This window comes from Heteronotia binoei, chromosome 1, assembly GCF_032191835.1.
Source record: "Heteronotia binoei isolate CCM8104 ecotype False Entrance Well chromosome 1, APGP_CSIRO_Hbin_v1, whole genome shotgun sequence".
NCBI classification, from domain to species: Eukaryota; Metazoa; Chordata; class Lepidosauria; order Squamata; family Gekkonidae; genus Heteronotia; species Heteronotia binoei.
In genome coordinates, this window is record NC_083223.1 from 281,978,632 (window position 1) to 282,049,021 (window position 70,390).

A 70,390-nucleotide genomic window follows, 5' to 3' on the forward strand; every position below is an offset into this window, starting at 1 on the left:
CTCCCTGCTTCCCAGAACAAAGAAGAAATTTCATAGGCTGCCTGAAGAAAGCACCAGGGGGCCTTAGGTTGGGGGCCTGGAGTATGTGTGGAGGGAATATGTCTGTTTATTTACAAGTAATATACAAATTAAAGTTTAGGTGTAGGGGAGAGGCAAGTGCTTACGCACAGAGCTGCGACAGCATCCCTCCCTTCTGTCTCTTGCCCTCCAGATACAGGTTTCAGTTTCCATTGATTACCACCCAAATGACCCTGAGCTCTCTCTCTGCAGCTCTGTCTTCCAACCAGGTCAACAGCTTGGAGCCACCAGCCACTTCAGCAAGCAGTTTTGTTAGGGTTGCCAAGTCCAATTCAAGAAATATCTGGGGACTTTGGGGGTGGAGCCAGGAGACTTTGGGGGTGGAGCCAGGAGCAAGGTTGTGGCAAGCACAATTGAACTCCAAACGGAGTTCTGGCCATCACATTTCAAGGACTGAACACCCTTTAAACCCCTTCCTTCCACAGGAAATAATGAAGGATAGGGGCACCTTCTTTTGGGGCACATAGAATCGGACCCCCTGGTCCAATCTTTTTGAAACTTGGAGGGTATTTTGGGGAGAAGCACCAGATGCTACACTGCAAATTTGGGGCCTCTACCTCAAAGAAAAGCCCCCCCCCAGAGCCCCAGATACCCGCGGAGCCATTCTCCATTATTTCCTATGGGAATACATCTCCGTAGGGAACAATAAAGTTCCCAGCAGATATTTCCCTCCTCTCCCCCCGCTTTCTGACGACCCTGAAGCGGGGGGAGGGCTTCCAAGCCGGGGGATCCCCTGCCCCCACCTGGGGATTGGCAACCCTACGTTTCGGCCCGTCGCAGCCCTTGTGAGGCAATTTGTTTTACCCAGAGGCTGTTGCGTCTTTGCGGTGTGCAACAAAAACGACAATCCTGAACAGCCCACAAGTTTGCAAGCCTTGATCAGCAGTGTGGAAAACATTCCGGCCGCCCAGGGAGCAAGTGAAGAGTAAGCTTGCCAACTCCAGTTTGGGAACTACCTGGAGATTTGGGGGGTGGAGTCTGGGGAGGGAGGAGTTTGGGGGGGGAGGGGCCTCAGCAGGGCACAGTGCCACGAAGTCCCCCCTCCAAAGCAGCCATTTCCTCCAGGGGAACTGATCTCGGTCATCCGGAAGTCAACTGGAGCAGCAAGAGGTCTCCAGGCCCCACCTGGAGGTTGGCAAGCTTAGCTGAAGAGGGAGAGAATGATCGAAAGCCTCTCCCATTTACATCGTTCACTTTTGTTTACTGGTTTCCTGCTTTTCTTCCCAGCTGGGGCTCAAAACAGCTTGTAGAACTTCCTCCTCCAGTCCCTCCAGTTTCCCAGCATAACAGCCCTGTGAGGTAGGCCAGGTTGAAAGTTTGTTAACAGGACCCAAGGTCACCCAGCGAGCTTCCATGGGAGAAGTGGGGGTCCGCCACACTGGCTCTCGATCCCCCCCCCTCCGTGGCCCGCTTCCCCACAAGCAGCTGTTCCCAAGGAGAGGGCGTTTGGCAAAAGGCAGAGGAAAGCTGTAAGGTTGCCAACTGGTCTGGAGAAAAACAGCCCCGTCCCTTTAAAAGAAGTTGAATGGGATGTTATCAGCCTTCCTACCACGCTGCAGACGGACTAGGGGTGCCAAGTCCAATTTAAGAAATATCTGGGGACTTTGGGGGTGGAGCCAAGATCAAGGCTGTGACAAGCATCATTGAACTCCAAAGGGAGTTCTGGCCATCACATTTAAAGGGACGGCACACCTTTTCAGTTCCTTCCTTCCATAGGAAATAATGGATTGGGGCACCTTCTTTTGGGGCTCATAGAATTGGACCCCCTGGTCCAATCTTTTTGAAACTTGGGGGGTATTTTGGGGAGAGACACTGGATGCTAGACTGAAAATTTGGTGCCTCTACCTCAAAAAACAGCCTCCCCAGAGCGCCAGATACCTACGGGCCGCCATGACATCGGCAGGGCGTTTTTCTCCAGACCAACCTTCAATGAAGCCCAGGATTCATCTCACGGACGACATTTCCCTGCTCCTTTCCCAAGGTGTTCAGGGCTGTTTACAATCTTCCCCCAAAGAGAGCCAGTTTGGTGTAGTGGTTAAGTGCACAGACTCTTATCTGAGAGAACCAGGTTTGATTCCCCACTCCTCCACTTGCAGCTTCTGGAATGGCCTTGGGTCAGCCATAGGTCTCTTATCTGGGAGAACCGGGGTTGATTCCCCACTCCTCCACTTGCAGCTGCTGGAATGGCCTTGGGTCAGCCAGAGCTCTCTTATCTGGGAGAACCGGGGTTGATTCCCCACTCCTCCACTTGCAGCTGCTGGAAGGGCCTTGGGTCAGCCAGAGCTCTCTTATCTGGGAGAACCGGGTTTGATTCCCCACTCCTCTACTTGCAGCTGCTGGAATGGCCTTGGCTCAGCCATAGCTCTCTTATCTGGGAGAACCGGGGTTGATTCCCCACTCCTCCACTTGCAGCTGCTGGAATGGCCTTGGGTCAGCCAGAGCTCTCTTATCTGGGAGAACCGGGTTTGATTCCCCACTCCTCTACTTGCAGCTGCTGGAATGGCCTTGGCTCAGCCATAGCTCTCTTATCTGGGAGAACTGGGTTTGATTCCCCACTCCTCCACTTGCAGCTGCTGGAATGGCCTTGGTTCAGCCATAGCTCTCTTATCTGGGAGAACTGGGTTTGATTCCCCACTCCTCCACTTGCAGCTGCTGGAATGGCCTTGGGTCAGCCATAGCTCTCTTATCTGGGAGAACCGGGTTTGATTTCCCACTCCTCCACTTGCACCTGCTGGAATGGCCTTGGGTCAGCCAGAGCTCTCTTATCTGGGAGAACCAGGTTTGATTCCCCACTCCTCTACTTGCAGCTGCTGGAATGGCCTTGGGTCAGCCAGAGCTCTCGCAGGAGTTGTCCCTGAAAGGGCAGTTTCTGTCAGTGCCCTCTCAGCCCCACCCATCTCACCTAAACCTCCCCCCCCCCCCCCCCAGTATTTTAAAGCATTTTAAGAAAGTTAGAGTCTAGTGGCACTTTGAAGATCAACAGAGCTTCATTCAAGGCATGGGCTTCTGTGTGCACGCATGCTTCTTAAGCTCATACCTTAAATAAAACCTTGTTGCTCTTAAATGTGCCTGACTGGACTCTAACGTTATTGCTTCAGACCAGGGGTGGCCAGTTTGGTGTAGTGGTTAAGTGTGCAGACTCTTATCTGGGAGAACCGGGTTTGATTCCCCACTCCTCCACTTGCAGCTGCTGGAATGGGCTTGGGTCAGCCAGAGCTCTGGCAGAGGTTGTCCTTGAAAGGGCAGCTGCTGTGAGAGCCCTCTCAGCCCCACCCACCTCACAGGGAGTCTGTTGTGGAGGAAGAAGATATAGGAGATTGTAAGCCACTCCGAGTCTCTGATTCAGAGAGAAGGGAAGGGTATAAATCTGCAATTCTTCTTCTTCAAATGACCCTCACAACAACCTTTTGAGGTAGGTTATCATGAGCGTGACAGTCCAGGGTCAGGTGGCCAAACTTGCTTAATGTAGGAGCCACATAGACTAAACGTTAGATGTATGAGAACTGGATGGAAGGAAGGAAGGAAGGAAGGAAGGAAGGAGATGATGAAAATATTGGATTTATATCCCACCCTCTACTCCAAATCTCAGAGTCTCAGAGCAGCTCACAATCTCCCGTATCTCCCTCCCCCACAATAGGCCTCCTGTGAGGTGGATGGGGCTGAGAGGGCTCTCACAGCAGCTGCCCTTTCAAGGACAACTTCTGCCAGAGCTATGGCTGACTCAAGGCCATTCCAGCAGCTGCAAGTGGAGGTGTGGGGAATCAAACCCCATTCTTCCAGATAAGAGTCTGCGCACTTCACCATTACAGCAAACTGGCTCTCAGAAGGAAGGAAGGATGGATGATGGGGAGGGAGGGAGGACAGAGGGAGAGGTGGAAGGAAAGCTAAGTTTAAATGCATTTTCAAAGCTGCCGGCTTTCTTGGTTTGGAGATTTAAAGAGACAAACGCCTTCTCCAAGAAGAAGGCTCTGACCTCCATCGCTAACTGCTTCCCCGCACCTGGAGCAAATTCCCTCCAAAACCTGTAACGCCTCCAAAGACACGTGCCTCTGAGCTCATATGGAGGCCTCTCTTTTTTTTTCAGTCTCCGGGTTACCTCCTTCCCTCCCCCACACCTCTGCTTTTCAAAACGGGACCCTCAGTTTTTCAACTTTTTTTACAAAAGTAATTTAAAAAAAAAAAAGAAAGCAGGCAGGTCTTCGCTTTTCCAAAAGGACAGGCCGGTCAAGTGAATGGGCCTTTTAAAATCCATTACAAAGGAATAAATGACTGACATAACATAAAATGTTCATCGGTTTACAAGAAGGCACAGCCGGGGTCATCTATTGGTGGTTCCGGAAGCGTTCCTGGATCGATCCAATCTGCCGGGGAGAACATAAGAACATAAGAGAAGCCCTGTTGGATCAGGCCAATGGCCCAGTCCAACACTCTGTGTCACACTGTGGCCAAAAAAACCAAGTGCCATCAGGAGTTCCATCAGTGGAGCTAGAGGCCCTTCCACTGTACCCCACCCCCCACCCCCGCAAGCACAAGAATACAGAGCATCACTGCCCCAGACAGAGAGTTCCTGTGGCTAATAGCCACTGATGGTCCTCTGCTCCAGGTGTTTCTCCAGTCCCCTCTTGAAGCTTTCTATGCTTGTAGCTGCCACCACCTCCTGTGGCAGTGAATTCCCGTGTTAATCACCCTTTGGGTGAAGAAGGACTTCCTTTTATCCGCTTTAACCTGTCTGCTCAGCAATTTCATCGGATGCCCACGAGTTCTCATATTGGGAGAAAAGGACTTCTTTCTCTACTTTCTCCATCCCATGCATAATCTTGTAAACCTCTCTCATGTCACCCCGCAGTCGACGTTTCTCCAAGCTAAAGAGCCCCAAGCGTTTCAACCTTTCTTCCTAGGGGAAGGGTTCCAACCCTCTAATCGTTCTAGTCAACTCTTGCGAGTCCCCTCATCCTCTGCTGCCAACTGCAACAGCTCCCTGCCCTCCTCTAAGCGACACATCCCTGCAAACACCCTGCCTTCTCGAGAAGACGCAGAGGGGGCAGAAGTCGGCGGAACTCACTGGCGGACGCATTCGGGGATGTGCGCTTGTTCCAATGGAATGATCCGGGCCAGCTCTTCCAGGCTCTTGACAAATTGCAGCTTCCGGCTGAATTTGGAACTAGGAAAGAGGAGGAGGAGAAGAAGATTAACATTGATGATGATGATGAAGAAGATATTGGATTTATATCCCGCCCTCCACTCCGAAGAGTCTCAGAGGGGCTCACAATCTCCTTTCCCTTCCTCCCCCACAACAGACACCCTGTGAGGTAGATGAAGATATTGGATTTATATCCCTCCCTCCACTCCGAAGAGTCTCAGAGGGGCTCACAATCTCCTTTCCCTTCCTCCCCCACAACAGACACCCTGTGATGTGGGTGGGGCTGAGAGGGCTCTCCTAGCAGCTGCCCTTTCAAGGACACCTCTGCCAGAGCTATGGCCTACCCAAGGCCATTCCAGCAGCTGCAAGTGGAGGAGTGGGGAATCAAACCCGGTTCTCCCAGCTAAGAGAGCTATGGCTGACCCAAGGCCATTCCAGCAGCTGCAGGTGGAGGATTGGGGAATCAACCCCGGTTCTCCCAGCTAAGAGAGCTCTGGCTGACCCAAGGCCATTCCAGCAGCTGCAGGTGGAGGAGTGGGGAATCAACCCCGGTTCTCCCAGCTAAGAGAGCTCTGGCTGACCCAAGGCCATTCCAGCAGATGCAAGTGGAGGAGTGGGGAATCAAACCCGGTTCTCCCAGATAAGAGTCCGCCCACTTCACCATTACACCAGACTGGCTCTGGTCACTCGATGCCTGGTGGAGAACAGCGTGGGTACTCGATGCATCATGAAGAGTGGCATCAGATGTCACCTCATTGTACCCCTTTCCTCCTGCCCCCTCCCTGAAGGTACTTGCTTAGGAGGGCCATGAAGCAAATGAAGGACATACCTGATGAATGGTTTGAGGACGGTCATCAGTGCTTTGACGTACCAGGTGGAGTGCACCAGAATCAAGGACTTCAGGTTCTTTCGGAGTCTGCAAGAGAAGCCGAAGGGGTACGAGGCGCTGTTTATCCTTGAAACTTCCTGCTGCAGGGTTTTTGCGATCGACAGAACTAGCATTCAGAGGGCCGACTCAGGCTGTTGGCAAACGAATCGTTTTCTGTGGCCCCAGAAGGTAGGACCAGAACCAGTTGAAATTAAGAGTTTCCAGCTCAACATTCGAAAGGACTTCCTGACCGTAAGAGTGGTTCTGTCAAGCGATGTTTTATCTTTCTATGACTGTCTATGTTTATCTGATTATAACTGCCATGCTTTAAAATATCACTAACCCTGAACTAAGCGGAGGCACATCAAAGTAGAGAATTAGCCGGCGCCTCTTTTGCTTTTACTAACAAATGAAGGAATTTGTTCTTTGAAGATAAAGCCTCCAGCGACACTTTCCCAGGCCAGGCCTGGGCCCAGGAAGAATAACCACAGGGGAGATAAAGAAGTTGCTGTGTGGATTTTCACACGTGAATACAGGATTGTTTAGTAATTGTAGCAATGTTTAGAGAACCTTTGATGTGCCACCTTTAAGTATGCATTCTACTGCTACTCTGTAGCAGTTCCAATACTTGGCTCAATAGAAGCACATGGATTATCAATAAACCATACTTTGTTTCAACTCAAGGACTGGTTACTTTGAAATCTGCTTGCTTGACAGGTTCCTCAATGGAACAGGCTTCCTCCTCGGGAGGTGGTGGGCTCTCCATGTTGGATCAGGCCAATGGCCCCTCCAGTCCAACCCTCTGTGTCACATAAGAACATAAGAGGAGCTATGTTGGATCAGGCCAGTGGCCCATCCAGTCCAACACTCTGTGTCACATAAGAACATAAGAGAAGCTATGTTGGATCAGGCCAGTGGCCCCTCCAGTCCAACTCTTTGTGTCACACAGTGGCCAATATATGTGTGTGCTCCATATTTTTATCTAACCCCCTCTTGAAGCTGGCTATGCTTATAGCCGCCACCACCTCCTGTGGCAGTGAATTCCACATGTTAGTCACCCTTTGGGTGAAGAGGGACTTCATTCTATCCATTTTAACCTGACTGCTCAGCAATTTCATCGAATGCCCACGAGTTCTTGTATTGTGAGAAAGGGAGAAAAGGACTTCTTTCTCTACTTCTCCATCCCATGCATAATCTTGTAAACCTCTATCATGTCACCCCGCAGTCGACGTTTCTCCAAGCTAAAGAGCCCCAAGCGTTTTAACCTTTCCTCATAGGGAAAGTGTACCAACCCTTTAATCATTCTAGTTGCCCTTTTCTGCACTTTTTCCAATGCGATAACATCCTTTTTGAGGTGCGGCGACCAGAATTGCACACAATATTCCAAATGAGACCGCACCATCGATTTCTACAGGGGCATTATGATACTGGCTGATTTGTTTTCAATTCCCTTCCTAATAATTCCCAGCATGGCTTGCTAAACACTCTATCCTTCTGACTGTCCAGAAGAGAAGCCCACAACCAGGGTATAGGCCTCCATGTCTTTTTGACTCCCCACCCCCCGCCCCTCTTACCGCCTGTCAATGGTCTGGTAACAGTGTCTGATCCAGGCGAATGGAGGCACCCGGCTGCGGGGGGTGGCGCCGTTCAAGCACACCAGCGTGTAGTTCTCCGCCACCATCAGCTCCAGCATACTGCTGATGTAGCTGCCAGCATGAGGAACAAAAGAAACATGGCAAGTGAATCCAGGGTTTTAAACAGCCGATGCTCTTTGCAGGACAGATTCGGGGCCCGCCGTTGTGCTCTCTGTACAGTGAAGCTGAACTGGAGATCCAAAGTGATTGATCGTGGAGATGGTACCATCATTCCAATAACTGGTTCGTTTTGATCAAAACCGCTCTCAGAAACGTGTTATGTTTTGTTTTTTCCACTCCTCCCAGGGATCGCAGCACGCTGGGAGCAGCTGTTTTCGCCCTCCTCCTCTCCTCACAACTGTCCTGTGAGGTAGGCTGTATTTGGAGACGGGGACTGATCCAAGGCCAGCCGATAAGCCTCTCGACCAAGTGGGGATTCAAACGTGAATCTCCCCTAAACTGTGACATGAATTAGCCGTTGGAAACTGATGGAGGAGGAAGAAGACGATGATGATATTGGATTTATATCCCACCCCATTCAATGAATCTCAGAGTCACAGAGCGGCTCACAATCCTTCTCTGAGAGAGCTTTTCAAGAGGTGCTCTTGAGAGAACACCTCCGCAAGAACAGCGACTGGCCGAGGTCACCCAGATTGCGGAGGAGGAGGGGGGAATCCAACCAGGGCATGCCGCTCACCTGAAGAGGTTCTCCATGACATAGGGGTAATCGGGGATGGTGTTCTCCGGTAAGTAGCAGGAGGCAAACATAATAATGGCGTTGAGGCCTTCTCCATAATAACCTAGAAAAGAAAGATTGGGGGAATGCAGATGAAGCTGCCTGCTACTGAATCAGACTTTTGGTCCGTTGAGATCAGGCTTTTCTATGCAAACAGGCAGCAGCTCTCCACGGTCTTTCCCATCTGGGGCTCTGGGGGAGCTGTTTTTTGAGGTAGAGGCACCGAATCTGCCGCATAGCATCCGATGCCTTTCCTCAAAACACCTTCCAAGTTTCAAAAAGATTGAACCGCGGGGTCCAATTCTGGGAGCCCCCAAAGAAGGCACCACTGTCCTTCATTATTTCCAAGGGAGGGAAGAAGAAGATATTGGGTTTATATTCCACCCTCCACTCCGAATCTCAGAATCTTAGAGCGGCTCATAATCTCCTTTCCCTTCCTCCCCCACAACAGACACCCTGTGAGGTGGGTGGAGCTGAGAGGGCTCTCACAGCAGCTGCCCTTTCAAGGACAACCTCTGCCAGAGCTATGGCTGACCCAAGGCCATCCCAGCAGGTGCAAGTGGAGGAGTGGGGAATCAAACCCAGTTCTCCCAGATACGAGAGCTCTGGCTGACCCAAGGCCATTCCAGCAGCTGCGAGTGGAGGAGTGGGGAATCAAATCTGATTCTCCCCGATAAGAGAGCTATGGCTGACCCAAGTCCATTCCAGCGGGTGCAAGTGGAGGAGTGGGGAATCAAACCCGGTTCTCCCAGAAAAAAAAACTGTGACTGACCCAAGGCCATTCCAGCAGCTGCAAGTGGAGGAGTGGGGAATCAAACCTGGTTCTCCCAGATAAGAGAGTTATGGCTGGCCCAAGGCCATTCCAGCAGCTGCAAGTGGAGGAGTGGAGAACCCAACCCGGTTCTCCCTGATAAGAGAGCTCTGGCTGACCCAAGGCCATTCCAGCAGCTGCGAGTGGAAGAGTGGGGAATCAAATCTGGTTCTCCCCAATAAGAGAGCTATGGCTGACCCAAGACCATTCCAGCAGATGCAAGTGGAGGAGCGGGGAATCAAACCCGGTTCTCCCAGATAAGAGTCCGCACACTTAACCACTACACCAAACTGGCTCTTAAAGGCATTTAAAAAGGCGTGCAGTCCCTTTAAATGTGATGGCCAGAACTCCCTTTGGAGTTCCACGATGCTTGTCGCAACCTTGCTCCTGGCTCCACCCCTAGTGTCTTCTAGCTCCACCCCCAAAGCCCCCAGATATTTCTGGAATTGGAGTTGGCAACCCTAATCACAAGCCATGAGTCAAGGCTTTCTGCCAGTACCTCCGTGGGAGATGACCCGCTTGTAGGGCCCGATGGCGCCCAAGTCCACTTTCTGTTCCCTCTCGTCCAACCGGAAGACCCGCCACGTATGCCCGTCTTGGTTGATGAAGTCCACCACACGGTCGGAGCAAAATCTCTTGGACAGGCTGTCGTCCAGCCGCTGAGCCCTGGGGAGGTCGTCTGAGGATAAGAATCATAGAATTGGAAGGGACCTCTAGGGTCATCTAGTCCAACCCCCTGCACAATGCAGGAAACTCACAAACACCTCCCCCCTCAATTCATAGGATCTTCATTGCTGTCTGAGGGCCATCTAGCCTCTGTTGAAAAACCTCCAAGGAAGGAGAGCCCACCACTTCCCGAGGAGGAAGCCTGTTCCACTGAGGAACCACTCTTAACAGTCATAGAATTATAGAGTTGGAAGGGACCTCCAGGGTCATCTAGTCCATCCCCCTGCACAATGCAGGAAACACACAAGTACCTCCCCCTAAATTCAGAGGATCTTCATTGCTGTCAGATGGCCATCTAGCCTCTGTTTAGAAACCTCCATGGAAGGAGAGCCCACCACCTCCCAAGGAGGAAGCCTGTTCCACTGAGGAACCGCTCTAACAGTCAGGAAGTTCTTCCTAATGTGGAGCCGAAAACTCTTTTGATTTAATTTCAACCCATTGGTTCTTGTCCTTCCATCCGGGGCCACAGAAAACAATTCCACACCATCCTCTATATGACAGCCCTTCAAAGACTTGAAGATGGTGATCCTATCACCTCTCAGTCGCCTCCTCTCCAGGCTAAACATCCCCAGCTCCTTTAACCTTTCCTCATAGGACTTGGTCTCCAGACCCCTCACCATCTTCGTCGCCCTCCTCTGGAGCCGTTCCAGCTTGTCTAGATCCTTCTCAAAATGTGGTTGCCAAAACTGAACACAAGACTCCAGGTGAGGTCTTACCAGAGCAGAGTAAAGCGATACCATCACATCACGTGATCTGGACACGAGACTTCTGTTGATACAGCCCAAAATTGCATTTGCCTTTTTAGCCACCGCATCACACTATTGACTCATGTTCAGCGTATGATCCACTAAGACCCCTAGATCCTTTTCGCACATACTTCTGCTAAGACACGTCTCCCCCATCCTATAACCATGCATTGGATTTTTCCTACCTAAATACAGAACTTTACATTTTTCCCTGTTAAAATTCATTTTATTGGTTTTAGCCCAGTTTTCCAGCCTGTCAAGGTCATCCTGGATCCTGTTTCTGTCTTCTTCTGTGTTTGCAACCCCTCCCAATTTAGTATCATCTGCCACATTCCACTTGGATCCCCAGGGATCCAGTTTGCATTCACGGATGTCCTGGTTTTCTCCCCACATGGGACTCAAGATAGCTTAGAATATCCATCTCCCCCTCCTCCGTTCTCCCATCACAACAACCCTGTGAGGTAGGATGGGAGGAGAGATTGTGATGGGCCTAAGATCATCTTAGGGACTGGTTCTTTTCCACTGACTCTCCACCATATTCATAGAGATGGAAGGCACCCGAAGGGTCATAAGAACAGAAGAGAAGCCATGTTGGCTCAGGCCAATGGCTCATCAAGTCTAGCACTCTGTGTCACATAAGAACATAAGAGAAGCCATGTTGGATCAGGCCAGTGGCCCCTCCAGTCCAACACTCTGTGTCACATAAGAACAGAAGAGAAGCCCTGTTGGATCAGGCCAATGGCCCATCCAGTCCAACACTCTGCGTCACAGAAGAACATAAGAGAAGCCATGTTGGATCAGGCCCATGGCCCATCCAGTCCAACACTCTGTGTCACATAAGAACATAAGAGAAGCCATGTTGGATCAGGCCAATGGCCCATCCAGTCCAACGCTCTGTGTCACACAGTGGCCAAAACACAGGTGCCATCAGGAGATTCACCAGTGGGGCCAGCACACCTGAAGCCCTCGCACTGTTGCCCCCCAAGCAACAAGAATACAGCGCATCACTTTCCCCAGACAGAGTTTCATCAATACCTTGTGGCTAATAGCCACTGATGGATCTCTGCTCCATATATTGATCCAATCCCATCTTGAAGTTGTCTATGCCTGTAGCTGCCACCACCTCCTGTGGCAGTGAATTCCACATGTTAATCACCCTTTGGATGAAGAAGGACTTCCTTCTATCCCTTCTAACTGAACCGCTCAGCCATTTCATTGAGTGCTCACGAGTTCTTGTATTGTGAGAAAGGGAGAAAAGTACTTCTTTCTCTACTTTCTCCATCCCATGCATAATCTTGTCAACCTCTATCAGGTCACCCCGCAGTCAACGTTTCTCCAAGCTAAAGAGTCCCAAGCGTTTCAACCTTTCTTCATAGGGAAAGTGTTCCAGCCCTTTAATCATTCTAGTTGCCCTTTTCTGCACTTTTTCCAATGCTATAATATCCTTTTTGAGGTGCGGTGACCAGAATTGCACACAGTATTCCAAATGAGGCCACACCATAGATTTATACAGGGGCATTATGATACTTGCTGATTTGTTTTCAGTTCTCTTCCTAATAATCCCCAGCATGGCGTTGGCCTTTTTTATTGCAATCGCACACTGTCTCGACATTTTCAATGAGTTATCTACCACGACCTCAAAATCTCTCTCTTGGTCAGTCTCTGCCAGTTCAGACCACATAAGTGTATTTATAGTTAGGATGTTTTGGCCCCAATGAGCATTACTTTGCACTTGGCCACGTTGAACCTCATCTGCCACGTTGACGGCCACTCAGCCAGCCTCGACAGATCCCTTTGGAGTGCTTCACAATCCTCTCTGGTTCTTACCACCATGAACAATTTAGTGTCATCTGCAAACTTAGCCACTTCACTTCTTACTCCCAACTCCAGATCATTAATGAACAAGTTAAAGAGCACGGGACCCAGGACTGAGCCCTGCGGCACCCCACTGCTTACCATCCTCCACTGCGAAGACTGCCCATTTATACTCACTCTCTGTTTCCTATTAATTAGCCAGTTTCTGATCCATGAGAGGACTTGTCCTTTTACCCCATGAATAACGAGCTTACTAAGGAGTCTTTGATGAGGAACTTTATCAAAAGCTTTCAGGAAGTCAAGGTAAACAACATCTATTGGGTCCTCCTTATCCACTTGTTTGTTCACCCCCTCAAAGAAATGTAACAGGTTAGTGAGGCAAGATCTTCCCTTACAGAACTGAGTATTCCTCAATAACTTGTGTTCATCAATGTGCCTACTCATTCTGTCCTTGATAACAGTTTCCACCAACTTTCCCAGTATTGACGTCAGACTGACTGGCCTGTAATTTCCCAGATCTCCTGTGGAACCCTTTTTAAAGATGGGGGTGACATTTGCTACCTTCCAGTCCTCAGAAATGGAAGCAGATTTGAACGAGAGATGACATATTTTTGTCAGTAGATCCACAAGTTCACCGTTGAGTTCCTTCAGAACTCTTGGATGTATGCCATCTGGGCCTGGTGACTTATCACTTTTTAAATTGTCTATCAGTCATAGGACCTCCTCTCTCGTCAACTCAATCTGACTCAGGTCATCTAGTCCAAGCCCTGCCACAATGCAGAGCATTCACAAAAACCTCCCCCTTCCACACACACACACATCCCCAGTGACCCCTGCTCCAAGCCCAGAAGATGGCCAAAAAATCCCCCAAAATCCTCCAGGATCCCTGGCCTCTTATGTTCTTATGCCCCATACATAAGAACATAAGAGGAGCCATATTGGATCAGGCCAGTGGACCATCCATCCAACACTCTGTGTCACATAAGAACATAAGAGAAGCCATGTTGGATCAGGCCAATGACCCCTCCAGTCCAACACTCTGTGTCACACAATGGCCAAAACAACCAGGTGCCATCAGGAGGTCCACCAGTGGGGCCAAAACACTAGAAGCCCTCCCACTGTGCCCCCCCAAGCACCAAGAAGACAGAGCATCACTGCCCCAGACATAAGAACATAAGAGAAGCCGTGTTGGATCAGGCCAGTGGCCCCTCCAGTCCAACACTCCGTGTCACACAGGGGCCAAAAACCAAGTGCCATCAGGAGGTCAATCAGTGGGGCCAGGACACTAGAAGCCCTCACTCTGTTGCCCCCCCCCCCCCCAAGCACCAAGAAGACAGAGCATCGCTGCCCCAGACAGAGAGCTCCATCTTGTCTCTGTGGCTAATAGTCACTGATGGACCTCTGCTCCAAATGTTGATCCTATCCCTTCCTGCCCTCCCAGGAATTCACCGCACCCCACTGGCTCTCAGAGAACCCAATCCCCCGTGCTGAGTGGGTGAGCAAAGAATGGGGTCTTTTGTATAATGTCCCAAACTTCTGACGGAATCATAGAGTTGAAAGGGACTTCCGGGGTCATCTAGTCCAACCCCCAAAACCTCAAATTAAGGTACAGAAGGATCTAGGGATCTTTCTTGCAATGGTAGGATAACGCTAGTCTAAGAGTCTCCAGTGCGGTGTCAGGACCTTTCCTGGTACACACCAAGTGTTTTGGGATAGTGGGCGGACCCAGGCAGGACTTCTGCCCAGCTAAGTTTCTGATTGTCTGTATGCCTTTTAAAAAAACGTTGCTTTAGCAGCGGCCACCACAACACAAGGATCTCGCCTCTGGGGCTTGCGGTAAGCGGTGGCAGCCATTTTGTGGGGGCCGTGTCGTGGCTGCGTCCACAGCACTACGTCGGAAATCCAAAGGCGCAAAAAGATTGGGGCCCCCTGTTCTGCCCTTCACGATGACATCACATGGGTGATGTCATCGCACCAGGCACATCATGCCGGGGACACTCTAGGATTCGCTGTAGAACTCTATAGTACCATAAGGGCTTTTAAAACCGTGAATCCTAGAGCGTTGCACTGGGGACTCTCTAGTATTTGCAACAAAACTCTATGGTACCATAAGGGCTTTTAAAACCGTGAATCCTAGAGCGTCGCACTGGGGACGCTCTAGGATTTGCAGTAAAACTCTATGGTACCATAAGGGCTTTTAAAACCGTGAATCCTAGAGCGTCGCACTGGGGACGTTCTAGGATTTGCAGTAAAACTCTATGGTACCATAGAGTTTTTACTGTGAATCCTAGAGTGTCCCCGGCATGATGTGCCCGCTGTGATGTCATGACTTCCAAGGAGTCCCCTGCCCCAGCAATATTATCAGCTGCATCAGGGAACCCCACTTCCCTTTGGAGGATGGGGCATCTCTCAGGTGAGGTGTGACAACAAGAGCAGATTTCCTCCTGGAGAGAACTGCCCTTGTGAAGACATCTGCTTTCATCAGCATGCTGCAGCCTAGAGGTGCCCATTCCCCTGGGGTACCCTTCCCGGGTGGTTTTTCGCCCCTTGGACCCTCACCTTCCCATTCATACTCATGCCCGTTCTCTGAGCCCTCCTGCAGTTCACTGTCAGACGGTGTTTCAAGCTCGTCCACGTTGATGTCCAGGCTGCCGTCTGGCGTGTGCAGCGGGGATTCGCCAGACCTGACGGTGCCCTCGCCGAGATCGGGTGCAGCAAGGCGCTTTTTCATCCTCCGACGGCCACACAGCTCCAGGGTGTTGGGGGCAACCGCTGTGGAGACAGTCATGGAGGGGAACCGTAAGGCGGGGGCTGGTTCTCTCTCAGAGTTCCCAGAATATCCTTCTCTCACAAGAAGAGCCCTGGGTCAGGCCAGAGAAGAACCTCAGAAGAGTCCTGCTGGGTCAGACCAGGGAGGGTCCATCTAGTCCAGCCTCCTGCCTCACACAGTGGCCAACCAGTTCCTCTGGAGGGCCAAAAACAGGGCAGAGAGGCTGAGGCCTTCCCCTGAGAAGAGCATCAGAAGAGCTCTGCTGGATTGGACCAGTGAGGGTCCATGTAGTCCAGCCTCCTGCCTCACACAGGGGCCAACCAGTTCCTCTGGAGGGGCAACAACAGGGCAAAGAGGCCAAGGCCTTCCCCTGAGAAGAGCATCAGAAGAGCCCTGCTGGATTGGACCAGTGAGGGTCCATCTAGTCCAGCATCCTGTCTCACACAGTGGCCAGCCAGTTCCTCTGGAGGGCTAACAACAGGGCAGAGAGGCCAAGGCCTTCCCCTGAGAAGAACTTCAGAAGAGCCCTGCTGGATCAGACCAGGGAGGGTCCATCTAGTCCAGCCTCCTGTCTCACACAGGGGCCAGCCAGTTCCTCTGGAGGGCTAACAACAGGGCAGAGAGGCCAAGGCCTTCCCCTGAGAAGAACTTCAGAAGAGCCCTGCTGGATCAGACTAGGGAGGGTCCATCTAGTCCAGCCTCCTGTCTCACACAGTGGCCAGCCAGTTCCTCTGGAGGGCCAACAACAGGGCAGAGAGGCCGAGGCCTTCCCCTGAGAAGAGCATCAGAAGAGCCCTGCTGGGTCAGACCAGGGAGGGTCCATCTAATCCAGCCTCCTGTCTCACACAGTGGCCAGCCAGTTCCTCTGGAGGGCCAACAACAGGGCAGAGAGGCTGAGGCCTTCCACTGAGAAGAGCATCAGAAGAGCCCTTCTGGATCAGACCAGGCAAGAGACATTCAGAGATGGTTTGCAATTGTCTTCCTGTGCGTAGCAACCCTGGACTTCCTGGGTGGTCTCCCATCCAAATACTAACCAGGTTCAACCCTGCTTAGCTTCTGAGATCTGCGGAGACTGGGCAAGGCTGGGCCACCCAAGTCAAGGATCATTTAAATAAGTAGCAAGTAAATAGTCAGCCAACAGCTCGAAATAAGATATTATAATCTGGCGCCACTTAAATTTGGGAAGGAGGAGGAGAAGAAGTGGGAGGAGGAGGAGAAAAGAAGTGGGAAGAGGATGAGAAGCAGGAGGAAGAGGAGGAGGAGAAGAACCAGGAGAAGAAGCAGGAGGAGGAGAAGTGGGAGGAGGAGAAGAGGAGAAGAAGGAGGAGGAGGAGAAAAGAAGTGGGAGGAAGATGAGAAGCAGAAGGAGGAGGAGGAGAAGTGGAGGAGGAGAAAAGAAGTGCGAGGAGGATGAGAAGCAGGAGGAGGAGGAAGAGGAGAAGAAGGAGGAGGAGGAGGAGAAAATAAGTGGGAGGAAGATGAGAAGCAGAAGGAGGAGGAGAAGGAGGAGGAGAAAAGTAGTGGGAGGAGGAAGAGGAGAAGCAAGAGGATGAGGAGAAGGAGAAGAATGAGGAGGAAGAGGAGAAGTAGAAGCAGGAGAAAAAGCAGAAGGAGGAGGAGAAAAGTAGTGGGAGGAGGAAGAGGAGAAGCAGGAGGTTGAGGAGAAGGGGGGGAGATGAAGAGGAGAAGTAGAAGTAGAAGCAGGAGAAGAAGTAGGAGGAGGAAGAAAAAAGAAGTGGAAGGAGAAGGAGGTGAAGAATTGTTGAATTTTATACCCCACTTTTCTCTACCTTAAGGAGTCCCAGAATGACTTACAATCACCTTTCCCGTCCTCTCCCTACAAAAGGCACCCTGCAAGGTGGGTGGGGCTGAGAGAGCTCTGAGAGAACTGTGACTGGTCCAAGGTCACCCAGCTGGCTGCATGTGGAGGAGGACAGGGGAATCAAACCTGGTTCTCTACATTAGAGCCCGCCCCTCTTAGCCACCACGCCATGCTGGCATGTACCTCCTCCACACGTGTTTTCGCACAGCTTCGGAGGAGACGCAGTTCCGCCCCCACGAATCATTGAATCACCTGACAAAACCCTCCCCCACCTAGGGTAGACTCCGGTCCACCTCCTGCCCAGTTTCAAAAGCCCCTGCCAGAGAAGGACATGAACAGGGGTGGAATTCTAGCAGGAGCTGCTTTGCATATTAGGCCACCCCTCCCCCCGATGTAGCCAATCCTCTTGGAGCTTACAAAAAAGAGCCTTGTAATCTCTTGGAGGATTGGCTACATCAGGGGTGTGTGGCCTAATATGCAAAGGAGCTCCTGCTAGAATCCCACCCCTGGACAAAAATCTCCACCCCCCCAGGAATGGCTCAGGGTTGTTGCACAGGGCCGGTTCACCTCTCAAACACGTTTCCCATGAAGCCTGGGGCATCCCTTGTTCAAACCCGTGACCCGGCTCATATCCTGCGTCAGGAACTTAACTCCAGATCTTAATTACGTCCCGCGCCACCGTTTGGCGTGGCGTGAGCATTCTTGGCAGGCCAATATGCACAGAGAACTTTGGGAATTGTCTTCCTCCATTGAACCAAAGGTCCTGCAATTCCAGAATCGTGCCTCATCTGTCGGATGCCACTAGGAATTGAGCAAACAGGAAGCTAATCTGCCAGTGTTCTGGTATTTAGTGTTCTGGTATTTAGAGGTCATATATATCCTGCCCTATACTCTGAATATCAGAGTCTCAGAGCGGCTCACCATCTCCTTTACTTCCCCGCCCCGAACAACAGACACCCTGTGAGGTGGGTGGGGCTGAGAGAGCTCTCCCAGAAGCTGCCCTTTCAAGGACAACTCCTACAAGAGCTATGGCTGACCCAAGGCCATTCCAGCAGGTGTGAGTGGAGGAGTGGGGAAGCAAACCCGGTTCTCCCAGATTAGAGTCCACACACTTAACCACTACACCAAACTGGCTGTTGAGTAACCACGCAAGGGAGATAGTTAAGAACATTAGAACATAAGAGAAGCCATGTTGGATCAGGCCAATGGCCCATCCAGTCCAACACTCTATCACACAGTGGCCAAAATATATACACATACACACACACACACACACTGTGGCTAATAGCCACTGATGGATCTCTGCTCCATATTTTTATCCAATCCATATTTTTATCCAAAAGTTATCTCTGCCTCTGGGTATCCCAAAAATGGGATGTGGCTCTCACAGCGGTTGGCTGTGCAATTCGTGGTCCTGAGATGAGAGAAGCCAATCCGGGGCCCCTTACTCTTCGACCTTACCTGGGCTGTCTAAACTGCAGTCTTCAAAGTCCTCTTCGGAGACCTCTTCTGGAAGGGGCCTGTGAGGAAGCAGAGAAGACTCAGCCAGTGAAAGAACCCAGCTTCCCACCCCCCCACCCCCCCACCCCCCCAAAAAAAATTCTTTGTGCTAAAGAGACAGCATGGCCTACTGGCTACACCACCAGCAGAAGGGGAAGGATGCATAGGACCCAGCATTCCAATAGGTATCTATGGTTGCCAGGCCTGGGTTGGAAAATACCCAGAGACTTTGGGAGTGGAGCCGGGCACCACATTTTTTGGGCACCACAATTTTGGATCTGGGCACCACAGTTTTGGGCACCACATTTTAAGAAGGATCTAGAAAAGCTGGAAGGGGTCCAGAGGAGGGCGACGGAGATGGTGAGGGGTCTGGAGACCAAGTCCTACGAGGAAAGGTTGAAGGAGCTGGGGATGTTTAGCCTGGAGAGGAGGCGGCTGAGAGGTGATAGGATCACCATCTTCAAGTCCTTGAAGGGCTGTCCTAGAGAGGATGGTATGGAATTGTTTTCTGTGGCCCCAGAAGGCAGGACCAGAACCAATGGGTTGAAATTAAATCAGAAGAGTTTTCGGCTTCCTGACCGTTAGAGCAGTTCTTCAGTGGAACAGGCTTCCTCCTTGGGAGCTGGTAGGCTCTCCTTCCTTGGAGGTTTCTCAACAGAGGCTAGATGGCCATCTGACAGCAATGAAGATCCTGTGAATTTAGGGGGAGGTATTTGTGAGTTTCCTGCATTGTGCAGGGGGTTGGACGCGATGACCCTGGAGGTCTCTTCCAATTCTATGACTGTTAAGAGCAGTGGAACAGGCTTCCTCCTTGGGTGGTGGTGGGCTCTCCTTCCTTGAAGGTTTTTAAACAGAGGCTAGATGGCCAAATGACAGCAATGAAGATCCTGTGAATTTAGGAGGAGGTGTTTGCGAATTTCCTGCATTGTGCAGGTGGTTGGACTCGATGACCCTGGAAGTCTCTTCCAATTCTGTGATTCTATTACTGTTAAGAGCAGTTCCTCAGTGGAACAGGCTTCCTCCTTGGGAGGTGATGGGCTCTCCTTCCTTGGAGGTTTTTCAACAGAGGCTAGATGGCCATCTGACAGCAATAAAGATCCTGTGAATTTAGGGGGAGGGATTTGTGAGTTTCCTATATTATGCAGGGGGTTGGACTAGATGACCCTAGAGATCCTTTCCGATTCTATGACTGTTAAGAGCGGTTCCTCAGTGGAACAGAATTCCTCCTTGGGAGGTGGTGGGCTCTCCTTCCTTGGAGGTTTTCAAACAGAGTCTAGATGGCACTGCGTGGAGAAACACCATTTTAGGCTGTGGTTATCTGGGAGTTGGCAGGAATTGGCCATCAAACTGGAGGCAGGTTTTGGGGCCTAGTCACTTCCTCCTCCCCTCTCCCCTCTGGTCTGGAAGCAGCACTTCTGAGAAGGCCTCCTAGAGAGACAGGAAGTCTTTCAGGCTGGTCTTCCAGAAGGCTGCAGGAGGAAAAACCAGTTCCTGGGCGGGAAAGGAAAAGGGAAGTTCCCCTGTGCAAGCGCCAGTCGTTTTCGACTCTGGGGTGACGTCGCTTTCACAAGATTTCCACGGCAGACTTTTTACAGGGTGGCTTGCCATTGCCTTCCCCAGTCCTCTACGCTTTCCCCCCAGCAAGCCGGGTCTTCATTGGACCGACCTCGGAAGGATGGAAGCCAACCTGGAGCCAGCTACCTGAATCCAGCTTCCGCCGGAATCGGACTCAGGTCGTGACGTGAGCGGAGAGTTCAGACTGCAGAACTGCTGCTTTACCACTCTGCGTCACGGGGCTGCAGGTTTTATAATATAATATATTATATTCTTGGGTTTTGGCAGGAAGCGGGCAGTTTGATTTGAATCTTGGAGTCTGGTGAGTCGGTTCTGGATGGTCTGGTCAGGGCCATTTGTATAGTAGGGAAGGAAGGAGCGTTTATCCCTAGTTTGATTTAGTTCTTCTGTCCACAATTTTACAATGCCTATATATAGTTGTATGTTTTAAATAAATGTTTTGTCTTTTTACCACCTAGTTTCCCCAACCGCTTTAGACCATGCTACTGCAAGAGGGGAATCCAGGGAAGGGGGAAGGGTGCCAATCCTCCAGGCGTCTCCCAAAGAAGAACTTGGGTCTCTCCCATAACCAGGTGCTGGGTTGGCAGAGGACCTTGAGGCTGGCAGGCAAGGGGGATTGGGAACCCCTAAACTGAGCAGGTGGTAGGGTTGCCAATCCCCAGGTGGGGGCAGGGGATCCCCCAGTTTGGAGACCCTCCCCCTGCTTCAGGGTTGTCAGAAAGCGGGGGAAGGGGAGGGAAATGTCTGCTGGGAACTCTATTATTCCCTATGGAGATTTATTCCCATAGAAAATAATGAAGAATTGATCCGCGGGTATCTGGGGGGGGCTGTTTTTTGAGGTAGATGCAGCAGATTTTCAGCACAGCATCTAGTGCCTCTCCCCAAAATATCCCCCAAGTTTCAAAACGATTGGACCAGGGGGTCCAATTCTATGAGCCCCAAAAGAAGGTGCCCCTATCCTTCATTATTTCCTATGGAAGGAAGGCATTGAAAAGGTGTGCCGTCCCTTTAAATGTGAGGGCCAGAACTCCCTTTGGAGTTCAATTATGCTTGTCGCAGCCTTGATCTTGGCTCCACCCCCGAAGTCTCCTGGCTCCACCCCCGAAGTCCCCAGATATTTCTTGAATTGGACTTGGCAACCCTAGCAGGTGGTGGCAGCGTGCCCTAGTGGCAGGAAGAAGATTAGCTCCCTCCAGGAGTTGGCAACGCAAAAGGGAGTTGACGGAACCGCAAAAGGGAGTTGACGGGGCAGAGGCAGTCTATCTGTAAATGACTGGGCCACAACCGAGAAGGCCACAACCAGACCTCTCTGTGAGCCGGCAGCACTATTCTATGTATGCGCTAGTGCAGGGGTGTGAAAATTTATATGTTATGAGGGCCGGATCTGATAGAAATGAGACATTAGTGGGCCGAGCCATATGTGTACCTATTTAAGATTAGATAGTAGGGGTATAAGCTTTATAAAGGACACTGACAAACACAATTAAAGACTTTTAAAAAAAACTTAAACCGTGCTTAAAATATTAGCACTCGCTGCTCTTAAAGGTGCTTCCTTTGTATCTCTCCCATGGGATCCAGGGAACTGGGCAAAGGAAGCTCAAGCTCTTTCCTTCCTTCCCCAGGGGACCAGGAGGGAGAGGAGCCTCAGCCAATAGAAGGAAGAGAGGCTTGGCTCAGTAGCTCTGCTGTGTGATTGTGACAACCTGGGAATGCAAGCGCTTCCTTCCCCCCTTCCTCTCCAAGGGAGGAGCCTCAGCCAATGGAGAAAATAGAGGCTTTGCTCTGTAGCTCTGCTGTGCGATTGAGCAAGCCTGGCAAAGCAAGCTGTGATGCAGAAGGAAGCAAGAGAGAGGGAGAAGGAAGAAGATGACAGCCAGTTGCTCAGGGGCCTGATAGGAGCCCTCCAAGGGCTTGATTCAACCCCCAGGCCATATATTTGACACCTCTGCACTTGTGTGACTGTATTCTGGTTTTTACTCACCGGGGGAATTCGTCATCCTGCCACTCTTCTTTCAGCTCCATGTCCCTGATGTTCACCGTCTCTCTGCTCCGCTCGGGGCCCGTCAACTTCTCCAAGCTGTTGGCACCCCTGCAAGGCCAAGAGACATCCAGGCTCGTCAAGACCACCTCCCTGCTGAGCTCTGTCAGGGTCGAAGCACGCCTGCTCTACCCTTTGATCCTCACTGCCCTTCTGCCTGGAGCCATCCTGCCGTACCAGGCCTCATGCCCGTCTCTGTACAACCTTTGCCTCAAGCTCTGCAAAACCTATATAAGAACATCAGAGAAGCCATCTTGGATCAGCCCAGTGGCCCCTCCAGTCCGTGTCACATAAGAACATAAGAGAAGCCATGTTGGATCAGGCCAGTGGCCCCTCCAGTCCAACACTCTGTGTCACATAAGAACAGAAGAGAAGCCCTGTTGGATCAGCCCAGTGGCCCCTCCAGTCCAACACTCTGTGTCACATAAGAACAGAAGAGAAGCCATGTTGGATCAGCCCAGTGGCCCCTCCAGTCCAACGCTCTGTGTCACATAAGAACATAAGAGAAGCCATGTTGGATCAGGCCAGTGGCCCCTCCAGTCCAACACTCTGTGTCTCATAAGAACATAAGAGAAGCCATGTTGGATCAGCCCAGTGGCCCCTCCAGTCCAACACTCTGTGTCACATAAGAACAGAAGAGAAGCCATGTTGGATCAGCCCAGTGGCCCCTCCAGTCCAACACTCTGTGTCTCATAAGAACATAAGAGAAGCCCTGTTGGATCAGCCCAGTGGCCCCTCCAGTCCAACACTCTGTGTCACATAAGAACATAAGAGAAGCCCTGTTGGATCAGCCCAGTGGCCCCTCCAGTCCAACACTCTGTGTCACAGAAGAACAGAAGAGAAGCCCTGTTGGATCAGGCCAATGGCCCACCCAGTCCAACACTCTGTGTCACATAAGAACAGAAGAGAAGCCCTGTTGGATCAGGCCAATGGCCCATCCAGTCCAACACTCTGTGTCACATAAGAACAGAAGAGAAGCCCTGTTGGATCAGGCCAATGGCCCACCCAGTCCAACACTCTGTGTCACATAAGAACAGAAGAGAAGCCCTGTTGGATCAGGCCAATGGCCCATCCAGTCCATCACTCTGTGTCACATAAGAACAGAAGAGAAGCCATGTTGGATCAGGCCAGTGGCCCATCCAGACCAAAACTCTGTGTCACATAAGAACATAAGAGAAGCCATGTTGGATCAGGCCAGTGGCCCATCCAGTCCATCACTCTGTGTCACATAAGAACAGAAGAGAAGCCATGTTGGATCAGGCCAATGGCCCATCCAGACCAAAACTCTGTGTCACATAAGAACATAAGAGAAGCCATGTTGGATCAGGCCAGTGGCCCATCCAGTCCATCACTCTGTGTCACATAAGAACAGAAGAGAAGCCATGTTGGATCAGGCCAATGGCCCATCCAGTCCAACACTCTGTGTCACACAGTGGCAAAAAAACCAGGTGCCATCAGGAGGTCCCCCAGTGGGGCCTGTCGCTTGTATTTGACAGAGCTGACAGTTTATAGCACATGCTGGGAAAGTGAAACTGATCTGCTAAGCTAGATCATCTAAATGACAGGAGGTGGCTGGGTGCCAGGTTGCATCAGCCCAGAAGCACAGTCAGCCTGACTCAGCAGGATGCTGATTGGTTACTTGATGTATAAATGTACAAAGACACTTTGCTATGTGTGGGTTATGGAAGTTGGAGAGCAGCGGAGCACTTTGTCGGATTGGAGAGTGAGAGGTGTAAATAAACTGTATATAGTGGTTTTACAACTACTGTGTGCAACCTCTATTCTTGCGTCACTAAAGACCACCCTGTTAAGCTCTAGGCGCATCAACAGGGCCAGGACACTAGAAGCCTTCACGCTGTTGCCCCTCCCAAGCACCAAGAATGCAGAGCATCACTGCCCCAGACAGAAAGTTCCATCAATACACTGCGGCTAACAGCCACTGATGGACTTCTGCTCCAGATGTTGATTCAATCCCCTCTTGAAGCTGGCTATGCTTGTAGCTGCCACCACCTCCCTGGAAGTCCCCGCCTTGCTCTCCCTGGCACTTTCTGCTGCCACTCCAGTCAGGTTGGAAGCGACTTGGAAGCAGAAGACCTGAGGAGCAGCTGTGGCTCAGTGGAAGAACCTTTTCTTGGGATGCAGGAGGTCGTGGGTTCAATCTCCTCCATCTCCCAGTTAGAAAGAACCAGGCAGGTTCAATCCCTGGCTCTCTCTCTCTCTCGGCTTGGCTTCGCGAACGAAGATTTAAGAAGGGTGCAGTAGTCCACGTTTGCTGCAGGCTCGCTGGTGGCTGACAAGACCAATGCGGGACAGGCAGGTCCGGCCACAGTGGCTGCAGGGAAAAGTCTGATTTGGGGTTGGTGCTGTAGCAGTGCGATTCTTCCTCAATCTCCTTTTGTCCTCAAGACCAGCTATGCGTGCGTTCTCAAAGGAAGAGACAGCCTGGTGGATGGTGTGCCTCCATGCTTTGCGATCTGAGGCTAGGTCAGACCACTGGTGATGGTTGATGTGACAGGTGCTAAGGGATTTCTTCAAGGAGTCCTTGTACCTCTTCTTTGGTGCCCCTCTATTTCGATGGCCGGTGGAGAGTTCGCCATACAGGGCAATCTTGGGAAGGCGGTGGTTTTCCATCCTAGAAATATGCCCTGCCCAGCGCAGCTGCGTCTTCAACAGCAGTGCCTCGATGCTGGTAACCTCTGCCCGCTTGAGGACTTCAGTGTTGGTCACAAAGTCACTCCAGTGGATGTTGAGGATGGTGCGAAGGCAGCGCTGATGAAAGCGCTCAAGGAGTCGCAGGTGATGACGGTATAAAACCCACGATTCGGAGCCATAGATGAGGGTTGTCATCACAACCGCTTTGTAAACATTGATCTTTGTGCCTTTTTTCAGATGCTTGTTGCTCCACACTCTTTTGTGCAATCGGCCAAATGCACGGTTTGCCTTTGCCAGCCTGTTGTCAATCTCCTTGTCGATCTTGGCATCTGAGGAGATGATGCACCCCAGGTAGCTGAACTGCTGGACTGTCTTCAGAACTGATTCACCCACAGTGATGCAGGGAGGGTGATAATCTTCCTGGGGTGCAGGCTGGTGGAGAACTTCTGTCTTCTTCAGACTAACTTCTAGGCCGAATAGCTTGGCAGCCTCTGCAAAACAGGACGTCATATGCTGCAGAGCTGATACCGAGTGGGAGACGAGTGCAGCATCATCAGCAAACAGTAGCTCTCGGATGAGTTTTTCCATTGTCTTGGAGTGTGCCTTTAGTCGCCTCAGGTTGAACAGGCTGCCATCGGTGCGATAGCGGATGTAGACACCATCGTCCTCATCTAGATCTACTGCGGCTCTTTGAAGCATCATGCTAAAGAAGATCGTAAAGAGAGTTGGCGCAAGAACGCAGCCTTGCTTTACACCTGTGCCTATTGGGAAGGGCTCCGAGAGGTCGTTGCAGTGTCTGACTTGGCCTCGCTGGTCTTCGTGTAGCTGGATGATCATGCTGAGGAACCTTGGGGGACATCCTAAACGTTCCAAGATTTGCCACAGGCCTTTCCTGCTAACGGTATCGAAAGCTTTGGTAAGGTCGACAAAAGTCACATACAGACCCTTGTTCTGTTCCCTGCATTTCTCTTGGAGCTGCCTGAGAACAAATACCATGTCGGTGGTGCTCCTGTTAGCTCTGAAGCCGCACTGGCTCTCTGGGAGGAGTTCTTCTGCAATGGTGGGCACCAGTCTGTTCAGGAGTATTCTGGCAAGGATTTTGCCTGCGATGGAGAGCAGGGTTATCCCCCGGTAGTTGGAGCAGTCTGACTTTTCCCCTTTGTTCTTGTATAGGGTGATGATGATTGCATCGCGAAAGTCCTGTGGTAATTTGCCTTGTTCCCAGCAGGTGACAAGTACTTTGTGAAGTGAGCTATGTAGTACTGTGCCCCCATGCTTCCAGATCTCTGGTGGAATTCCATCAACTCCTGCTGCCTTGCCACTTTTCAGTTGCTTGATGGCTTTAACAGTCTCTTCTAGGGTGGGGATCTCATCCAACTCTGTTTTCACTGGTTGAAGTGGGGTGAGGTGGATTGCTGAATCTTGAACTACGCGGTTGGCACTGAAGAGAACCTGAAAATACTCCGACCACCGGTTCAGTATGGATGCCTTGTCTGTGAGGAGCACTTGGCCGTCTGCACTATGCAAGGGACTCTGAGCCTGATAAGATGGACCATATACTGCCTTCAGGGCTTCGTAGAACCCTCTTAAATCACCAGTGTCTGCACACAGCTGGGTTCTCTCTGCAAGCTTGGTCCACCACTCGTTCTGAATGTCTCGAAGCTTGCGCTGGAGGTTGCTACATGCAGCGCGAAAGGTTGCTTTTTTCCCAGGACAGGAGGGCTGAGCAAGATGTGCTTGGTAGGCAGATCTCTTTTTTGCCAGTAATTCTTGGATCTCTTGATTGTTCTCATCAAACCAGTCCTTGTTCTTCCTTGTGGAGAACCCGAGGACTTCTTCAGAGATCTGCAGGACGGTAGTTTTTAGGTGTTCCCAGAGTGCTTCTGGAGAAGGGTCTGTGGGGCAACTGAGGTCCTCAATTCTTGACTGGAGTTTTGCCTGGAAGGCATCTTTAACTTCGGCTGACTGGAGGCTGCCAACCTGAAACTTCCTCCGAGGGATACCTCCTCTCCTGGGTGTGGGTTTAAAGTGAAGACGGAGATTGCAGCGTACAAGACGATGATCCGTATGACATTCTGCGCTGGGCATTACTCGGGTGTGTAAGACATCTCGAAGGTCTCTCTGGCGCACCAGAATGTAGTCGATAAGGTGCCAATGCTTGGACCGTGGGTGCATCCAGGTTGTCTTCAGACTGTTCTTCTGCTGGAAGATAGTGTTGGTGATGGTGAGCTGGTGCTCCATGCAGAATTCTAGCAGGAGGCGCCCGTTGTCATTGCAGTTGCCAATGCCGTGTTTGCCAAGTACTCCTTTCCAGGCTTCCGAGTCTTTACCTACTCTGGCATTGAAGTCGCCAAGGATGATCACCTTGTCCTCTGTAGGGGTCTTCCGTACGAGGTTGCGTAGATCAGCATAGAACTTGTTCTTTTCTGCAGGATCTGCTTGAAGGGTTGGGGCATACACACTGAAGAGTGTTGCATGCTGCTTGTTTTGAAGTGGGAGGCGCATGGACATGATGCGATCTGAGTGACCTGTTGGAAGGTTTTCGAGTTTGGAGGCAATGGAGTTCCTGACCATGAAGCCAACGCCAGAAAGGCGGCTCTCAGCCTTTGACTTACCCGACCAGTAGAGGTAGAGGGTATAGCCAGCACCGTGTTCTTGAAGACTACCTTCCTCAGGGAAACGGACCTCACTGAGAGCTGCTATGTCGATATTCAACCTGAGAAGTTCGTGGGCAACTAGAGCAGAGCGTCGTTCAGGGCGACCACTGCCTACTGTGTCAAGCATGGTTCTGATGTTCCAACACGCAAGCTTTAGTCTTTGCACACTTTGTGAGGCAGGTGCATGCCTTTTCTTTGTTGTTATTTTTCGACCGCAAGTAAGGATGCCCGTTGACCGCGGCTAGCCAACTGGGGTGGGGGAGACGAGCTTTGTTTAGGCCACCTTTTCTAGGCCCCTCTCCGTGTGGAGCAAGCAGTGCTGTCCCTAGATAAGGCTGCTTGGTCGTTCAGGGTGCTGCCGAAAGATGCTTTCGTCTCCGGGTTAGCATCAGGCGACCAATATCCTGAACCGCCTACATGCAGGATCGGGACTGCGGCTTCCAGTGGCACCTTCCACCTGCCGTTTCGCCCCTTGCCTATTGCTGCAGGACTTGATGCGTTGTGGATATGCCCTTCAGGCCTGCGCAGAGGAATTTTTTAGGTGAAGCGCAGTGTGCGCGGTACTGGCTCCACCCTTTCACCTGGGGGTCATCTGCCATGGCCCAGTAAGCCGGGACGCCGGCAGTGAGTCCTCCAGGTGGTAGGTGTTACATTAACGAGCTCTATCTGCCCGGGTTTGATGTTAGAGTTTTCCTTCTCTTAGGCTGACGAAGTTGGTGGGCCCAGCCTGCCCATCCGGTTATACCGCCGGACAATTCGGTCGCACCATGACGTAGCAAACTCTGTGAAAACGGGGGGGGGACCAGCGAGAAGGTGTTGCTATGGATGCAGTAATGCAGGAGAGGCCATTGCAGTGACCATCTGCCAGGCATAGCCAGACAGTGACCACGCGGCATTCACTACACCGGGAGAGGAGAGGCTATGTATTGCGCATGCACTTTCCCTGGGGGGGTAGGATTCCCAGAGGGAGCCCACCCCCCACCACCTCCTGGCACCTCAGTTAAAAGGACCAGGCAGTGTGATGGGAAAGACCTCTGCCTGAGACCCTGGAGAGCCATGGAGAGGGGCCATAGCTCAGGGGCAGAGCATCTGCTTGGCATGCAGAAGGTCCCAGGTTCAATCCCCATCATCTCCCAGTGAAAAAGGACCAGGCAGGAGGTGATGGGAAAGACCTCAGCCTGAGACCCTGGAGAGCCATGGAGAGGGGCCATAGCTCAGGGGCAGAGCCTCTGCTTGGCATGCAGAAGGTCCCAGGTTCAATCCCCGGCATCTCCAGTTCAAAGGACCAGGCAGGAGGTGATGGGAAAGAGCCTGAGACCCTGGAGAGCCATGGAGAGGGGCCATAGCTCAGTAGCAGAGCCTCTGCTTGGCATGCAGAAGGTCCCAGGTTCAATCCCCGGCATCTCCAGTTCAAAGGACCAGGCAGGAGGTGATGGGAAAGAGCCTGAGACCCTGGAGAGCCATGGAGAGGGGCCATAGCTCAGTAGCAGAGCCTCTGCTTGGCATGCAGAAGGTCCCAGGTTCAATCCCCGGCATCTCCAGTTCAAAGGACCAGGCAGGAGGTGATGGGAAAGAGCCTGAGACCCTGGAGAGCCATGGAGAGGGGCCATAGCTCAGTAGCAGAGCCTCTGCTTGGCATGCAGAAGGTCCCAGGTTCAATCCCCGGCATCTCCAGTTCAAAGGACCAGGCAGGAGGTGATGGGAAAGAGCCTGAGACCCTGGAGAGCCATGGAGAGGGGCCATAGCTCAGGGGCAGAGCCTCTGCTTGGCATGCAGAAGGTCCCAGGTTCAATCCCCAGCAGCATTTCCACTTAAAAGGACCAGACAGGAGGTGATGCCACAGATGAGACTGTGGCAGTGCCATAGCCAGGATTTTAAAAGTGGGAGGGGTTTTTAAAAAGGTGGGGGGCTTTCCAAAAAGTCGGGGGGAGGGCCCCCTTTTCCATCCACTGCGGGGCTTGCCGCTTCTCAGAAGCTTTCTGGGATAGGATCAAAAGCTGGAGGCTTTGGAAGTGGGCAACCAACTCTAAAACAGAGTCCAGAAGGGACAGCCCCTTGCGGGCAAACAGGAGGGGTCTCCAGCCATCTCCTTCTCTCCCACCAGCCAGCTGCTCCGTCCATCCGCACCCCCCCGGTCCATTCCACGCAGCTTCCTCCACCTGCTGCTTCTCTGCCTCCTCTCCTGCGGCTTTTGCGGCTGCACTTCACTGAGCGCTCCTGGCTCCACCAGCCACTGAGGACACATCGCCAGCTCAGCCGCGACAGAAGGACAAAGGGGAAAGCAGGCTGCCCAGGAAGGCGGAGGGGCCTTGCCCAGAAGTCAGGCGGCAGCGCTGGGGAAACATGAAATGGCAGGGCATCACCCACCCCCCACCCCGGTCTACTCAGATTAGCAATGGGAAGGAAGGAAGGGAGGGAGGGAGGGAAGGAAGGAAGGGAGGGAGGGAGGGAGGGAGGAAGGGAGGGAGGAGGGAAGGAAGGAAGGAAGGAAGGAAGGAAGGAAGGGAGGGAGGGAAGGAAGGGAGGAAGGGAGGGAGGAAGGGAGGGAGGAGGGAAGGAAGGAAGGAAGGAAGGGAGGGAGGGAGGGAGGGAAGGAAGAAAGGGAGGAGGGAGGGAGGGAAGGAAGGGAGGGAGGAAGAGAGGGAGGAAGGAAGGGAGGGAGGGAAGGAAGGGAGGAGGGAGGGAAGGGAGGGAGGGAGGAAGGAAGGAAGGGAGGGAGGGAGGAGGGAAGGAAGGAAGGGAGGGAGGGAGGGAGGAGGGAGGGAGGGAAGGAAGAAAGGGAGGAGGGAGGGAAGGAAGGGAGGGAGGAAGGAAGGGAGGAAGAGAGGGAGGGAGGGAGGAAGGAAGGAAGGGAGGAAGGAAGGGGAGGGAGGGAGGGAGGAAGGAAGGAGTCTCAGAGCAGCTCAGAATCTCCTTTACCTTCCTACCCCACAACAGACGCCCTGTGAGGTGGGTGGGGCTGAGAGGACTCTCACAGCAGCTGCCCTTTCAAGGACAACCTCTGCCAGAGCTATGGCTGACCCAAGGCCATTCCAGCAGCTGCAAGAGAAGGAGTGGGGAATCAAGCCTGGTTCTCCCAGATAAGAGTCTGCACACTTAACCACTATTATTTATTTATTTATTTATTTATTTATTTATTTTGATTTATTTCCTGCCCTACCCCACTAAAGTGGGCTCAGGGCGGCTCACAACACAAAATTCTAACAATAAAAACAAAATTTAAAATACATTAATAATTTACACAATAAAATAAACCCAATAAAATAAACACTACACCAAACTGGCTACCAAACCACTACACCAAACACACACATATATTGGCCACTGTGTGACACAGTGTTGGAATGGATGGGCCATTGGCCTGATCCAACATGGCTTCTCTTGTGTTCCCTCCTCCTTCTCTCTCTCTCCCTCCCTCCCTCCTTCCTTCCTTGCAGCTCTCAGACATCTGTCATTCATGCCTTATGGCTCTCAAACATCTGACATTTATTCTATATGGCTCAGGGCATTTTTTTAATAGCAGGAACTCCTTTGCATATTAGGCCACACACCCCTGATGCAGCCAATCCTCCTGGAGCTTACAGCAGGGCCTGTAATAAGAGTCTTGTAAGCTCTTGGACAATTGGGTACATAAGAGGGGTGTGGCCTAATATGCAAAGGAGTTCCTGCTAAAGAAAAAGCCCTGGTGGCTTTTAAGTTAAACCAGTTCGCTCTAGACCTTGCGGCTCCTGACATTTGCTGTCTCTGTTTGTAGCCTCCCCCCCTTCCTGCATAACAAGGCACCCTCAAATAGACAATACTGCCCCATTGGCTCCCTAACAGCGGCATTCAGAAAAAGCTCTTCCTGTTGGACGTCTTTCTGGGAGGAAGAAGATATTGGATTTATATCCCGCCCTCCACTCCCAAGAGTCTCAGAGCGGCTCACAATCTCCTTTACCTTCCTCCCCCACAACAGACACCCTGTGAGGTAGATGAAGATATTGGATTTATATCCCGCCCTCCACTCCGAAGAGTCTCAGAGTGGCTCACAATCTCCTTTCCCTTCCTCCCCCACAACAGACACCCTGTGAGGTAGATGAAGATATTGGATTTATATCCCGCCCTCCACTCCCAAGAGTCTCAGAGCGGCTCACAATCTCCTTTCCCTTCCTCCCCCACAACAGACACCCTGTGAGGTAGATGAAGATTTTGGATTTATATCCCGCCCTCCACTCCGAAGAGTCTCAGAGCGGCTCACAATCTCCTTTCCCTTCCTCCCCCACAACAGACACCCTGTGAGGTAGATGAAGATTTTGGATTTATATCCCGCCCTCCACTCCGAAGAGTCTCAGAGCGGCTCACAATCTCCTTTCCCTTCCTCCCCCACAACAGTCACCCTGTGAGGTAGATGAAGATTTTGGATTTCTATCCCGCCCTCCACTCCAAAGAGTCTCAGAGCAGCTCAATCTCCTTCCCCTTCCTCCCCCACAACAGACACCCTGTGAAGTGGGCGGGGCTGAGAGGGCTCTCCCAGCAGCTGCCCTTTCAAAGACGACCTCTGCCAGAGCTCTGGCTGACCCAAGGCCATTCCAGCAGCTGCAAGTGGAGGAGTGGGGAATCAAACCCGATTCTCCCAGATAAGAGAGCTATAGCTGACCCAAGGCCATTCTAGCAGCTGCAAGTGGGGGAGTGGGGATTCCAACCCGGTTCTCCCAGATAAGAATCCGCACACTTAACCACTACACCAAACTGGCCCTCAAGATGGAATTGCAGCGCAGGCAGACATCCCTTTTGAAGGCCCGCTTGAGCCTGAACTGAGCTTTCGGCCACCTTGGAGCGACCGTTCCCGTGAAGGGCAAGCTCGAACTTTAAACACTGCGTTCAAACAAACCACTCGGCTCCATCCCCGGCGCTCCTAGGAAGGGGCCTCTGTCCAGCAAACAAAGCCACAACTACCTGCACGACAAAGAGGGCCCAGTTGGCAACGGGAGCCCGGGAACCAGAAGCCCAAGTCTGTGTCAGCGCGAGAAGATTTTCTCAGGCTCCGTCCATCACCGTGTCCCCAGCCCAACGGTGCTTGTCCCGAGCTGGCAAGCAACAGAGCCCGGGTTTGCGGTCGAGTGGCACACCAGCAAGGCAACACATCACTCCCTTGGCAACGCCGGCCTGACGGGCAGGGGCAGTGGTTTTGTTTGCCTAAATCAGCAGAGCCAAGGGAGGCGGCTGGCGGACGCCTGTCCCTGGGTGGCCAAACTTGCTTCACGTAAGGGCCACATAGAGCAGCCAGACATAGACGTCAGATGTTGGAAGGAAGGAAGAAGAAGAAGAGATTGGATTTATATTCCACCCTCTTAGGGTTGCCACATCCATTTTAAGAAATATCTGGGGACTATGGGGGTGGAGCCTGGAGACATTAGGGGTGGAGCCAAGATCAAGGCTGTGACAAGCATAATTGAACTCCAAAGGGAGTTCTGGCCATTTAAAGGGATGGCACATCTTTTCAAAGAATTCCTTCCATAGCAAATAATGAAAGATAGGGGCACCTTCTTTTGGGGCTCATAGAATTGGACCCCCTAGTCCAATCTTTTTGAAACTTGGGGGATATTTTGGGAAGAGGCACTAGATGCTATACTGCAAATTTGGTGCCTCTACCTCAAAAAACAGCCCCCCCCCAGAGCCCCAGATACCCGCGGAACAATTCTCCATGATTTTCTATGGGAATAAATCTCCATAGGGAATAACAGAGTTCCCAGCAGACATTTCCCTCCCCTCCCCCCGTTTTCTGACGACCCTGAAGCGGGGGGAGGGCCTCCAAACCAGGGGATCCCTGCCCCCACCTGGGGATTGGCAACCCTACGCCCTCCACTCAGAGTAGCTCACAATCTCCTTTACCTTCCTCCCCCACAACAGACACCCTCTGAGGTGGGTGGGGTGAGAGAGCTCTCCCAGAAGCTGCCCTTTCAAGGACAACTCCTACAAGAGATCTGGCTGACCCAAGGCCCTTCCAGCAGGTGCAAGTGGAGGAGTGAGGAATCAATCCCGGTTCTCCCAGATAAGAGACCTCTGGCTGACCCAAGGCCATCCCAGCAGCTGCAAGTGGAGGAGTGGGGAATCAAACCTGGTTCTCCCAGATAAAAGAGCTATGGCTGACTCAAGGCCATCCCAGCAGCTGCAAGTGGAGGAGTGGGGAATCAAACCTGGTTCTCCCAGATAAAAGAGCTATGGCTGACTCAAGGCCATTCCAGCAGCTGCAGGTGGAGGAGTGGGGAATCAAACCCGGTTCTCCCAGATAAGAGAGCTCTGGCTGACCCAAGGCCATTCCAGCAGCTGCAGGTGGAGGAGTGGGGAATCAAACCCAGTTCTCCCAGATAAGAGAGCTCTGGCTGACTCAAGGCCATTCCAGCAGCTGCAGGTGGAGGAGTGGGGAATCAAACCCGGTTCTCCCAGATAAGAGAGCTCTGGCTGACCCAAGGCCATTCCAGCAGCTGCAGGTGGAGGAGTGGGGAATCAAACCCGGTTCTCCCAGATAAGAGAGCTCTGGCTGACTCAAGGCCATTCCAGCAGCTGCAGGTGGAGGAGTGGGGAATCAAACCCAGTTCTCCCAGATAAGAGAGCTCTGGCTGACCCAAGGCCATTCCAGCAGCTGCAGGTGGAGGAGTGGGGAATCAAACCCGGTTCTCCCAGATAAGAGAGCTCTGGCTGACCCAAGGCCATTCCAGCAGCTGCAGGTGGAGGAGTGGGGAATCAAACCCAGTTCTCCCAGATAAGAAAACTCTGGCTGACCCAAGGCCATTCCAGCAGGTGCAAGTGGAGGAGTGGGGAATCAAACCTGGTTCTCCCAGATAAGAGTCTGCGCACTTCACCACTACACCAGACTGGCTCTGAAGGAAGGAAATAGATGGGGGAGGGAGAGGTGAAAAGGAAGCAACTTTAACTTTAAATGCACTCTCCAAGCAGCTGTTTGGTTTGTCTTGGGGAAGTGGTTTAAAGAGAGAACTGCCTTCTCCAAGCCAGCCAGTGGGGTGGTGGCAGCTTCAAGAGCCACTCAATATGTGTGAAAGAGCCACACGTGGCTCCCAAGCCACCGTTTGGCCACCTCTGCAGTATCCTGTCTCTGACGGGGGCCAGCCAGGTGACCCTGGAGGCTGATGATCGAGGCAGGGCAGCATCCCGCTGCTTGCCCTCCAGCAACTCCCGTTCAGAGGTAGACTGCCGCTCCAGCTGGAAGTTCCATTCTGCTAAGTGAACCATCTTTGAATACAAGCACCTGTGAACTTAGACAATCATGGGGGAGTGGGGGGGGGGGGGCAGGAAGGGATGGTCCGCTGCCTGGCTGCCCGGAGAGCCAGCTTGGTATAGTGGTTATGTGTGCAAACTCTTATCTGGGAGAACCGGGTTTGATTACTCACTCCTCCCCTTGCAGCTGCTGGAATGGCCTTAGGTCAGCTGTAGCTCTCGCAGAGCTGTCCTTGAAAGGACAGCTGCTGTGAGAGCCCTCTCAGCCCCACCCACCTCACAGGGTGTCTGTTGTGGGGGAGGAAGGGAAAGGAGATTGTAGGCCGCTCTGAGACTCTGTCCTTGAAAGGGCAGCTGCTGTGAGAGCCCTCTCAGCCCCACCCACCTCACAGGGTGTCTGTTGTGGGGGAGGAAGGGAAAGGAGATTGTAGGCCGCTCTGAGACTCTGTCCTTGAAAGGGCAGCTGCTGTGAGAGCCCTCTCAGACCCACCCACCTCACAGGGTGTCTGTTGTGGGGGAGGAAGGGAAAGGAGATTGTAGGCCGCTCTGAGACTCTGTCCTTGAAAGGGCAGCTGCTGTGAGAGCCCTCTCAGACCCACCCACCTCACAGGGTGTCTGTTGTGGGGGAGGAAGGGAAAGGAGATTGTAGGCCGCTCTGAGACTCTGTCCTTGAAAGGGCAGCTGCTGTGAGAGCCCTCTCAGACCCACCCACCTCACAGGGTGTCTGTTGTGGGGGAGGAAGGGAAAGGAGATTGTAGGCTGCTCTGAGACTCTGTCCTTGAAAGGGCAGCTGCTGTGAGAGCCCTCTCAGACCCACCCACCTCACAGGGTGTCTGTTGTGGGGGAGGAAGGGAAAGGAGATTGTAGGCCGCTCTGAGACTCTGTCCTTGAAAGGGCAGCTGCTGTGAAAGCCCTCTCAGACCCACCCACCTCACAGGATGTCTGTTGTGGGGGAGGAAGGGAAAGGAGATTGTAGGCCGCTCTGAGACTCTGTCCTTGAAAGGGCAGCTGCTGTGAGAGCCCTCTCAGACCCACCCACCTCACAGGGTGTCTGTTGTGGGGGAGGAAGGGAAAGGAGATTGTAGGCCGCTCTGAGACTCTGTCCTTGAAAGGGCAGCTGCTGTGAGAGCCCTCTCAGCCCCACCCACCTCACAGGGAGTCTGTTGTGGGGGAGGAAGGGAAAGGAGATTGTAGGCCGCTCTGAGACTCTGTCCTTGAAAGGGCAGCTGCTGTGAGAGCCCTCTCAGACCCACCCACCTCACAGGGTGTCTGTTGTGGGGGAGGAAGGGAAAGGAGATTGTAGGCCGCTCTGAGACTCTGTCCTTGAAAGGGCAGCTGCTGTGAGAGCCCTCTCAGCCTCACCTGCCTCACAGGGAGTCTGTTGTGGGGGAGGAAGGGAAAGGAGATTGTAGGTCGCTCTGAGACTCTTCGGAGTGGAGGGCGGGATATAAATCCAATATCTTCATCTACCTTACAGGGTGTCTGTTGTGGGGGAGGAAGGGAAAGGAGATTGTAGGCTGCTCTGAGACTCTGTCCTTGAAAGGGCAGCTGCTGGGAGAGCCATCTCAGCCCCACCCACCTCACAGGATGTCGAGGGGGAGGAAGGGAAAGGAGATTGTAGGCCACTCTGAGACTGTGTCCTTGAAAGGGCAGTTGCTGTGACAGCCCTCTCAGCCCCACCCACCTCACAGGGTGTCTGTTGTTGGGGGGGGGGGGAGGAGGAAGGTAAAGCAGATTGTGAGCCTCTCTGAGACTCTGATATTCAGAGTATAGGGCAGGATATAAATTCAATATCATCATCTTCTTCTTCTCTTGTGGCCCCTTCTTCCAAGCACAGGGTAAGGCCAATCAACATTTTGGGGTCAGGCAGGAATTTTCCCCCAGGCCAGACTGGCCGAGGGACACTGCAGCATGTCTACCCTCCTGAAGCCAAGCTCAGGAACAGGCTGTACCTAACTGGCAAACAAGGCCTCTGATCATGCGCAGAGCGCCTTTCCTCTGACAAATACAAATAGCCCGGAGAGAGGAAATGACCTCTTACTCTGGTATGGTAACCATTTCCCATTGCCAGTCAGAGTGGCAAAAGGAAGTCTTCCTTCACACAATGCGTGATTCACTTATGGAACTCTCTGCCACCAGGTTTGGCAGCCTCAACCAGCTGCGCAGGGGTTCTTTTTGCTTCTTCACCAAAGAATGAGGCACATTTGTGAACGCAGAAAAGTCCCTCCCAACTAGGATCGCCGAGTCCAACTCAAGAAATGTCTGGGGACTTTGGGGGTGGAGCCAGAAGAAATTGGGGGTGGAGCCTGGAGACTTTGGGGGTGGAGCCAGCAGCAAGGTTGTGACAAGCATAATTGAACTCCGAAGGGAGTTTTGGCCATCACATTTAAAGGGACCGCACGCCTTTTAAATGCCTTCTGTCCTTTTGAAATAATGAAGGATAGGGGTACCTTCTTTTGGGACTCATAGAATTGGACCCCGTGGTCCAATCCTTTTGAAACTTGGAGAGCATTTTGAGAAGAGGCACTGGATGCTATGCTGCAAATTTGTTGCCTCTATCTCAAAAAACAGTCCCCCCAGAGCCTCAGATACCAGCAGATCAATTCTCCATTATACCCTATGGGAATTGGTCTACACAGGGAATAATGGAGTGCCCAGCAGACATTTCCCTCCCCCTCCTGCTTTCTGATGACCCTGAAGCAGGGGGAGGGCCTCCAAACCGGGGGATCCCCTGTCCCCACCTGGGGATTGGCAACCCTGTTGCCGACCTGTCCACGATAACTGCTGAGGTCACGACGAGCATCCATGGACAGCAGCAGTCTGCCTGCAACTGCCCCCCAAACAAGAGGAGGCCTTTCTTGTGACTTTTCCCAGGGCACACCGGCCTCCCCGTTGCCTTGACGTTTTGTTGTTCCCAGACAGGCGTGCCTCTACCACCTCCGTACCCCTCGGCTTGCTGCAGCGCCGCATTCCAGATTCCACTTCTAGGCCTCCGGAGGATGAATCACAAGTCGCCAAACAGGTCTTGGCGCATCCGTGACTCCCACGAGGTGGAGATCTTCTGCCCGACATCTCGGTCTCAAAACAAGGATAAGACTGGAGCAACGAGGGCCGTTGTGCGTACACAGTCGGCACAAGACGGATGAGGCCAGAGGGGTTCTTGGAAGGGGGGGGGGAGGCGCTGGATTCTGTCCCCCCCCAAAAAAAAAATCAGACATTTTTCAGGCCCACCATAACCTCAGAGCCCTCCCACCAGCGAGGGATTCCCAGAGCGTATTAGGGTTGCCAATCTCCAGGCACAGAGACATTTTGAATCTGACAAACTCAGGGGTGGCCAAACAGACTCTTTCACACATATTGCGGGGCTCTTAGAGCTCCCCCTCCCCTGCCCATTGGCCAGCTTGGAGAAGGCATTTAAAGTTAAAGTTGCTTTCTTTTCACTTCTCTCTCCCTCCCCCATCTTGAATATATATGAAGAACATATGAAGCTGACTTATACTGAATCAGACCTTAGGTCCATCAAAGTCAGTATTGTCTTCTCAGACTGGCAGCGGCTCTCCAGGGTCTCAAGCTGAGGTTTTTCACACCTATTTGCCTGGACCCTTTTTTGGAGATGCCAGGGATTGAACCTGGGACCTTCTGCTTCCTAAGCAGATGCTCTGCCACTGAGCCACCGTCCCTCAAAGATCCTTCCTTCCTTCCTTCCTTCCTTCCTTCCTTCCTTCCTTCCTTCCTTCCTTCCTTCCTTCCTTCCTTCCTTCCTTCCTTCCTTCCTTCCTTCCCTCAAACCTCTGACATTCATGTCTTGTGGCTCTCAAACATCTGACATTTATTCTATGTGGCTCTGAGGTGAAGTAAGTTTGGCCACCCCCGGGACTAACACGACGACCTCTCTTCCAGGTGTAGAAACGCATCTTGCTAACAGCTGTCTGCACAGCAGTTGTAAAAGCTAAATATCAATTCGAAGGAAATACTGGGCATCGCGTTACTGAATTCAAGGCTTCGCCTGGTGTACTGCAGCCTGAAGAAGGCGAAGGAAAGGGATCGTTACTAGGGTTGCCAATCCCCAGGTGGGGGCAGGGGATCCCCCGGTTTGGAGGCCCTCCCCCCGCTTCAGGGTCGTCAGAAAGCGGGGGGAGGGGAGGGAAATGTCTGCTGGGAACTCTATTATTCCCTATGGAGATTTATTCCCATAGAAAATCATGGAGAATTGATCTGTGGGTAACTGGCGCTCTGGGGGGGGGCTGTTTTTTGGGGTAGAGGCACCAAATTTTCAGTATAGCATCTAGTGCCTCTCCCCAAAATACCCCCCAACTTTCAAAAGGATTGGACCAGGGGGCCCAATTCTATGAGCCCCAAAAGAAGGTGCCCCTATCCTTCATTATTTCCTGTGGAAGGAAGGCATTTAAAAAGGTGTTCAGTCCCTTTCAATGTGATGGCCAGAACTCCCTTTGGAGTTCAATGATGCTTGTCACAGCCTTGATCTTGGCTCCACCCCTAATATCTCCTGGCTCCACCCCCAAAGTCCCCAGATATTTCTTGGATTGGACTTGGCAACCCTAATCGTTACGCAGGCAATCCATGGTGGCTTTTGCTGTAACATCAACCTTCTATCGTAACTTGGCCAGTGTTGTTCAAATCTGCCATCTAGCCTGTAGTGCTTTTTGTCAATGATATTGATAATAAATTGTTTGTTTCAAAATATCAACCGTTCTTACTTTTATACAGTTTTCCCCTTTTGTTACAAAGTCCCCAGGTGGGGACAGGGGATCCCCCGGTTTGGAGGCCCTCCCCCCACTTCAGGGTCACCGGAAAGCAGGAGGGGGAGGGAAATGTCTGCTGGGCACTCCGTTATTCCCTATGGAGACCAATCCCCATAGGGTATAATGGAGAATTGATCCACGGGTATTTGGAACTCTGGGAAGGGGCGTGTTTTGAGATAGAGGCACCAAATTTTCAGCGTAGCATCCAGTGCCTCTCCTCAAAACACCCTCCATGTTTCAAAGGGATTGAACCAAGGGCTCCAATTTTATGAGCCCCCGAAGGTGTCCCTATTCATTATTTCCAGAAGAAGAAGATATTGGACATATCCCGCCCTATACTCTGAATCTCAGAGTCTCAGAGAGGTCACAATCTCCTTTTACCTTCTCCCCCGCCCCCCAGCAGACAGCCCGTGGGATAGGTGGGGCTGAGAGGGAGGAAGGAAGGAATCAATCAAAGAATCATAGAATCCTAGAGTTGGAAAGGACCTCCAGGGTCATCTAGTCCAACCCCCTGCACAAGGCAGGAAACTCACAAACCCCTCCCCCCTATTGCAGAAGCCACCAGTGGAATCTCTCCCTTCCCTATGACTCAAAAAACATTTCAAAATGAAAGCAACATTTTTTTGCGACATCTTTTGATTAACATTTCAGCCGACGGAGGCCGGGTTTGGCCCAGACTGACCACTTGCTGGCCACCCCCCCTCCAGAAGCCCTGTTGGATCAGGCCAGTGGCCCATCCAGTCCAACACTCTGAGAAGGCCTCCTAGAGAGACAGGAAGAGTCTGGCCAATGGCCCTCCAGTCCAACACTCTGTGTCACATAAGAACATAAAAGAAGGCATGTTGGATCAGGCCAATGGCCCATCCAGTCCAACACTCTGTGCCACAAAGAGGCCAAAAAACCCAGATGCCATCAGGAGGTCCACCAGTGGGGCCAGGACACTAGAAGCCCTCCCACTGTGTTCCTCCCCCCACAAGCACCAAGAATACAGAGCATCACTGCCCGCAGGGCTTGCAAAACTTTTCTCTTCCAGCTTGCTTTAAGATAGAACCTGGCTAAATTGAAATTGGAACTGACCTGTAACCATCTAGCCATCTTATGTATGATTGTGACCTATAGCACCTTATAGTACCTGTTTTATCTATTTAATTAATTTATGTAATTGAATTGTATTTTAAAATTCTTGTTTACATTGTATTTTATCTAAATAAGGGGAGCAAACGCTAAGTGCGAAAACGGCCATGGTTTCCATGTCTGTGAGCTGCCCTGAGCCTGCCTTTGGCGGGGGAGGGCGGGATATAAAAATAAACTTACCTTACCTTACCTTACCTTACCTTACCTTACCAGAGAGAGAGCTCCAACGATAAGCTGTGGCTAATAGCCACTGATGGACCTCTGCTCCAGATGTTGATCCAATCCCCTCTTGAAGCTGGCTATGCTTGCAGCCGCCACCACCTCCTGGGGCAGTGAATTCCACAGGTTAATCACCCTTTGGGTGAAGAAGAAGGACTTCCTTTATCCGTTCTCACCCGACTGCTCAGCAATTTCATTTTCCCCAGGGGAGCTGATCTCTGCCAGCTGGAGAGCAGTTTTAAAAGCAGGAGGTCTCCAGGCCCCACCTGGAGGCTGGCAACCCTATTATTATTCCCCTCCTGGCTTAAAGCTGCTGTTTTACCAGTGGAGATTGCATAGACTGGGAATTGCATTCCTTGGCGGGTTTTAGTGAGCGTGGGGGAGCCGCTCCCCCTCCAAGAAATCTGCCGAAGTTTTCTATGAAACAAAGAACGGAGGCGACAGGCCAGGGTAGGATAATGGATGACAAGATCTTCCCGAGGGCCTTCCTGTGCTTGCCGTGGGCGAATGCGGGCCATAAAGCTGAGGTCATGGAACATAGCATGAATTTGCACATCACCCCAGGCTGCTTCATGACTCGCCCATTTCATAGAATCGTTGAGTTGGAAGGAACCTTGAAGGACATCTAGTCCAACCCCCTGCACGGCGCAGAAACTTCACAAAGACTTCCCCCTAAGTTCACAGGATCAGCCTGGCTGTCAGACGGCCGTCTCCAAGGAAGGAGAGCCCACCACCTCCTGAGGAAGCCTGTTCCATCGAAGAACCACTTTGTCAGGAAGTTCTTCTTCTTGGGGTCGTGGTGGAGAACTCACTGAAAATGTCAAGACAGTGTGCATTTGCAATAAAAAAGGCCAACGCCATGCTGGGAATTATTAGGAAGGGAATTGAAAACAAATCAGCCAGTATCATAATGCCCCTGTATAAATCGATGGTGCGGTCTCATTTGGAGTACTGTGTGCAGTTCTGGTCGCCGCACCTCAAAAAGGATATTATAGCATTGGAGAAAGTCCAGAAAAGGGCAACTAGAATGATTAAAGGGCTGGAACACTTTCCCTATGAAGAAAGGTTGAAACGCTTGGGGCTCTTTAGCTTGGAGAAACGTCGACTGCGGGGTGACGTGATAGAGGTTTCCAAGATAATGCACGGGATGGAGAAACTAGAGAAAGAAGTACTTTTCTCCCTTTCTCACAATACACGAACTCGTGGGCATTCGATGAAATTGCTGAGCAGACAGGTTAAAACGGATAAAAGGAAGTTCTTCTTCACCCAAAGGGTGATTAACATGTGGAATTCACTGCCACAGGAGGTGGTGGCGGCCACAAGTATAGCCTCCTTCAAGAGGGGTTTAGATAAAAATATGGAGCAGAGGTCCATCAGTGGCTATTAGCCACAGGGTGTGTGTGTGTGTGTGTGTGTGTGTGTGTGTGTGTGTGTGTGTGTGTGTATATATATATATATATATAAAATCTTTTTTTGGCCACTGTGTGACACAGAGTGTTGGACTGGATGGGCCATTGGCCTGATCTAACATGGCTTCTCTTATGTTCTTATGTTCTTCAAATCACAGAGTTGGAAGGGATCTCCAGGGTCATCTAGTCCAGCCCCACACACAGTGTAAGAACTTCACAAAGACCTTCCCCCAAATTCACAGGATCCTCATTGCTGTCAGATGGCCGTCTAGCTTCTGTTGAAAAACCTCCAAGGAAGGAGAGCCCACCACCTCCCGAGGAAGCCTGTTCCACTGGGGAATTGCTCTAATGGTCAGGAAGTTCTTTCTAATGTGGCGCCAGAAACTCTTTTGGTTTAATTTCCACCCCTTGGTTCTGGTTCTGCCTTTTGAGGCCACAGAAAACAATTCCACACCTTCCTCTAGATGACAGCCCTTCAAGGACTTGAAGGTGGGGGTCATATCACCTTTCATACCTTTCAGTTCTCAATTCCAGAAGTCACACTGTGGAAAATTGAACCCTGGACACCAGAGATTTCCTTGACAGAACATCGGATCTGGGCCAGGGAAGTGCGATCACCCAGTGTCCCTTCTCCTTGACACCCAGGGGAGTCCACATCAACTCACAAAGATCATGGGGATTTGAACCAGGGCCTTGAAATGTGCTGGGACAAATGTAGACATTGTCTCTCCAGAGAATTTGCCTGAAGAATTCACGTTTGGAATTCCAGGGACATCCAAAACCCCTCTCTGCTGCCCAGAACTGCAAACCTCCTTTCTCGTTTTTGATGTGTTGAAGCCAGCTGTGTTTAGTCACTATGGTACTCTACATATGCTCAGAGGAACTCTTTACTGTTCAATCCACATTGTCTACAACTAGTCTCAGCACTGAATTAAAAAACAGAACCTGGCCCTAGAAAGCAAACGGACTCCGTTGCCTTTTTTTAGAGCCTCTTGGAGTGAGCAGAGAGCCAGTTTAGTGTCATGGTTAAGTGCGTGGACTCTTATCTGGGAGAACCAGGTTTGATTCCGCACTCCTCCACTTGCAGCTGCTGGAATGGCCTTGTGTTAGCCATTGCTTTCGCAGGAGTTGTCCTTGAAAGTGCAGCTTTTGTCAGAGCTCTCTCAGCCCCCCCCCCCACCTCACAGGGTGTCTGTTGTGGGGGGAGAAGATATGGGAGATTGTAAGCCGCTCTGAGTCTCTGATTCAGAGAGAAGGGCAGGGTATAAATCCAGTCTTCTTCTTTATTAAAAAGCCTACCCCATAGCAGCTGCACTGTAATGTCCAAATGTATGGAATGTTAGCAACCTCTAGCCCATATTTATCCAGATAATCTTGCCTTCCCCACCCCCGGGATGGAATACATTGCCTCCCGTTGATCTTCACAACAGCCCTGCAAGGTAGAACAACTAACCCAGTCGCCTTTGGGGCAGAGTAGGGATCGACATCCATGTCTATACTGACACTCGAATACACTACTTGCTCATCGATCTCCAATTCTACCTCCCCGCCCCCTTCACTATGTCTCCCCCCCCAAAAAAGAATTAAATCCAAACAAATGGTGACCTGATAAACCAAGGGTGGCCAAACTGAGTGTCAGGAGCCTCGAGCGACTCTTTCACACATATTGTATGGCTCTTGAAGCCCCCAGCACCCCCACTGGTCAGCGGCTTAGAGAATGCATTTAAAGTTAAAATTGCTTTCTTTCCACCTCTCCTTCCCCCACCTATTTCCTTCCTTCCCTCCCTCCCTCCCAGCTCTCAAACATCTGACACTCACGCCGTGCGGCTCTCAACCATCTGACATTTATTTTTTGTGGCTCTTACATTAAGCAAGTTTGGCCATCCCTGAGATCACAGAATCATAGAGTCGGAAGGGACCTCCAGGGTCATCCAGTCCAACCCCGTGCACAATGCAGGAAACCCACAAATACCTCCTCCTAAATTCACAGGATCTGCATTGCTGTCAGATGGCCATCCAGCCTCTGTTGAAAAACCTCCAAGGAAAGAGAGCCCACCACCTCCCGAGGAGGAAGCCTGTTCCACTGAGGAATCGCTCTAACGCTCAGGAAGTTCTTCCTCATGTTGAGCTGGAAACTCTTCTGATTTAATTCCAACCCATTGGTTCTGGTCCGACCTTCTGGGGCCACAGAAAACAATTCCACACCATCCTCTATAGGACAGCCCTTCAAGGCCTTGAAGATGGTGATCCTATCACCTCTCAGCCGCCTCCTCTCCAGGCTAAACATCCCCAGCTCCTTCAACCTTTCCTCATAGGACTTGGTCTCCAGACCCCTCGCCACTTATCTGGTGGTTCGTTTGGTCCTTGCTTCTGTTCAACACCTTTATTCTGCTGTAGGCTAACGGGCTGCTCGCCCTTGACCTATAGGTACAGACTGGCAGCTCCCCATTCGCTGTATCTGAAGAAGAGGGCTTGCGACAAAAGCTCATGCCTGGAATAAAACTTTGTCGGCCTGAAAGGGACCTCCGGACTCCAACTTTGTTCTGCTGCTTCAGAGAAAGACGGCGACACCCCAGAATCTAACGACAAGAAGCTGCTAATAGCCTGAAGCAGAGATTCTCCAAGTCTCTCTGAGATTCTCCACATTCCCGTGTGGATGTCTAAGTCCTCTGCATTTTGACAGTTCAGTGGGACGCTCAGAATCTCTAGGATAGGGATTCTTCAGCCCCCCCAAGTTGGAGCCTGCCTGTGAACCCCCAAGGGGTGCCCCCCCCCAAACTCCTCCAAAGTCCCGTCAAGATGAAACGTTCCATTTTGTCTTAAACGATGCAGTCCAATAGCATCATTCTATCGTTATTGGTGGTGACACAGAGTGTTGGACTCGATGGGCCATTGGCCTGATCCAACATGGCTTCTCTTATGTTCTTATGTGGTCGTGTTCTATTATTTTACAGTACTGGAAAAAAAGTTGTTTCAGTGTTAAATCAAATGTTGAGTGTTAATTTGCCTATCAATCCTGTTTTGATATTGCTGGATTGCTGGGTCGACTATGAGGTAGAAGGAAAATAGCAAAAGCGATGATATCTCTTTTTGTTAAATAGCTCAATTTGTTAATTTTACTATTCTGTCATTGACTAGGAGAGCCAGTTTGGTGGAGTGGTGAAGTGTGCGGACTCTTATCTGGGAGAACCAAGTTTGATTCCCCACTCTTCCACTTGCAGCTGCTGGAATGGCCTTGGGTCAGCCATAGCTCTGGCAGAGGTTGTCCTTGAAAGGGCAGCTGCTGTGAGAGCCCTCTCCAGCCCCACCCACCTCACAGGGTGTCTGTTGTGGGGGAGGAAGGGGAAGGAGATTGTCAGCCGCTCTGAGACTCTTCGGAGTGGAGGGCGGGATATAAATCCAGTATCTTCATCTACCTCACAGGGTGTCTGTTGTGGGGGGAAGGAAGGGAAAGGAGATTGTGAGCCGCTCTGAGACTCTTTGGAGTGGAGGGTGGGATATAAATCCAGTATCTTCATCTACCTCACAGGGTGTCTGTTGTGGGGGGGAGGAAGGGAAAGGAGATTGTGAGCCGCTCTGAGACTCTTCGGAGTGAAGGGCGGGATATAAATCCAATAGCATCATCTTAAATTTGTACCATTTTGCATTCTAAACGACTCCCTACCAGATAATTTCACTATACTGTCATTGGATCTTAAATTTGTACCAGTTTGCATTCTGAGCCACTGCCTACCAGCTGTGTGCGGCTTTGCTCATTGTACCGGACTCCTCGTCTGATGAAGTGCGCTTAGAGAGCACACCAAAACTTACGTTCTGAATAAAACTAGGTTGGTCTTAAAGGTGCCACTTGACTCCTGCTTTGTCATCTATACGGTTCTCCATAGCTAAGACTGAACTAGCTACGAAATGGAAAGATAAAAAAAAACCTCCATCGTTGAGTGATTGGAAAGATAAAATATGGGATTATTTCGTTTTAACAAAAATGGCGTATTATTCTTCAAAATTGTTCTCCTCAGTCTTTTTTTGGGGGGGCGGTGGGGAGAAGTCGTGATACCTTGGTTTCCAGTTGTGACTTATCTTATGAATAATGATATTTTACCACAAAACCCTGCATATCAGAACCTGATATATTTTTGATGTCAACTGCTATGAAATCATTTGTTCAATAAAATTCCTTTTATCTGAAGGGGGTGGGGAGAGACAAAACATTCCTCCCGTATCCCCCTTACAAGCCATAAATAGTCTTCTGCCGTTCCCTCATACAGGTTTGGGAAGGATTTGACGCTTTTCAAGAAGCCCAGCCTGGTGGGAAATTTGGGTGCTGAGCTGCGCACGAAGGAGATCTGTTCCAGCTTGAGACCAGATTCGCACTAGACCTTTAATCCTGGTTCAGCCCTGTCCCCAAACGGACTTTCTACACTAGAATCATAGAAACCAACTTTGTGACTCTACGATTCTATGGTTTTAGTGTAGAAAGGCCGTTTGGGGACAGAGTGAAACCAGGATTAAAGCTCTAAGCGCGAAACTGGTCTCGGACCAATTTCGAGGCTCTCAAGCCACAAACTCACCTTTCGGACGCCAAGACCACCACATCCTCTCCGCGGTAGGACCCCATGGGTCCTGGCTGAGCCTCAGCAGAGAAGCCCGGCCAAGTCTCCGTTCTCTTCTGAGCCCAGGGCAGAAATGGCAACACGGGGACGTCCGGAGGTGCCGGGCTTCGGCCCAGACTCGTCCCAAACAGGTTTGACAGCATTAATGCCTAAGTGGAGCTGCGGAGGCTGGGTCCTAGTGCCGTTCTGTAATGAGCATTGGCCCAGTCCTGGGGGTTGGGTTGCCAACTCCAGGTCTGGGAATTCCTGGAGATGCGGGGGTGGAGCTTGCGGAAGACTGGGTGTGGGGGAGGGAGAGACCTCAGAAAGGTAGAATCTTGTAGGGTCCACCTTCCAAAGCAGCCATTTTGTCTCCAGGGAAACTGGTTCGTAGAAACATAGCGTTGGAAGGGACCTCCAGGGTCATCTAGTCCAACCCCTGGCACAATGCAGGAAACTCACAAACACCTCCCCCTAAATTCACAGAATCTTCATCGCTGTCAGATGACCATCTAGCCTCTGTTGAAAAACCTCCAAGGAAGGAGAGCCCACACCTCCCGAGGAGGTAGCCTGTTCCACTGAGGAACTGCTCTTAACAGTCATAGAATCATAGAATTGGAGGAGACCTCCAGAGTCATCGATTCCAACCCCCTGCACAATGCAGGAAAATCACAGATCCCTCCCCCTAAATCCACAGGATCTGCATTGCTGTCAGATGGCCATCTAGCCTCTGTTTAAAAACCTCCAAGGAAGGAGAGCCCACCAGCTCCCAAGGAGGAAGCCTGTTCCATTGAGGAATCGCTCTAACGCTCAGGAAGTTCTTCCTAATGTTGAGCTGGAAACTCTTTTGATTTAATATTAGTTCTGGTCCGACCTTCCGGAGCCACAGAAAACAATTCCACACCATCCTCTATAGGACAGCCCTTCAAGTACTTGAAGATAGTGATCATATCCCCTCTCAGTCGCCTCCCTTCCAGGCTAAACATCCCCAGCTCCTTCAACCTTTCCAGTGGTTGGCCACTGGGTGAGACAGGATGAACATCTGAAGCTGCCTTCTGCTGAATCAGACCCCCCTCGGTCCATCAAAGTCAGTCTTGTCTACTCAGACTGGCAGCGACTCTCCAGGGTCTCAAGCTGAGGTTTTTCACATCTACTTGCCTGGACCCTTTTGAGTTGGAGATGCCAGAGATTGAACCTGGGACCTTCTGCTTACCAAACAGACGCTCTACCACTGAGCCACCGTCCCTCCCCTAACTGGCAGCAGCTCTCCAGGGTCTCAAGCGGAGGTTTTTCATGCCTCCTTGCCTGGACCCTTTTTAGTTGGAGATGCCGGAGATTGAACCTGGGACCTTCTGCTTACCAAGCAGATGCTCTACCACTGAGCCATCATCCCTCCCCATGCTGGACTACACGGACTACATGGTGTAACCCAGGTTCCAAACGAAGAAGGGTGGCGCAATTGGTACAGCTTCCTCTTGACAGGCTTTTTGTTGCCAGGATAACTTTGCACGAGGAACTCTATTTTGTGGAATTGAGTAGTAGCACATTTCACACATACACACATACAAACATTTTGGGATTTTAAACACCCTGGTTGGCTTCTACAGACTAATGAACCAAGCTCCACCTTCTTCCCCATAGAAAAATTATAGGACAGATTTAGCTGGAGGGCACACATTGCTTTCCGTCGCCCTCTGCCCTGGCACGAAACTTTGGAAGAGGTTTTGAGTGCGAGAGTGTGCCTGTTGCTGGATCTCTGACTCAGCTCCCAGGCCGTCTCCCTGTGACGGAAACCTGTCGAAAGCAAAATAAATCCCACAATTTGCCTGTCTCTGCAAATGCGCCAGATTTATGAAATCTGTGCCCGCTCTTTAACATAGTGTTATCCCAGATTTAAGTGGCCCCGTGGCGCAGAGTGGCAAAGCAGCAGCACCGCAGTACTGTGGTCTGAACTCTGCTCACGACCTGAGTTCGATCCCGGAGGAAGATGGTTTCAGGTAGTCGGCTCCAGGTTGGCTCCGCCTTCCATCCTTTTGAGGTCGGCCCAATGGGGACCCAGCTTGCTGGGGGGGAAGTGTAGTAGATGACTGGGGAAGGCAAGGGCAAAGGTACCCCATAAAAAGTCTGCCGTGAAAATGTTGTGAAAGCAACGTCACCCCCAAGTCGGAAACCACTGGTGCTTGCACAGGGGACCTTTCCTTTCCTTAAGTCCAACAAAAGAGCCCCGTGGTGCAGAGTGGTAAAGCTGCAGTACTGCAGTCCTAAGCTCTGCTCATGACCTGAGTTCGATCCCTGGCAGAAGCTGGGTTTTCAGGTTGTCGGCTCGAGGTTGACTCAGCCTTCCATCCTTCCTAAATCGGTAAATGAGTACCCAGCTTGCTGGGGGGAAAGTGTAGATGACTGGGGAAGGCAATGGCAAACCACCCTGTAAAAAGTCTGCCGTGAAAACGTTGTGAAAGCAACATCACCCCAGAGTCGGAAACGACTGGTGCTTGCACAGGGGACCTTTCCTTTCCTATCCCAGATTTGTCCACCAATGAGAGCAATGCCAGCAGCTGTTCCGTTTTGATCTCTTTTGTGCGGACTCTGCTCTCCTGCGGCCAGTTATTGCAAACGCACCACAGCAGAATTTAAACAGCTTTTCTTTGAACGGGCTCTTTTCTTTCCTTGGATTTTTTGCTTTGGCTGTGCTTTATTCCTTCACCTGCTTTGTTGTTGCATTGTAGAAAAAAAATCTTTGAATTATTAAATATTTAGAATACCTGTTTCCTCTGCTCCAGCAGAGCTTTTTTTTTTTTTTTTTAAATGCATTTATGCCAGAGAATAAGAGGAAGGATTGCATCAGATATTAATCGAAACGGGAAATATAACGATCGAAATTCCATTGAGAACCTACTTTATGCACAGTTGGAGAATATTCCACAGTTCCTCATCAAAGGCTCCTTAGGAAGCTTGAGAGTCATGGAGTAAAAGGACAGGTCCTCTTGTGGATCAAAAACTGGCTGAGTAATAGGAAGCAGAGAGTGAGTATAAATGGGCAGTCTTCGCAGTGGAGGACGGTAAGCAGTGGGGTGCCGCAGGGCTCGGTACTGGGTCCCAGGCTCTTTAACTTGTTCATAAATGATTTAGAGTTGGGAGTGAGCAGTGAGTTGGAAGTGGCCAAGTTTCCGGATGACACTAAATTGTTCAGGGTGGTGAGAACCAGAGAGGATTGTGAGGAACTCCAAAGGGATCTGTTGAGGCTGGGTGAGTGGGCGTCAACGTGGCAGATGCGGTTCAATGTGGCCAAGTGCAAAGTAATGCACATTGGGGCCAAGAATCCCAGCTACAAATACAAGTTGATGAGGTGTGAACTGGCAGAGACTGACCAAGAGAGAGATCTTGGGGTCGTGGTAGATAACTCACTGAAAATGTCAAGACAGTGTGCGTTTCCAATAAAAAAGGCCAACGCTATGCTGGGAATTATTAGGAAGGGAATTGAAAACAAATCAGCCAGTATCATAATGCCCCTGTATAAATCGATGGTGCGGTCTCATTTGGAGTACTGTGTGCAGTTCTGGTCGCCGCACCGCAAAAAGGATATTATAGCATTGGAGAAAGTCCAGAGAAGGGCAACTAGAATGATTAAAGGGCTGGAGCACTTTCCCTATGAAGAAAGGTTGAAACGCTTGGGACTCTTTTGCTTGGAGAAATGTCGACTGCGGGGTGACATGATAGAGGTTTACAAGATAATGCATGGGATGGAGAAAGTAGAGAAAGAAGTACTTTTCTCCCTTTCTCACAATACAAGAACTCGTGGGCATTCGATGAAATTGCTGAGCAGACAGGTTAAAACGGATAAAAGGAAGTACTTCTTCACCCAAAGGGTGATTAACATGTGGAATTCACTGCCACAGGAGGTGGTGGCGTCCACAAGCATAGCCACCTTCAAGAAGGGGTTAGATAAAAATATGGAGCACAGGTCCATCAGTGGCTATTAGCCACAGTGTATGTGTGTATATAAAATTTTTTGCCACTGTGTGACACAGAGTGTTGGACTTGATGGGCCGTTGGCCTGATCCAACATGGCTTCTCTTATGTTCTTATGTTCTTAATATATTTATATCACCTTTGAGTGTGGTATAAGTCTTTATGAGGAAGCAGAAGAATTACAGATTTATACCTTGCCCTTCTCTCTGAATCAGAGACTCTGAGCGGCTTACAATCTCCTATATCTTCTCCCCCCACAACAGACACCCTGTGAGGTGGGTGGGGCTGAGAGGGCTCTCACAGCAGCTGCCCTTTCAAAGACAACCTCTGCTTGAGCTATGGCTGACCCAAGGCCATTCCAGCAGGTGCAAGTGGAGGAGTGGGGAATCAAACCCGGTTCTCCCAGATAAGAAGAAGACTGAAGATTTATACCCCACCCTTCTCCCTGAATCAGAGACTCAGAGCACCCTACAATCTCCTATATCTTCTCCCCCCACAACAGACACCCTGTGAGGTTGGTGGGGCTGGAGAGGGCTCTCACAGCAGCTGCCTTTTCAAGGACAACCTCTACCAGAGCTATGGCTGACCCAAGGCCATTCCAGCAGGTGCAAGTGGAGGAGTGGGGAATCAAACCCGGTTCTCCCAGATAAGAGTCCGCACACTTAAAGGGGTGGCCAATGGTAGCTCTCCAGATGTTTTTTTAACAGAGAGGCCTCGGCCTCTCTGCCCTGTTGTTAGCCCTGCAGAGGAACTGGTTGGCCCCTGTGTGAGACAGGAGGCTGGACTAGATGGACCCTCCCTGGTCTGAGCCAGCAGGGCTCTTCTGATGCTCTTCTCAGGGGAAGGCCTCGGCCTCTCTGCCCTGTTGTTGCCCGTCCAGAGGAACTGGCTGGCCACTGTGTGAGACAGGAGGCTGGACTAGATGGACCCTCCCTGGTCTGAGCCAGCAGGGCTCTTCTGATGCTCTTCTCAGGGGAAGGCCTCGGCCTCTCTGCCCTGTTGTTGCCCGTCCAGAGGAACTGGCTGGCCACTGTGTGAGACAGGAGGCTGGACTAAATGGACCCTCCCTGGTCTGACCCAGCAGGGCTCTTCTGACGTTCACGTGTGTCTCTGTTTGCACTGAAAGGGGATGCGCCTTTCTGTTGCAAGCAATGTGGAATAGGCCAGAAACATTCCTAGCTGAGTTCCTCTTCCCTTGAGCTGCCAAATCCCACTGCGGTCCAGCAAGTGCTCCACCCTTGCAGATCTGCTTAGCTGGGGCGAGGTGAAAATGCCTCCATTCAACTGCAGAGGAAATGTCCTCCCTTTATGAGGCGTTTTTCATTCAGGCAATCCAAACAAAATTCTTGCGGGGTTTTTTTTCCCCCTAAGAGATTTGGTGCCTGACCTGGAAGGCCCAGGGTAGCCCCATCTCACTGGATCTCAGAAACTCAGCAAGGTCTACCCCAGGGAGTCTTTGGATGGGAGACCGCCAAGGAATACCAGGGCTGGGAGGCAGAGGCAGGCAATGGCACAACCACCTCCAAACATCTCTTGCCTTGAAAACCCCACAAGTCAGGTGTGACATGATGGATGGATGGATGGATGGATGGATGGATGGATGGAAGGAAGGAAGGAAGGAAGGAAGGAAGGAAGGAAGGAAGGAAGGGAGGGAGGAAGGGAGGGAGGAAGGGAGGGAGGGAGGAAGAAAGGAAGGAAGGAAGGAAGGGAGGGAGGGAGGGAGGGAGGGAGGGAGGAAGGAAGGAAGGAAGGAGGGAGGGAGGAGGGAGGGAGGAGGGAGGGAGGGAGGGAAGGGAGGAGGTGAGGGAGGAGAAGGGAGGAAGGAAGGAAAGAAGGAGGGAGGGAGAAGGGAGGGAATGTAGGGAGGAAAGAAGGAAGGAAAGGAGGGAGGAGGGTGGAGGGGAGGGAGGGAGGAAGGAAGGAAGGAGGGAGGGAGGAGGGTGGAGGGAAGGGAGGAGGTGAGGGAGGGGAAGGGAGGAAGGAAGGAAAGAAGGAGGGGCGACGGAGGGAATGTAGGGAGGAAAGAAGGAAGGAAAGGAGAGAGGAGGGTGGAGGGGAGGGAGGGAGGAAGGAGGGAGGAGGGTGGAGGGAAGGGAGGAGGTGAGGGAGGGGAAGGGAGGAAGGAAGGAAAGAAGGAAAGAAGGAGGGAGAAGGGAGGGAATGTAGGGAGGAAAGAAGGAAGGAAAGGAGGGAGGAGGGTGGAGGGGAGGGAGGAGGGGAGGAGGGGAAGGGAGGAAGGAAGGAGGGAGGGAGGGAGGGAGGGAGAAGGGAGGGAATGTAGGGAGGAAAGAAGGAAGGAAAGGAGGGAGGAGGGTGGAGGGGAGGGAGGAGGGGAGGGAGGGGAAGGGAGGAAGGAAGGAGGGAGGGAGGGAGGGAGGGAGAAGGGAGGGAATGTAGGAAGGAAAGAAGGAAGGAAAGAAGGGAGGAGGAAGAGAAGGAAGGAGGGAGAGAGGAGGGTGGAGGGGAGGGAGGAAGGAGAGAAGGGAGGAAAGAAAGGAGGGAGGGAGGAGGAAAAGAAGGAAGGAAGGAAGCAGGGCCGGATCTTGGGGGGGCAAAGGGAGGTGCTTGACCCGGGTGCTGACCGATGGGGAGCCAAATTGGTATGAAGGCATTGTATTCTATGGGATCATAACTGAATGGCCCATAAGGGGGCGCCATTTTTTAATTTTGTCCCCCCCCCCCCCTCAAAAAACATGTAGATCCAATCCTGGAAGGAAGGAAAGAAGGGAGAGAGGAAGGAAGGAAGAGGGAAGGGGAGGGAAGGAAGGAGGGAGGGATTTTCCCCTTCTTTGGCAGGGGCCTTTTTCTCCCAACACCCTCAAGAGAGTGCCCTCAGTGCATTTCTGCCATGCACCTGTTTAAGGGCTGCAACAAAAGCAACGGGATGCCGCAAAGAGGACCTCTGTGCATATGCTGAGTGTTTTCCAAACGACCACGTTGGAACAGCATCCTGAGGCATCTAGGGAGAGGACGCCCGGCTGTGCTCTCCGCCCCACTGCGCCAAACATCTGGACGGCACAGCTGGAGCCACTCAGAAGCCGAATCGCCCAGCGCCTCACCCGCTCGCTCAGGGTTGTTTTCAAGGCTCGGCGGCGAAGTCAGACGTTTCATTTTCCACCTTGACGGTTGCTGAGGGGGCCGTGAAGTTTACACCCAAACCAACCGTCCCTCTCTCTCCCTGTTTCCAATCAGCTGGGAAGGCAGGGTGCCAGAGGAGTTCCTTGGCCCAACACATTTCCAAGGAGTGGCAGTACAAAAAAATGGGGGAGAGGCATTTGAGCGGGACAGGCAGGCTGCTCCGGAGGCAAGACAGATGGATCCAGGCCCTGGAATCAGACAACCAAGGGGCTTAACCCTACTTAAGCATGAAAAGCACTCTCATAAACTCATTACAGGAGTCAAGTGGCACCTCTAAAACCAGCCAAGTTTTGTTGAGGGCGGAAGCTCTCGTGTGCTCTCTAAGCACACTTCATCAGACAAGGGGGTCAGGTATTGTGGGGCCAATCGCATACTCTCACGTGATAGAGGTTGACAAGATTATGCACGGGATGGAGAAAGTAGAGCAAGAAGTCCTTTTCTCCCTTTCTCACAATACAAGAACTCGTGGGCATTCGATGGAATTGCTGAGCAGTCGGGTTAAAACGGATATAAGGAAGTCCTTCTTCACCCAAAGGGTGATTAACACGTGGAATTCACTGCCACAGGAGGTGGTAGGGTTGCCAAGTCCAATTGAAGAAATATCTGGGGACTTTGGGGGTGGAGCCAGGAGACTTTGGGGGTGGAGCCAGGAACAAGGGTGTGACAAGCATCATTGAACTCCAAAGGGAGTTCTGGCCATCACATTTAAAGGGACTGCACACCTTATTAAATGCCTTCCTTCCATAGGAAATAATGAAGGCTAGGGGCACCTTCTTTTGGGGCTCATAGAATTGGACCCCTTGGACCAATCTTTTTGAAACTTGGGGGGTATTTTGCGGAGAGGAACTACATGCTATACTGAAAATTTGGTGCCTCTATCTCAAAAAACAGCCCCCCCAGAGCCCCTGATACCCACAGATCAATTCCCCATCATTCCCTATGGGAATCGTTCATGGAGGTGCATGATAGCTGTGGGGGCAGGGCTTCCCCCGCCAGCCAGCTGGCTGGCTGGGGGAGGGGGGAAGCCTGTAAAACCGGGGGATCCCCCTCTGGGACCTGGGGATTGGGAAGCCTAGGAGGTGGTGGTGGCTACAAGCATAGCCAGCTTCAAGAGGGGATTGGATAAAAATATGGAGTAGAGGTCCATCAGTGGCTATTAGCCACAGTGTGTGTGGATAGATAGATAGATAGATAGATAGATAGATAGATAGATAGATAGATAGATAGATAGATAGATAGATAGATAGATAGATAGATAGATAGATAGATAGATAGATAGATAGATAGATAGATAGATAGATAATCTTTTTGGCCCCTGTGTGACACAGAGTGTTGAACTGGATGGGCCATTGGCCTGATCCAACATGGCTTCTCTTATGTTCTTATGTGTGACACAGAGTGTTGGACTGGAGGGGCCATTGGCCTGATCCAACATGGCTTCTCTTATGTTCTCATGTGACACAGAGTGTTGGACTGGATGGGCCATTGGCCTGATCCAACATGGCTTCTCTTCTGTTCTTATGTGTGACACAGAGTGTTGGATTGGATGGGCCATTGGCCTGATCCAACATGGCTTCTCTTATGTTCTTAAGCACACTTCATCAGACAAGGGGGTCAGGTATTGTGGGGCTGAAATGCAAGCAGTTTGTTGATTAAGTGTGCAGACGGATCACATGGTAAACCAGCGTGGCTTGGCCATTTGGTCTGGAGAGCCATAAAAGGTAATAAAGTCCTCTGCCAATTGGTGTTTCTGTAAATCCAGGTGAATCACAAAAGGACATGTATTTCCTAGTTGTAGTCCACCTAATTTACTTATCTTAGTGGCAGAGCATCTACCGTCCCTCCCCTAACCTTGATAGCCAGTTGAAACAAATGAAAGTACATTGAACAAAACTCCCTGTATAATTCCAGGCTTCAGCGAAATTGCAACTTGTACAGACGTTGGACTTCGCGTACCCAGACTGCTTTAAAGCATTCGAATGGCTTCTACCTTGGAAGAAGACTTTGTAAAGAAGTCAAACCATCATTACTCTGAATCGGCAAACTTCTGTGTAATTGTGGACCTTTGGTGGTTTCCTTAAGCACAGTTCTTTAGGGAGAAATTTTTGCAATCCTGTTTATTGTCCAATTATTGACTATCACTTAGGGCTGTGTGGGACTTTATACGATCGCTTTGCATGCTTAACATGACTCGTATTAAATTTATTTATTCGGAGTATTTATTTTATTGGATTTATACCCCGCCCTCCTTGCCGAAGCGGGCTCAGGGTGGCTCACAACAATAAAAGCATTTACAATATAGACCAAGGGTAGCTCTCCAGAGGTTTCTTGCCTACAACTCCCATCAGCCCCAGCCAGCAAGGCCAATGGCTGCGGCTGAAGGGAGTTGTAGGCAAGAAACATCTGAAGAGCTACCGTTGGCCACCCATAAGAACATAAGAGAAGCCATGTTGGATCAGGCCAGTGGCCCCTCCAGTCCAACACTCTGTGTCACATAAGAACATAAGAGAAGCCCTGTTGGATCAGGCCAGTGGCCCATCCAGTCCAACACTCTGTGTCACACAGTGGCAAAAAATTTTATACATACACAGACACTGTGGCTAATAGCCACTGATGGACCTCTGCTCCATATTTTTATCTAAACCCCTCTTGAAGGTGGCTATGCTTGTGGCCGCCACCACCTCCTGTGGCAGTGAATTCCACATGTTAATCACCCTTTGGGTGAAGAAGTACTTCCTTTTATCCGTTTTAACCTGGCTGCTCAGCAATTTCATCCAATGCCCACGAGTTCTTGTATTGTGGGAAAGGGAGAAAAGTACTTCTTTCACAAAAGGACGTGTATTTCCTAGTTGTAGTCCACCTAATTTACTTATCTTAGTGGTAGAGCATCTACCGTCCCTCCCCTAACCTTGCTCCCCTAACTCCTGCTATAGAACAATGACTAATGAAAACTTGTACAGTATAACAATTAAAACATTATTAAAACAATTTGGTGCTAATGTTAGATTCCACCAAAAGTTAAAGGATTCGATTTCTATATTGTAGAAGAAGGTTGTGGGGTGATTTGGGATCGTGCCCTATCACAGTTTCTTATTCAGTCCCAGTCAACTTATGGGGATTCTGGAAGGATTCCAAGGGAAGAGACATTCCAAAGTACTTTCTCACTGTCTCTCTGCTTAGCAACTCCAGACAAGCTTGGTGGTCTCCCTCCCACCCAAATACAAACTGCTCAGCTTTCGAGATCCGATTCTATCAGTCCAGGTCAAGGCGAGAGCCAATGAGAGGTGGTTTAGCATTGCCTCTGCACAGCAACCCTGGACTTTCTCGGTGGTCTCCCATCCAAGTGATAACTGGGGCTGAGGCTGTGTAGCTTCCTAAATCTGGTGAGATTGGGACCGATTCCCCACTAGTTTGGTATAGTGGTTAAGTGTGCAGACTCTTATCTGGGAGAACCGGGTTTGATTCCCCCCTCCTCCACTTGCACCTGCTGGAAGGGCCTTGGGTCATCCATAGCTATCACAGGAGCTGTCCTTGAAAGGGCAGCTGCTGTGAGAGCCCTCTCAGCCCCACCCACCTCACAGAGTGTCTGTTGTGGGGGAGGAAGGTATTGTGAGCCGCTCTGAGACTCTTCAGAGTGGAGGGCGGGATATAAAGCCAATATTTTCTTATTATTATTATCCGGGAGAACCGGGTTTGATTCCCCACTCCTCCACTTGCTCCTGCCGGAATGGCCTTGGGTTAACCATAGCTATTACAGGAGTTGTCCTTGAAAGGGCAGCTTCTGTCAGAGCTCTCACAGCCCCACCCGCTTCACAGGGTGTCTGTTGTGGGGGGAGAAGATATAGGAGATTGTAAGCTACTCGGTCTCTGATTCAAGGAGAAGGGCGGAGTATAAATCTGCAATTCTTCTTCACTAGCCTTATGCCGTTCTCATGCGCCTCTTTGTTGGAATTATGTATCCGTTCTGCATGTCCTTTGCAATGTTCTAAAGTTTCAGTCATTATAGTGCTAACACTGTGCCTGATTCCCTATTGTCTGCATGACCTAGGAAGAAGATACTGATTAACATGTGGAATTCACTGCCACAGGAGGTGGTGGCGGCTACAAACATAGCCAGCTTCAAGAGGGGATTGGATAAAAATATGGAGCAGAGGTCCATCAGTGGCTATTAGCCACAATGTGTGTGTGTGTGTTGGCCACTGTGTGATACAGAGTGTTGGACTGGATGGGCCATTGGCCTGATCCAACAGGGCTTCTTTTATGTTCTTATGTGATACAGAGTGTTGGACTGGATGGGCCACTGGCCTGATTCAACATGGCTTCTCTTATGTTCTTATGTACTGACTGCTATCAATCAAGATCTAGAAGAAGGAAAACTTGTTTGTTTGTTTGGTCAGTTAGTCAGGTGACTTCCTGTGTTCAGGCAGAAAGGCCCAGGAGAAGGGGGAAGTATCCTCCATCAAGCATGAGTTCTTAAGTGTGTTAGGATGTAGTTCTTAGTGTCTGTTTTACCTCTCAGTACCCCTTTCCCTGTAGTCATAAATACGTTTTTGCTTTCACGTTAAATGCCTCTCAAAGATTATTTGATCCAGCGATCCGTCGAACTGTTTGAGATAAAGAAACAGAATTTCAAACAGAAAATTTTCCCCAGCACTCTTCTCTGCGGGGCTTCCATGGGATTTCACACTATCTGCCCCACGGCTGCAACTCGGCTCCAACTTTTTTTCGTGGCAAACAGAAACCAGTTTTTAGAGGATCTTGCTTGCTGCGCGAAAGAGGCGGAGTGAGTTGCAGCCCCGGGGCAAATAGTGTGAAATCCAACAGAAGTCTCACGGAGAAGATGATGATATTGGATTTATATCCCCCCCTCCACTCTGAATTTCAGAGTCTCAGAGCGGCTTACAATCTCCTTTCCCTTCCTCCCCCACAACAGACACCCTGTGAGGTAGATGAAGATATTGGATTTATATCCCGCCCTCCACTCCCAAGAGTCTCAGAGCGGCTTACAATCTCCTTTCCCTTCCTCCCCCACAACAGACACCCTGTGAGATGGGTGGGGCTGAGAGGGCTCTCACAGCAGCTGCCCTTTCAAGGGCAACTCCTACGAGAGCTATAGCTGACCCAAGGCCATGCTAGCAGGTGCAAGTGGAGGAGTGGGGAATCAAACCCGGTTCTCCCAGAGAAGAGTCCACATGCTTAACCACTACACCAATCTGGAGGCGAGTGGGAGCGGCATAAGACTAGTGGGAAATCGGTCTGGGCTAGTCTGGGTTATCCATGTCAGTGATTAAAAGCCCTACAAGTAGAAAAATAACACAGACCCTGTTGCTCTGGATATCTGCTTGCAGGGACGTGTGTATGTGTGTAGAAAAGAGCTGAAGTCCCGTAAAAAGGTAAAGGTAGCCCCCTGTGCAAGCACCAGTCGTTTCCAACTCTGGGGTGATGTTGCTTTCACTACATTTTCACGGCAGACTTTTTATGGGGCGGTTTGCCATTGCCTTCCCCAGTCATCTACGCTTTCCCCCCCAGCAAGCTGGGTGCTCCTTTGACCGACCTCGGAAGGATGGAAGGCTGAGTCAACCTGGAGCCGGCTACCTGAACCAGCTTCCGCCGGGATTGAACTCAGGTCGTGAGCAGAGGGCTTCGACTGCAGTACTGCAGCTTTACCACTCTGTGCCACATTACAGACTACCAACGTTTGGGGAGGGGGAGGAGCTTTCGTGAGTCATGGCGCACTTCTTCAGATATGTGTGCATTTAACGGATGAGGAGTTAAATTGATTCTAGTCTTCACCCACAAGATCCAAAAGCCGTCTTCTAACCTCAGGGCATCCATGAAATCATTTTGTGTTGATCTCAAGAAAACATCGATGTGTAGATCTCAAGTTTCAGGACTCACACCCAGGGACTGCAGGGTGCTTAACCATTACCCCTGGTTGTATTGGAAAAAGTCCAGAAAAGGGCAACTAGAATGATTCAAGGTTTGGAACACTTTCCCTATGAAGAAAGGTTAAAACGCTTGGGGCTCTTTAGCTTGGAGAAACCTCGACTGCGGGGTGACATGATAGAGGTTTACAAGATAATGCATGGGATGGAGAAAGTAGAGAAAGAAGTTCTTTTCTCCCTTTCTCACAATACAAGAACTTGGAGGCGTTCAATGAAATTGCTGAGCAGTCGGGTTAGAACGGATAAAAGGAAGTCCTTAAGAACATAAGAGAAGCCATGTTGGATCAGGCCAATGGCCCATCCAGTCCAACACTCTGTGTCACACAGTGGCAAAAAATTTTATACATACACACACCCTGTGGCTAATAGCCACTGATGGACCTCTGCTCCATATTTTTATCTAAACCCCTCTTGAAGGTGGCTATGCTTGTGGCCGCCACCACCTCCTGTGGCAGTGAATTCCACATGTTAATCACCCTTTGGGTGAAGAAGGACTTCCTTTTATCCGTTTTAACCTGGCTGCTCAGCAATTTCATCGAATGCCCACGAGTTCTTGTATTGTGAGAAAGGGAGGAAAGGACTTCTTGCTCTACTTTCTCCATCCCTTCTTCACCCAAAGGGTGATTAACTGATTCACTGCCACAGGCGGTGGTGGCGGCTACAAGCATAGCCAGCTTCAAGAGGGGATTGGATAAAAATATGGAGCAGAGGTCCATCAGTGGCTATTAGCCACAGTGTGTGTGTGTGTGTGTATATTGGCCACTGTGTGACCCAGAATGTTGAACTGGATGGGCCATTGGCCTGATCCAACATGGTTTCTCTTATGTTCTTATGTAAGAAAACCCCAAAGAGGCCTGAGAACCTTCGCCCTCATTATACGTGCAACCCAGATTCCTCCCAGAAGCCAACCCCTTGCCTTTCAGGTACAGAACACCAAACACTACTTGTCTAGGACAAAAGGAGGACTTTTTGGCTGAGAAAAAGAGACACCAAAACGGGGAGGAGGAGAAGACAGCAGATTTATACCCCGCCCTTCTCTCTGAATCAGAGACTCAGAGAGGCTCACAATCTCCTTTATCTTCTTCCACCACAACAGACACCCTGTGAGGCGGGTGGGGCTGAGAGAGCTCTGACAGAAGCTGCCCTTTCAAGGACAACTCCTGCGAGAGCTACAGCTGACCCAAGGCCATGCCAGCAGGTGCAAGTGGAGGAGTGGGGAATCAAACCCGGTTCTCCCAGATAAGAGTCCGCACACTTCACCACGATACCAAACTGGCTCATGATAAGAGGTTTATAAAATTATGTACAAGGTGAAGAGAGTTGACAGGGAGAACTTTTTCTCCCTCTCCCAAATATTAGAACCCTTGCTGGTCTTTTCTTTGTAAAAAACCTGATTTAATTTGAATACTAGAACTCAAGGGCATCCCATGAAACAGAAGGGCTGTACGTAAGAACATAAGAGAAGCCATGTTGGATCAGGCCAGTGGCCCATCCAGTCCAACACTGTGTCACACATTATATGTGTAGATTCAGCACAGACAAAAGGAAATATGTTACACAGCAAGCCATAAAAATGTGGAATTTGCTGCCAGAGGATGTTGTGATGGTCACAGGATAGTTTCAAAAGGGGATGAGACAGATTCATGGAGGAGAGGCCCAACAGTGGCTATCACCCATGATGATTAAAGGGAACCTCCACGTTCAGAAGCATTAATCCTCTAGATCCCAGAGCCAGGAGGCCGCATCAGGGGAAGGCCTCGGCCTCTCTGCCCTCTTCTTGGCCCTCCAATAGAACTGGGTGGCCACTGTGTGAGACAGGAGACTGGACTAGATGGACCCTCCCTGGTCTGACCCAGCAAGGCTCTTCTGATGTTCTTCTCAGGGGAAGGCCTCGGCTTCTCTGCTCTGTTGTTAGCCCTCCAAAGGAATTGGCTGGCCACTGTGTGAGACAGGAGGCTGGACTAGATGGACCCTCCCTGGTCTGACCCAGCAGGGCTCTTCTGAGGTTCTTCTCAAAGGAAGGCCTCGGCCTCTCTGCCCTGTTGTTGACCCTCCAGAGGAACTGGCTGGCCACTGTGTGAGACAGGAGGCTGGACTAGATGGGCCCTCCCTGGTCTGACCCAGCAGGGCTCTTCTGAGATTCTTCTCAGGGGAAGGCCTCGGCCTCTCTGCCCTGTTGTTGGCCCTCCAGAGGGACTGGCTGGCCACTGGGTGAGACAGGAGGCTGGACTAGATGGACCCTCCCTGGTCTGATCCAGCAGGGCTCTTCTGATGTTCTTCTCAGGGGAAGGCCTCGGCCTCTCTGCCCTGTTGTTGGCCCTCTAGAGGGACTGGCTGGCCACTGTGTGAGACAGGAGGCTGGACTAGATGGACCTCCCTGGTCTGATCCAGCAGGGCTCTTCTGATGTTCTTCTCAGGGGAAGGCCTCGGCCTCTCTGCCCTGTTGTTGGCCCTCTAGAGGGACTGGCTGGCCACTGTGTGAGACAGGAGGCTGGACTAGATGGACCTCCCTGGTCTGATCCAGCAGGGCTCTTCTGATGTTCTTCTCAGGGGAAGGCCTCGGCCTCTCTGCCCTGTTGTTGGCCCTCCAGAGGGACTGGCTGGCCACTGGGTGAGACAGGAGCCTCCCTGGTCTGATTCTGCAGGGCTCTATTCAGAGCCCTGCCATTCCAGCTCCTTCTTTTTCCCATTTCGCCACCCCAGGCAGCATGGGGGCCTAGATATGCCCCCAGATACTTCAGCAAGACACTCCCCCTCTCTCTGCACGGATTTTAAGCCCAGAGCTCTCTGTGGTGGCCAAGTTTGATTATGAGTGCCCTCAATAAGGAGATGTAGAATAAAGTATGCCTCTGATAAGAGGACACTTCAGTCTTTTGAGAAAGAATGAGCATAGAATGGAATATATTAGATATTAGCTCTCAAGTACAAAGCCATTTGTGATCTTGGAGCCTCGTATCCGTGAGCCTACCCCTCCCACTCTGCACAGCCATGACAGCTTTGCTCATCCGAGCTGGGCCTTCTGCTGCTGCCAACCGGTAAATGGGCAAAATCAATATCTGCCCGAACCTGGGCCTTCTCCGCTGTGGCCCCCACCTCATGGAACAGTCTGCCTGTGGAGGTGAGGAAGGCATCCACAGTTTCCACAAATGATGTAAAATCTGAATTATTCAAGAGGGCTTTTCTAAGCAGGCAATAGGACCGCACTGCCCAAAATGATTCACAAAGGTACTTGGGAAAAGTATTAGGGACCGCGGTCTCTCCTATCGGGTATGGCTTGCTGAAACTAGAGTCACCCTATGGACTTCTGCATCATTTAACGTGTCAGGTTCAGTTCTGTTTCCAGACCACTTGTTGGTTTTACAACCGTAATGCTCTTGCATTGTCTGCCAGACGCCCCATCCTGTCGACTGTAACGACTCGGTCTGCGTAATCCACCTTGTGTCCGAGTGAGAAAGGCCGACCATAAATAACGTAAATCAAACAAACAGTAAATAGAATGCTTAGTCAAACAGAACCTATATTTAAGGAACAGGGGGTTCCCCCATTGAAAAAGCGTATTAAATTAATTTTGAGATTAAATTAGTTTGGGGACGATCTCTTGAACAACGTCCTGGTCTCATGCAACCAACTGAACACAGGTGAGCTGGGCTTCCCAAGCAGTTTCCAAAGCCTTCCGATTTGAGGGTGGGTGCAGAGTTCCTTGACTTCCTCTTTTCATAGCATAATGCATCTTTTAAAACTGTGCATGCGTGAACACACAGACGCCCCACACTCAATCTGCAATTCCAAACATGTCTAGAGAACCCCCCAAGATGGCTATCAAGAGGCTTTTACTTGCCCCGGCTCGGCTTTGACTTGTGCTGCCCCCTCCGTGGATGTAAAACAGTGCATGGAAAGCAGAACCCTGGAAAATGTATTGCCAACTTGGGAGGAAGCCCAAATAACGATACGCCCACCCCAACACACACTCCGAAGAGACACACATACACACAAGCGGAGGGTTAGATTTCATGCCTCTCCAAAAAATGTATGCGAATCGGAACTGGTTCTATGTCCCTTCGGAGTCGTTCACGAGTGTGTCAGGTGCCCGAACAGAGGACAACAATTCCCAACATTCCCCCATGCGGCAGGAAGGAGGGACGAGGAGGGCCTACTGTGGAAATTGGGTGTTCTCCTGACACTGAAATGCTTGTGTGTGATCAAGCGCACACCTGTATGCATGTGCATGAAATGAGCATAATGCTGGTTTGAACACACAAGTTTTCAATCAAATGTTTTGTGTGCAAGGAAGGGTAAGCCAGTGATTTTTTTAACTCCCCCCCTTTATTTTTGTGAACCAGGGAGAAGCCCCTGCTTTTGAAAGATTGCTATGTCCTCCTCGTTCACTGTCGAACTCAAGCACACAGGAGAGGGTCAAAGACATGTTTCCTGAAAATGCACAAACTCCCTACAACGATGTTCCAGGGAAAACTAAGTGGCAGCGGGTTGGATCCTGCAGGGCTCTCCAGTGGCACAAAGGGTAAAGCACCAAAGACAGTCGCATGCACCGAGTTGTCTCCAGCCTCATTACTGCGAGGCCCAATCCAGCAGGGAGGTGCCCCCTGCACATCTCACTGAAATGAATGGCGGCTCTCACAGGACAACTTCCACTGGGTTGTGTCTCGCAGATCCAATCTGTCTCTCGCTCTTTGCCTTGCATCTTTTGGGATAAATTTTGGAGGAAGTATAGAAAGCTGAAAGAGCATCTCTTGCTTGCCCCTCCCGCATAACCATCCATCTTGCCTCCCATTTCTGCATCAGCACCCCGGTGCTGTTAATATTCCTCAGCTCTTACTCCCCTCTGCACTGCATCATCCTCTATATCGAGAGCTATCAAGGGGTCACTATGAAATGATCACTACAACCGAGGGCCTACAGTAATACCCCAGAAGGGTTACGGCCGATATTTTGACAACCCCGAGAACTGTGACTGCTTATGGGCTTCTAGTACCACAACTGAGACCCCTCCCCATTTATATTCCCTTCCCCCCCCCCAAAAAAAAAACCCCTCCAGGCTGCTTTGAGCTAATCCTGGCATGTGACACAGAGAACCACATCCAGAAATGTACCGAGTGTTTAATTTCTGGAACGAGGGGTTTCTACCCTTCCACACATCCACACACACACACACCCTGGGACACAATCACACTCTCAGGTGGAAAGTTTCCCTGAAATCAGAGCTGCTGGGCGATGATGGGCCTCACTTCTTCTCAGGGCTGTCCTCACAGGAGCGGGCCACAGCGATGCGGTTAAACTTCTCGAAGATAGCCTCTGCCGATAGCTTGGGTAGACCCTGGTCAAGGGGGCACTCATCCACCAGGCTGTTCATAGGTGTAGGGGGTAAGAGGGTGTCTTCATCCCCCAAGAGGTCGTCCCCCAAGCGCTGGGATTTGGGGGGATCCTTCCGGCTTGCTGCACCTCTCTCTGGAGGGCAGCTATCGGCTCTGCCAGGGGACGCCTCTGCAGACTCAGCTCTGGTCTTGCGGCACGGCTGCATGGTGCCACGGTGGCCCCAATCCCTCAGGAAGTCTTTGACGATGGGAAGGACTTTCTTCCGAGAGGCAGTGGCGTCACCCTGAGTGTAGGCGCGGATAGTCGGGTGTGGGCTCTCCAGCAGAGACAGACCGAGAGAGGGGTTGTTAGAATCCTCCAAGTTTTGGCACACCTATGAGGAAACAAGATTTTAAAATATATATATATATATATATATATCTCCAGGGTGTCAGTGTTGCCAGTGTGTTTTAGGGCAGGAAAGAACATATTCCCTTTTCCTCGGTGTGCTATGAGAGTCAAAACTCAGCTTCCCCTGCAGTTCTACGGGGTTCTTATCCGAAAGAGAGTTAAGAGCACGAGAAAGGTCCATCTAGACCAGCATCCTGCATCCAACAGCGGGAAGAGAAGGAGATTAGATTTATACCCTACCCTTCATTCGGAGTCACAGAACATCTTATGATCTCCTTCCCTTCCTCTGCCCTCAACAGACACCCTGTGAGGTAGGTGGAACTGAGAGCAACTCCATGTGGCGAAGGAATGGGGAATCAAACCCCGTTCTCCCAGATTAGAGCTCTTAACCACTGCACCAAACTGGGTCTCAGATAGCCAGTTTGGTGTAGTGGTTAAGTGCGTGGACTCTTATCTGGGAGAACCAGGTTTGATTCCCCACTCCTCCATTTGCAGCTGCTGGAATGGCCTTGGGTCAGCCATAGCTCTGGCAAAGGTTGTCCTTGAAAGAGCAGCTGCTGTGAGAGCCCCCTCCAGCCACCTCTCCCACCCACCTCACAGGGTGTCTGTTGTGGGGGGAGAAGGTAAAGGAGATTGTAAGCCACTCTGAGACTCTGCCCTTGAAAGCGCAGCTTCTGGGAGAGCTCTCTCAGCCCACCCACCTCACAGGGTGTCTGTTGTGGAGGGAGAAGATAAAGGAGATTGTGAGCCGCTCTGAGTCTCTGATTCAGAGAGAAGGACGGGGTATAAATCTGCAATTCTTCTTCTTCATAAGCAGGCCATGAAAGCCGCAATCAGTCCATTTTCTCACAACAACCTTGTGTGGGAGGCCGGGCTGAGTGACAGGCCCAAGTCAGCCGGTGAGCTTCCAGGGCAGAAGTGGGGATTCAAACCCCAGTCGCCCAGGGCCCTAGGACTTCACTCTGTCTACTACACCGCCTCCCCTGCTCAAGATATCTTATCCCTGATGACCGCTGGGGACCCGCAACTGACAAATCCATTCTTAAAAAATGGATATTTGACTCTGATGCCCAATTAGATCATACTTGAATATTAAAATCCAAAACAGCACCACAGTACAAATGGATTAAACTGGAACACACAAGATCTCCAGGCTTAGTTAACATTTCTAATTGTGTTCTTAGAGCGAACTTCACCTCCTTACGATTCCAGTCGATGCCAACAGCGGTCATGGAAGGTCGTTTTAACCGAACTCCCGTGGCCCAACATTCCTGCATTTGTGGTTCTCATGCAATTGAGGACTTACCTCCCTATTTACTTTTCTGGTTGCTCTATTCCAGTCCAAGGGCCAAATTTTTAGATGAAATTCTGTCAGGCCTAAGCGCTTATTCAGGTGAGGAAAAAATAGTATTTCTTTTATCTGATATCGATGCTTATATCTCCCAGAAAGTTTCAGTCTTTGCCCTTGCCATGTGAAGGGATAACTTTTAGAGTTATGTCTACATCTTTATTGTTATTGCCATTGTATTGCATCTGTTGTTACACCTTACACCAGGGTGGCCAAAGCAGATCTTTCACACACATTGTGTGGCTCTGGAAGCACCCACTGGCCGGTTGGCCAGCTTGGAGAATGCATTTAAAGTTAAAAGTTGCTTTCTTTCTACCTCTACCGCCCCCATCTATTTGCTTTCCTTCTTCTCTCCCTCTCTTCTTCTCTGTCTTGCGGCTCTCAGACATCTGACGTTCACGCCCTGCGGCTCTCAGACATCTGACGTTCACGCCCAGCGGCTCTCAGACATCTGACGTTCACGCCCTGCGGCTCTCAGACATCTGACGTTCACGCCCTGCGGCTCTCAGACATCTGACGTTCCCGCCCTGCGGCTCTCAGACATCTGACGTTCACACCCTGCGGCTCTCAGACATCTGACGTTCACGCCCTGCGGCTCTCAGACATCTGACGTTCACGCATTGCGGCTCTCAGACATCTGACGTTCATGCCTAGCGGCTCTCAGACATCTGACGTTCACGCCTAGCGGCTCTCAGACATCTGACGTTCGTGCCTTGCGGCTCTCAGACATCTGACGTTCGTGCCTTGCGGCTCTCAGACATCTGACGTTCGTGCCTTGCGGCTCTCAGACAACTGGCATTTATTCTATGTGGCTCTTAGTTGAAGCAAGTTTGTATGTTTTAACTTCTAGTTTACTTTCCTTTCTCTTGAGATTTTTGTAGATTTGTAACAGCCAATGGCTAATTGCAATAAATTAACTGAACACCACTACTACTGAGATACACTGCCCCTGCAGGTGGAGGCTCCATCTGTCAAGACAGACAGCAAAAGAAAATTCACATGAGGTCAGCACAGAGCAGGAGATGGAGAACTGGGCAGGGGTGGGGGAGAGGTGGGTTCGAGTCTCCTATCGGGCACAGACAAACACTGGGTGCCCTTGGGCATCTCAACCCCGTCAGCTGTAAATTGCCGGAGCTATAAATTGCCGGAGTAAGTGGTGAGTGGCATCCCAGGCCTAACAGGGAGGGCCAAAGGGAGCATACAAGCTCTCTGTAAATTAAGAGTTGTTCGCAAACGGTAAATAGGAGAAGGAGGAGGAGGAGAAAGAGGAAAAGCATCAATCATTCACAGCCCAAAATAGCTCTGGTTCTGAAACCCCCGTGCCCAGCTGGGCACAAAACTCACCATCCTTTGGAGGGGAAAGAAACCAAAACGGAAAAAACAAGCAAACCAGCCGGAGTTCTAAACCTCACGGCTACAAAGACAGGCTTGTAAATGTGAAGGCATGGGGGGGGGGGGGTGTTGAACTCACAGTAGAGAGGACCAGATTTGAATTCAAGAGCAGCCCTGCTACAATGCCTGCCTCCTCCAGCATCCCCATTCAAACCAGACACCCTCGACACACCCCTGTGAGACGGCCAGCCAACCCTGTTGCTTAGAATCATAGAGCTGGAAGGGACCTCCAGGGTCATCTAGTCCAACCCCCTGCACAATGCAGGAAACTCACAAATAGAAAAAGGTCAAGGTAGTCCCCTGCGCAAGCACCAGTCGTTTCCGACTCTGGGGTGACGTTGCTTTCACGTTTTCACGGCGGACTTTTTACGGGGTGGTTTGCCATTGCCTTCCGCAGTCCTCTACGCTTTCCCCCCAGCAAGCTGGGGACTCATTTGACCGACCTGGGAAGGACGGAAGGCTGAGTCAACCTCGAGCCGGCTACCTGAAACCAGCTTCCGCCGGAATCGAACTCGGGTCATGAGCAGAGAGTTATCACAAATACCTCCCTCAAAATTCATAGGATCCTCATTGCTGCTAGATGGCCATCTAACTTTTGTTTAAAAACCTCCAAAGAAGGAGAGCCCACCACCTCCCGAGGAGGAAGCCTGTTCCACTGAGGAACCGCTCTGAGAAAACGTTCTTCCTATCGTTGAGCCAGAAATTCTTCCAATTTAATTCTAACCTGTTGGTTCTGGTCCAACCTCCTGGGGCCACAGAAAACAATTCCACACCAACCTGCATTCAGAGTTAGGCTGCCCCTGAATCTGGAGGTTCCATTAAGACAGCGTGCCTAACGGCTAGGCCACAAGGTGGGGGGGCATAAACACCCCCACGGGCCTAGATGACACTGAACAAATTATGCAAACAAATCGGCCTTATTTTTTTCGGGGCGCACCGGTCAGATTCAGAGAGCCAGTTTGGTGTAGTGGTTAAGTGCGCGGACTCTCATCTGGGAGAACCAGGTTTGATTCCCCACTCCTCCCCTTGCAGCTGCCGGAATGGCCTTGGGTCAGCCACAGCTCTCACAGGAGTTGTCCTCGAAATGGCAGCTTCTGGGAGAGCCCCACCTACCTCACAGGGCGTCTGTTGTTGTGGGGAAAGGTAAAGGAGATTGTGTCTGCTCTGAGACTCTGAGATTCAGAGTACAGGGCAGGATATAAATCCGATATCTTCTTCAGAGGGGCACAAAATTACACCCCTCTCTGTGTTTTAAAAACGTAAGCTATTCTCCGCCCTATTGGGATGGATCTGGCGACCGGCTGCGCTTTCCTTTGGCGCATGAAGTTCTCCATTGCAGGCTCTGGGGGAAGCTCTGCCATTTGTAGAGCAAACCCACAGCACCCAACCTAAAACCTTTCCCCCGCAAATCCTGCCCCAATGCCACTCCATGCCATAAACACACCCAGCGACTGGCAGCGGTAACGCCACCCTTGCCCAACCTGTGCTACCCACCTGGCCGGGAGACGAGCCTGCACCCAGTCCTGGGGTCTGGCGAAAGAGGGTCCCCCTTTGCCCGATTCAGCTCAGCAGTTTCTCCTGTCTTTTTTTTAGCCTTCTGAGAGACGGAAGTCAGCTGAGGACAGTGGAAGGAGGCACGTGCCAGGCCCAGCCCGGCCTGAACGGTGACTCACGGCCCCTCTCGGGGGGCTTGGAGTGTCTGCCATGGCGTGGAGCTCCGGGAAGGAACCGGGACGAGCTGCGGACAAGCCGAGCTGTGGGACGGATCCGGAGAAATGGAAGGAAAGGGGGGGGGGGGGAAATGTGACGGAATGTCTGCAAGCCGGCTTCTGCGATGGACAGGGAAGCAGTCGGTTTGGCTGGGCTCGAAGCATCGTTGGGGAGGGACGGCTGAGCACTGGGGTGGGGAAAGGGAGGTTAAAAAAAGAAGTGGGGGGAACAAACCATGTAGGAGTCCTGGTTTTCTTTGCAGGAAAGCCT

General features: G+C 51.1%; 2 protein-coding genes across 2 annotated transcripts in view; both read right to left on the reverse strand.

Moving 5' to 3' along the window:
• Window positions 1–4,276: 4,276 nt before the first annotated feature.
• Window positions 4,277–32,896, reverse strand: BNIPL (BCL2 interacting protein like). The gene is made up of 10 exons (XM_060261332.1): window positions 32,504–32,896; window positions 22,203–22,310; window positions 18,608–18,666; window positions 15,114–15,326; window positions 9,767–9,946; window positions 8,418–8,520; window positions 7,661–7,792; window positions 6,048–6,134; window positions 5,141–5,239; window positions 4,277–4,439 (listed from the first exon to the last, which is right to left on the reverse strand). The coding sequence occupies exons 2-10, from the start codon at window positions 22,241–22,243 to the stop codon at window positions 4,397–4,399; spliced, it is 957 nt and encodes a 318-aa protein (XP_060117315.1). The 5' UTR covers window positions 22,244–22,310; window positions 32,504–32,896; the 3' UTR covers window positions 4,277–4,396.
• Window positions 32,897–65,049: 32,153 nt separating this feature from the next.
• PRUNE1 (prune exopolyphosphatase 1) overlaps window positions 65,050–70,390 on the reverse strand; it is a 73,516-nt gene continuing 68,175 nt past the window's right edge. The window contains exon 8 of the mRNA XM_060256411.1: window positions 65,050–65,653. Within this exon, the coding sequence (XP_060112394.1) occupies window positions 65,189–65,653 (465 nt within the window). The 3' untranslated portion in view covers window positions 65,050–65,188. The remainder of the gene's footprint in view (window positions 65,654–70,390) is intronic.

What these genes read in the sequence shown, in the direction of transcription:
- BNIPL (XM_060261332.1), bottom strand. Translation starts at nt 22,243, where the DNA reads ATGGAGCTGAAAGAAGAGTGGCAGGATGACGAATTCCCCCG. An exon ending in CTGCAGTTTAGACAGCCCAG is followed by an intron (nt 15,327 to 18,607) that starts GTAAGGTCGAAG and finishes CTGTCTCCACAG; the next exon opens with CGGTTGCCCCCAACACCCTG. An exon ending in TACCAGACCATTGACAGGCG is followed by an intron (nt 6,135 to 7,660) that starts GTAAGAGGGGCG and finishes CTTCTCTTGCAG; the next exon opens with ACTCCGAAAGAACCTGAAGT.